The sequence below is a fragment of the Lissotriton vulgaris genome, chromosome 5, assembly GCF_964263255.1.
Source record: "Lissotriton vulgaris chromosome 5, aLisVul1.2, whole genome shotgun sequence".
Taxonomy (NCBI): Eukaryota; Metazoa; Chordata; class Amphibia; order Caudata; family Salamandridae; genus Lissotriton; species Lissotriton vulgaris.
In genome coordinates, this window is record NC_141693.1 from 1167267286 (window position 1) to 1167339374 (window position 72089).

A 72089-nucleotide genomic window follows, 5' to 3' on the forward strand; every position below is an offset into this window, starting at 1 on the left:
TTGCTGGGAAGCTCTAATACCGGATAAAAGTGGTTTGGACCAAATCGGAGGCGAAATTCTTTTTGCGTTTTTGCTGACTTGCTTGTCTTTGAGGTGCTCTTTGGGGGGGTTCCGGGTGTTTGTGGATGGGTTTTGGGGTCTGGGAGCACTGCTGGCACAGTCTAATTTTGATTGCATTTGCTTTTCAGGAAATCCATGGTAGAAAACGGGAGTTATGACCTAGCTGCACAGCGCGTTTGGACAGAAGGCCGAAAAATATTGTATGAGATTTTCCTTTTTGGCTGTTTGGGGGTGTTGTGCTTTATTTGCGGGTGGGTTGGCGGGTCTTGGGGTATTGCTGGGAAGGTCTAATACCGGATAAAACTGGTTTGGACAAAATCCATGAGGAAAAAGTTTTTGCTATTTCTGACATTTCGCTCAATGTAGCATTTTCGGGGGCCTGTTTGGGGGGCTTCCTGGTGTTTGTGGGTGGGTTTCGGGGTCTGGGAGCACTGCTGGCTATGGATACTTTTGATTGCAAGAGGTTTGAAGCAAATCCATGGTGCCAGAGGGGAGTTAGGGCCTAGCTGCAGAGCGCGCGCGGAGTGATTTTGGGAAGTGCCATGAAAATGACTAAGTCCCCATTTTTGTACTTTTGCTTTTTCGCTGTTTGGGGGTTTTCTACTTGTTTTCACCTGGGTTGACGGCCCTGGGGCCATTGCTGGGAAGCTCTAATACCGGATAAAAGTGGTTTGGACCAAATCGGACGCGAAATTCTTTTTGCGTTTTTGCTGACTTGCTTGTCTTTGAGGTGCTCTTTGGGGGGGTTCCGGGTGTTTGTGGGTGGGTTTGGGGTCTGGGAGCACTGCTGGCACAGTCTAATTTTGATTGCATTTGCTTTTCAGGAAATCCATGGTGGAAAACGGGAGTTATGACCTAGCTGCACAGCACGTTTGGACAGAAGGCCGAAAAATATTGTAAGTATGAGATTTTCCTTTTTGGCTGTTTGGGGGTGTTGTGCTTTTTTGCGGGTGGGTTGGCAGGTCTTGTGGTATTGCTGGGAAGGTCTAATACCGGATAAAACTGGTTTGGACTAAATCCATGAGGAAAAAGTTTTTGCTATTTCTGACATTTCGCTCAATGTAGCATTTTCGGGGGCCTGTTTGGGGGGCTTCCTGGTGTTTGTGGGTGGGTTTCGGGGTCTGGGAGCACTGCTGGCTATGGATACTTTTGATTGCAAGAGGTTTGAAGCAAATCCATGGTGGCAGAGGGGAGTTAGGGCCTAGCTGCAGAGCGCGCGCGGAGTGATTTTGGAAAGTGCCATGAAAATGACTAAGTCCCCATTTTTGTACTTTTGCTTTTTCGCTGTTTGGGGGTTTTCTACTTGTTTTCACCTGGGTTGACGGCCCTGGGGCCATTGCTGGGAAGCTCTAATACCGGATAAAAGTGGTTTGGACCAAATCGGAGGCGAAATTCTTTTTGCGTTTTTGTTGACTTGCTTGTCTTTGAGGTGCTCTCTGGGGGGGTTCCGGGTGTTTGTGGGTGGGTTTGGCGTCTGGGAGCACTGCTGGCACAGTCTAATTTTGATTGCATTTGCTTTTCAGGAAATCCATGGTGGAAACCGGGAGTTATGACCTAGCTGCACAGCGCGTTTGGACAGAAGGCCGAAAAATATTGTAAGTATGAGATTTTCCTTTTTGGCTGTTTGGGGGTGTTGTGCTTTTTTGCGGGTGGGTTGGCGGGTCTTGGGGCATTGCTGGGAAGGTCTTATACCGGATAAAACTGGCTTTGACAAAATCCATGAGGAAAAAGTTTTTGCTATTTCTGACATTTCGCTCAATGTAGCGTTTTCGGGGGCCTGTTTGGGGGGCTTCCTGGTGTTTGTGGGTGGGTTTCGGGGTCTGGGAGCAATGCTGGCTATGGATACTTTTGATTGCAAGAGAAGAGGTTTGAAGCAAATCCATGGTGGCAGAGGGGAGTTAGGGCCTAGCTGCAGAGCGCGCGCGGAGTGATTTTGGAAATTGCCATGAAACTGACTAAGTCCCCATTTTTGTACTTTTGCTTTTTGGCTGTTTGGGGGTCCTCTACTTGTTTTCGCCTGGGTTGACGGCCCTTGGGCCATTGCTGGGAAGCTCTAATACCGGATAAAAGTGGTTTGGACCAAATCGGAGGCAAAATTCTTTTTGCGTTTTCGCTGACTAGCTTGTCTTTGAGGTGCTCTTTGGGGGGGTTCCAGGTGTTTGTGGGTGTGTTTGGGGTCTGGGAGCACTGCTGGCACAGTCTAATTTTGATTGCATTTGCTTTTCAGGAAATCCATGGTGGAAAACGGGAGTTATGACCTAGCTGCACAGCGCGTTTGGACAGAAGGCCGAAAAATATTGTAAGTATGAGATTTTCCTTTTTGGCTGTTTGGGGGTGTTGTGCTTTTTTGCGGGTGGGTTGGCAGGTCTTGTGGTATTGCTGGGAAGGTCTAATACCGGATAAAACTGGTTTGGACTAAATCCATGAGGAAAAAGTTTTTTGCTATTTCTGACATTTTGCTCAATGTAGCATTTTCGGGGGCCTGTTTGGGGGGCTTCCTGGTGTTTGTGGGTGGGTTTCGGGGTCTGGGAGCACTGCTGGCTATGGATACTTTTGATTGCAAGAGGTTTGAAGCAAATCCATGGTGGCAGAGGGGAGTTAGGGCCTAGCTGCAGAGCGCGCGCGGAGTGATTTTGGAAAGTGCCATGAAAATGACTAAGTCCCCATTTTTGTACTTTTGCTTTTTCGCTGTTTGGGGGTTTTCTACTTGTTTTCACCTGGGTTGACGGCCCTGGGGCCATTGCTGGGAAGCTCTAATACCGGATAAAAGTGGTTTGGACCAAATCGGAGGCGAAATTCTTTTTGCGTTTTTGTTGACTTGCTTGTCTTTGAGGTGCTCTCTGGGGGGGTTCCGGGTGTTTGTGGGTGGGTTTGGCGTCTGGGAGCACTGCTGGCACAGTCTAATTTTGATTGCATTTGCTTTTCAGGAAATCCATGGTGGAAACCGGGAGTTATGACCTAGCTGCACAGCGCGTTTGGACAGAAGGCCGAAAAATATTGTAAGTATGAGATTTTCCTTTTTGGCTGTTTGGGGGTGTTGTGCTTTTTTGCGGGTGGGTTGGCGGGTCTTGGGGCATTGCTGGGAAGGTCTAATACCGGATAAAAGTGGCTTGGACAAAATTCATGAGGAAAAGGTTTTTGCTATTTCTGACATTTCGCTCAATGTAGCATTTTCGGGGGCCTGTTTGGGGGGCTTCCTGGTGTTTGTGGGTGGGTTTCGGGGTCTGGGAGCACTGTTGGCTATGGATACTTTTGATTGCAAGAGGTTTGAAGCAAATCCATGGTGGCAGAGGGGAGTTAGGGCCTAGCTGCAGAGCGCGCGCGGAGTGATTTTGGAAATTGCCATGAAAATGACTAAGTCCCCATTTTTGTACTTTTGCCTTTTTGGCTGTTTGGGGGTCTTCTACTTGTTTTCGCCTGGGTTGACGGCTCTGGGGCCATTGCTGGGAAGCTCTAATACCGGATAAAAGTGGTTTGGACCAAATCGGAGGCGAAATTCTTTTTGCATTTTTGCTGACTTGTTTGTCTTTGAGGTGCTCTTTGGGGGGTTCCGGGTGTTTATGGGTGGGTTTTGGGGTCTGGGAGCACTGCTGGCACAGTCTAATTTTGATTGCATTTGCTTTTCAGGAAATCCATGGTGGAAAACGGGAGTTATGACCTAGCTGCACAGCGCGTTTGGACAGAAGGCCGAAAAATATTGTAAGTATGAGATTTTCCTTTTTGGCTGTTTGGGGATGTTGTGCTTTTTTGCGGGTGGGTTGGCAGGTCTTGGGGCATTGCTGGGAAGGTCTAATACCGGATAAAAGTGGTTTGGAGAAAATCCATGCGGAAAAGCCTTTTGGCACTTTTTGTAACTTAGGGTTCATTAGGGTTAGCCCTAGCAGCAGAATTGCATGTGTTTCGGGGTGTTCTAGATTTTTGCAACTGATTTCTGGGGTCTTAGAACACTCTTGGGAATGTGTAATTTTGGTTGGAAGTGATTTGAAGAAAATCCATGGCGGGAAAGGGGGGATTTGGCATAGTTAAAGAAAGCGTTTGCCACTATTCTTAACTTAGGGCTCGTTAGGGTTAGCAGTATTTGTATTGCATGTGTTTGGGTGGGGGGCTGTTTGTGGGGGGGTTTGCGAGTCTTGGAGCGATGCTGGGTATGGATACTTTTGCTTGCTTGCAAGTGGTTTGAATACAATCCACGGTGGGTAAGGGGGGATTTGGGCCTACTTTTACTTTCAAAGTACGTTTTGTCACCAGTTTTCTACTAGGCCTCGTTTTTTGAGATCTGATTGGGGGTCTTCTACATTTTTGCGACTGGCTTTAGTAAGGGTCTGGGTGGGAGCACTGCTGGGAAGGTCTAATGTTGTTCTAAAACACAGTTTACAGTACACCTAGCTTGAGGGGAAAGCTCCGCTAAATTAATTTGCTTATACTTATTTATCCTTCAAAAGGAGACTCAGACAGAGTACGCACTTTCAAAAATATTGTACTGTCTATTAGGAAACTCAAAGTGTGACTTTTTGCACTACACAGCGTACATACCGTATATTTATTTGTTAGTGGTGTTCTAATATCACTTCCTGTTTTTCCATCAATAATTACAGGCCCGGTTTCAGTCTGTGCAATGGGAAAAAAAGGATGAAGTCAGGCTTCACATTAGCGAGCCGCAATTCAGCATCCGCCAGGCAGGCAGTGGACAGGGTGTCTTCTGGTCACCAACATTGATGGACGAAGCGTTAGCTGGAATGGAGGAGTGCCGCTAATAAGAGGAATGGTTTGATGCGTGCAACTTACTTACCAAATTCAACAGGACAACTACAACAACATACAGATACAGTATCCATTCTTTTCTAATTATTTTTTAAGTAATGTTATTGCTGTGAACTTCTATGAGTGTGACTCTGCATTTCTTGGATCTCTCTCTGCTTCTAAATTGATCCCTACAGCCATTCTATAGGTTTTACTTCTGCTATTTTTTAAACCTAATTTAATGTAAGAAGTGTTTCTCTGAGTGCAGAGATAGGCAAGTGAAAACGCTGCAGCCCTGTACTGTCGCATTCTGTCATTCACGGTTGTCGAAAGTACTACTTACTTTTCAGTAACAATGCATGCAGTAGTGCATGCACTTCCTTTATGTCACTTAAAAGATTTATGGTTAGCTTTGTACCCAAAGATTTCTTTATCTTCAATTATTGTTTGGCCATGCTGTGCTTTTTTTTTCTTCTCTCAAAAAAACTTTCCCAAAATCCCCCATTCCCATCCATTTTACAAACCCTAACCCTCTTCCCCCTGGCTGTGTGGTTTTGATTGATGTGTGACTAAATGACAGCAATAATTCCACACACTTGCTGGGGAGGATAAGGTCATAGCAACAGGCTGGTGAAGGAATCCGAGGATATATTCTATACTTACTCAGCTTCACACTCAGTCACTATTGGCAAATGAAAGCAGATTTTCATGTGCGCCATGCCGCCATCAACTTGATAGGTCATCAAGAACATCCCCCTCCTAGAAGTGGCAAATTATTACGCTGCTGTGTCCTTCACCTTCAGTACTATTTCTTGTAGTAGTAGCCAATGTCAAAGAAATTCAACGCAAGTACTAGTTATACTTTCAATACTTTACCATTTGTTAGGCTACATTGTGGCACTGTTCTAGTGTACTGTCACCTGCTATATTCTCTATCGTACCGTTCTAATGCTACGGTAAGGACAAACAAGGTTTCATTTTCTTTTTTTTCAGATTCTGCAACTGCCACTGTGTAACACCACTAGTACCAACGCAATGATGACATTTCATCCGCCCAGGATTGCCATATCGCCATTTGACGTGCAGCCAGCCCTGTGCCTAGCCCTATTTCCAAACACAAATTACAGGTAAGATAAGCGTTTGGGGGGAGGAAGTATAATGGACTATTAGGAGAGACGAGAGACTGACGCTAGTACTAGTAAAGTCCTAGGACTATTGAATTCACTTACTCTGTGAGAGGCACTTAGTTTTGAAAACATTTGAGCAATTAATTACACAACTTGAATCAAGATGCCACTTAAGTGTCACCAAAACAAAGTTACTGTTGAACCCCCACCCACCAGCCTCAAAAGCAGTAAAAAAACACGTATGCTAAGATAAAGTTTAAAGTATATTTATATCCCTGACAAAAATAATCTCCCACAAGACCCAACCCACCCCCACTCCCTAACGCCAACGAATGTCCGTGAAAAGTCCAAAAAAGTGAAAAAACCCAACTCCCAATTCCCACCCCCAGAAGTCTTTAAAAAAGGGGCAAGGGACAGTCTCCTCCTACTGCTGGCTGCTGCTGTTGAATTTCCGGGCCAGTTCGGAATGCTCCTTGCGGAGGGTCTCGAGCAGGGTTTTCGTGTTGAGCAGCTCCTGCTCGAGGTAGGAAACCCTCAGGGAAAGGCGGTGCATGCGTTTCTTGCAACTGCTGTGGGGGGCAGCTGATTTCTTTGCTCGGCGGTGGCGGGTGGCTGCGGTACCCCGGCTCCGTACCGCTGGAGACCTGCGCCGTCTGGGTGACCCAGGGAGCGCGGAGGAGGATGCAGCTGTCCCGGTAGATGTTGTGGTAGACTGCGTGTCCCCCTCCTCCTGGGCCACCAGCCGGCGATATTCAGCGACAGTGGCCTCCAGCCTCCGTTGCCTGGCCCGTCTAGCCAGCTCCTTCCGGGTTGGTTTGGAAGGAGCATCTATATGAAGAAAGAAAGACATAGTCTGTAATCAATGCTCTTTAAGATTAACACAATATGATTCAGCAGAAAGTTGTGTCACAGTAGAACTAGCAACTTGCAAGTGCAGTACATAACTATTGTGGTCAGTATCTATCTAACCTCCCACTTCTTCATCCTTGCTCTAACATTAGTGGGAGTTTAAGGAATCAATTCTACGAGCACTATGGACTCACTCCATTAGAGTCGACTTTGACAGTACACCAGTCTTATTCTTCTTCTCTCTTGTTTAGAAAAATTGGTATGTTAACTTCTGCAAGCCGGCATAATGCCAGCGCAGTCAACTTGCACCCGAGGAAAACAGAGGCCCGCCATGATGAGTGAGACAGACTTGCGTTACTGTACCAGTCCAGTACATGCAGGTGGTGATGCTCTTACTTTTCTATTACGGGTGGCACTGAGAATACTCTATTACAAGGGCTACTGCTTAATTAATTTAACTTTCACCCTACAGTGCCAATAAATACTAGAAAAGGAAAATGAAGAAGATAAATAATCTGATTATCTATCACTGCACATGGTATGTATTTACTTACATATGGGATGACTTTAGGTGCCTTGCTTTTTATTGAGTGAACAGTGATACATCCACACACGAATGACCGAGTTCTGCTAAACTTATTAACAGAGGTAGTGAGTGGCCATCGTAATAGCCGGATATATGCTGTGCTTGCAATACAAACTACTGCTACTATTCATGGTAGTATTCGGACAAAATTACAACTTCTTTTCCTTGCCTTTCCTACACTGGGACGGACGTGCGGGTGCGGTGTTACATGCTCTTCAAAGTAACACTTAGTTCATCCAGTGACCGTCTACTCTCTCTAGATACACATATGCTATCTAAGAGTCAGATAGTACCATGATCCAGGCATCCATCCATTCAAACTATGGGGCAGATTAGGATTGCGGATTTCCCGCATCCTCCGGGCCGGTGGAATCCAGCGCCGGCCCGGAGGATGCGGGAAATCCGCAGCGGACTGAAAAAGACTAGGATGGCTGGGGGATCCTTTTTCAGTCCGCAGCTTTTCCGCCGCGGTCGCCTCCCGTCCGCGGCGGAAAAGCACTAACATGGCTGGCGGTGTCTATTAGACACCGCCAGCCATATTAGGATGTCTGGAGGAACATGCCTTTACACGGCGGCATTTCCGACGTACAAAGGCATACGGATTTTTGTTTGGGGGCCCGTTGCGGGCCCCCAGAGGTGAAGGGGGGGTGCACATGGGGGATACCTATGGTACCCCCCTGCATTTGCCTGCACAAAGCGGCAGGCACCGCGCGGTGCCTGCCGCTTTGTGCATGCAAATGCACAACTTAAATTTTTATCATTGCGGCGGGTGCTGCTTCAAGCAGCATCCGCCGCAATGATAAAAATACAGGATGTGACCGCCAGGGTGGCGGTCACATCCTAATTACCACGGAGGGACCGCCGCTGCCCCTGCGGACGGTCCCTCCTACTCTATGGTGGCGGACGGACTCAGGTCCGTCTGCCATCATAATAGGCCCCTAAATGTCAATCATTCTTCTTCATGTCTCTCATCTGGACAAACCTTACATTTTCTCACGGGGAGCAGCACACTATGCAGTCTGCAATCTCAATAAGTAAGGAATATAAGAGCTTACCACTGCCCGCCACTACCGTGGCAACCCGCACAGCAGTTTGGTCCGGCACTTGCACCGCCTCCTCCGCAGAGCTTCCCTCCACCTCCGCGCTGGGCCCAGCACCAGATGTTCCACCTACAAAGTACATTTAAGAATGTTAGATGTCATAGACATACACCACTCACTAGTATTTTGTCTAGGATTGAAGAAATGTGAATAGAGAAACCAATCTAATAAATTGTGACTGTCTACTCTAAAGTAAAAATGTCCCTTTTTCCAGGGAAGGGTGTTGTCTTGCAGCATTATTTGGCACAACTGATGAATGCTTGCTTTTTAACATGCACCATTTTCCTCATAACAGACAGAAGCTTCACTTCTAAGAAGAAATCATTAGGACGAAGGGACCAATGATTCAGCACCAAAAAGAAAAATGAAAGTTCAAACCAGGTGAGGGCTCGGCTCGCCCACAATAAATGTGTGAAATAAAAAATTAGTATAAGCACTTTTCCATTTTTAATCAACCGTTTATGTTTTATGACAAGCTTGATTTTAATAAATATTTTTACATTTAATAAAGCTTTAAAACTTAAATAGACTCTGTGGTATTTGGTCATGAGTGAATGAGCAAATGGTTTTGCAATTTGCAAGCACGAGTCCGTGCCTCTGACACTTCTGGACTCTGACTCCGTACTCTTGTCCTGCGTTGGATAATCATCATTGGGGATCAATCATCGATGAATTCGGGAGCTAAATGACTCTACCACACTATCTAGTCAGTAAGGAGATTGGGGGTTCTTCAAAGTCTGATATCACTGAGGTATGTGGAAAGTCTACCTGCGCCTATTATAATTGATAAACAATGCACTATTTAGTGTCCATAGTTCTGTTTGTGCAGATTTGTCCCTGCAACAGTAGTAGAATGGATTGTCCTCCTATCCAAACCAAGAGTAAAGTAGTACATTTACATTTACATTACATTTATCTTATTCTTTCTTGGTGGTCATTCACCTTTTTATTGTTGGCAATTGTCAAAGCATAAACATTTAAAAGACTTGAAAAGACATTATGGACAATCCCCGAGGACTGCACTCAGTGCATAGAGCTATTGCTGACTAGAATGGGAGTCCAATGGAATTGCCAAATGTGCAATCTTTGTTAGCTACACAGACAGACTAATAAGAATAATCTAGTAATACCACAGGGAGTCATAGTCGAGGCAGGATAAGAATTTAGATACAGTCTACAAGAAGATCAAAGACGATTTAGAAAAAATCGAATGAGGAACGCTAGGAAAAAATAGGTACTCTATATTAAAATTAAAACTTACCGGGGCCAGCAGAGGAGCCCTCGCCTGACCGATCCTGTTCAGCAGCAGCAGCAGCCTCCTCCAATACCCTCTTGCCCCTGGGGGGAGCTGATGTATAACATGAAAGAAAGAAAGACCAAAAAACATGGATGATATTTGTCAACCAAATCAAACATTTCAAAAGAACAATAACAAAATATTTTGGCGAAATAGCAAATAGACAACTATTCCACGGGATATATTGACCTATCTCATGTGGTCTACTACGTTATTAGTATTGCTTGATTTGCGGACCGTCGACTTGGAAAGTTCTTATGTAACTCACTAAACAAACTACTAAAAAGGTTCGCCTAGGACTGGCAGGCAGCAGTCCGCAGCACGCGAAGTGACAGACAAAGTCCATCGTGATTGCAGATCAGCGACAACACTAAAAAGTTTCCTACTACATTAACCAGTCATTAAAATACTCAAACTATCAAACCACCACCACTATTTCTTCTTATTGCCAGGTGTACAAAGGAAGGACTGGACTTGAGTCTGTAGGGGCTGATTTAGAAGACCCTTGCGGCTCTTTTGCTCCATTGTTGCGTGACTTTTATGATGCAGCAGCAGAACAAAAGAGGCGCCATGGTGCGGCGTATATTAACAACGTGACGCATATGGGAGATGCATCACGTTGTAAAGCCCTGCACCATCAGCGTGGAAGGGTATGCTCAGATGTGAGTCCCTTGCTCACTGCACCATCAGGATTCAAGCAAGCCGGGCCGAAGACGGCTGTAATGCCAGAAACCGGTCCCTGGAAGCTTGTTTCCTTTCCAGTAAAAGAATTGGCTTGGTAGTTTGGTCTGCCCTGTTCCCATGATGCACTGGGCCAGGGACAGACTGATTTGCATGTAGCCAGGTTCTGAGCTGGGATGGTGCAGTGAGCTGAAAAACGGTGATGGATCAAGCCCAGATCTGTTGACTGGTTAGGAGTGTTCTGCTTAATTCAGATACTTTGTCCATCACCACCCCCCTTTTCTGAATTGTTTTGTCCACCATAAGCGTGGAAGGGTATGCTCAGATGTGAGTCCCTTGCTCACTGCACCACCAGGATTCAAGCAAGCCGGGTCGAAGACGGCTGTAATGCCAGAAACCGGTCCCCGGAAGCTTGTTTCCTTTCCAGTAAAAGAATTGGCTTGGTAGTTTGGTCTGCCCTGTTCCCATGATGCACTGGGCCAGGGACAGACTGATTTGCATGTAGCCAGGTTCTGAGCTGGGATGGTGCAGTGAGCTAAAAAATGGTGATGGATCAAGCCCAGATCTGTTGACTGGGTAGGAGTGTTCTGCTTAATTCAGATACTCTGTCCATCACCACCCTCCTTTTCTGAATCGTTTTGTCCACCACAAGCGTGGAAGGGTATGCTCAGATGGGAGTCTCTTGCTCACTGCACCATCAGGATTCAAGCAAGCCGGGCCGAAGACGGCTGTAATGCCAGAAACCGGTCCCCAGAAGCTTGTTTTCTTTCCAGTAAAAGAATTGGCTTGGTAGTTTGGTCTGCCCTGTTCCCATGATGCACTGGGCCAGGGACAGACTGATTTGCATGTAGCCAGGTTCTGAGCTGGGATGGTGCAGTGAGCTAAAAAACGGTGATGGATCAAGCCCATATCTGTTGACTGGGTAGGAGTGTTCTGCTTAATTCAGATACTCTGTCCATCACCACCCCCCTTTTCTGAATCAGGGGGCGTTCCGGCACAAGGGAGGGCGTTCCTACACAGGAACGCATCCTTAAAGTGGCTGAGGGAAATCTACAAGATTTCAATCAGTCACTTTGAGGACAATGATGCATGACTCAAACCCTGCGCCTGCTTGAACCAGACGTACGGCTTGACGCAGCATTGGAGAGATAGGGCACCCCAGAGCTTTGCTGGAGCTGCGCCATCGTTGCGACGCAACTCCAGCAATGCGCCGCCTTTACGGCACAGAAGCGTAACGCTTCGGTGACGTTTTGGGGCCATGGTGCGCCGCATTGTAAATACGGCGCACCATGGGTGGTGGTGGCGTGGCGCACAATTACTGGTGCATCCCTGCTACTTTGCAGGGGTGCGCCGGTAATTAAAAATCTGACCCTTAGTGTCTAGCATTACGCACGTCTTTAAACTACACTCATGCATAATTTCACAGGCCAATGAAATGAACACAAAATCGAAAACAAATAAGCATAGTAGCAGCGCTACTGAGAAGGAGAGCAGTGCACCTGAAATGCACAGAAGATTTTGAAATATAATTTACCTACAATGTAATCAGCAGCATTATTGCTCTTGGTAAAAAACAAAAATTTGCAAGATAATAACACACAGAGCAGGAGAAAACAGAGTAGTAAAGAAATACCTACTACTACTCACCAAGCCCGGGGATCTCAAGGCCGAGCAGGTCAAGCAGATCGCGTTCCCGGTCCAGGAGATCCGTCCAACGGTGGGTGGCCTGGTTGTAGGTGCGCCGGACCCGAGAGTGTTGGTACATGGCCCGACACACCTTCTCCCACCGCTTCCGGCGCTCCCGGATCCCGTAGCCGCTAGCGATCTTGCCGCCTGCCATGATGGTCCTGGGGAGGCGGCGCTGGACATAAAAGACTAGTGCGGCCACCTCCTCCGCGCTAAAGATCTCCCGGGCTGTGACTGTCTCCCCCCTCAAACGCCAGCACGGGAGCCGGGCATGGGGTGCGGGACCCTTCCCCTTCTAAGGATGCTTCCCGGCTCCCTTTACCATGGTCTGGGCAGAAAGGAAGCTAAATAATAAAGAAGAAATAGAATAGGGAAGAAGAAAAGAAAAGAGTTTAAAAAAGTAGTTTAAAATTAACCAAAAGTAGCAGTAAACACAAAAATATAGAGCTAGAAAAATAGAGGGATAGATAATAAGTAAAATAGATTAAAAAAAAACTTCAAACAAGCAAAGGATGGCAGAGATTCAGAGAGGATACAGAAAGCATGCCCAGAACCATAGCAATGAATGAGAAACAAGATGGCCGCGCCCGTTCACGACCGCGTGGGTAAGTTTGCACGAGATTTTCCTCGCGATCACACGCGAAATTGTACTGGCGAGCCGCACACTTTGCGAGATTACACATCGCGCCCGGAAACGGAAATACGTCATGCAAACAAGATGGCCGCGCCTGTGAACGACCGTCAGGGTAACTTCGCACCGTTGCGCTACAAGCGGCTCGCTAAAACGCACAAAACGTTGCAAACTAACACGCCGCAAAAAAACAAATCACATATTCGCACGAATTCGCGGCTTCCGAATTCGATCTCGAGCAAGTTCGCGCCCCGCGAATCCCGCGAAATTGCAGAAAAACGAGTTTTGCAAAACTGAAAGCACTCAGCAGGTGCAAAAGTTCAAACTCATCATTAGTAACCATTCCCTGTAGTGCTTCCTGAGGGGCCCCTCCAGAGTTCAGTTGCCTACTTGCAACTTTTCTATGACCCTGCTCTGACCCTCATTGGGGTTGGACTGGCAGGTATAGTAGATGGAAAAAGAGAATTGCTCTTTTTCTTGGTGTCCCCTCACTCACCAGGGTTGCCCCATGGTGACATGCTTCATCATAGGGGCCATCACAGTCCTCTACGGACTGGGGCGTGCTGCGACTGGCGAATTACGTAGGAGCACTTATAATTTGACTATGTGTGGTGCGGGTGTGATAGTGGAGTGATCTAAGTGATTGGTTTAAAAATACCTGCCTAGTAAGCTTTCAATAAACTTTATTTTATTCAAAAATGGATCTTGTGAATTCAACCAGATGAGGAATTGGTCAACTTCCATCTCATTTCCATTCCAGCAAGGTGTCCATCACGTTTTTATGCATGAGAACTACCACGTTTTATGCATGAAAACAATCACGTTTTTTTATATATGAAAACGTCCTGTTGAGGACCACGGGAAATGGAATTACGTTTTCCTCGTGCAATCCAATATATGTGTTTATGTGTGTTCATGTTGGGGGTAACCCCCCTTGACTTTTTAAGTTGTTCTTTGTCTTACAGGAACCTCGTGATTCAATTGAATACGTAGGTACTATATGCATGCACTAATGTCGATTGCAGCATTTTATTAAAAAGCTCATTGCAGCGTTTAAGGAGTGGCGAACACAGGGCTGGTCCCTGTGTAGTCCCGAAGAAGTGCTTGGGGTATGCACGAAACATGTTGACAGGAGTTGATAGGTACACCTTGACACATTGCGTTTAGGTATCCTAGTATTTCCACCCCATATTTTAATGTTACCACCTGGAAGCAGGAATAAAGTTTATTGAAAGCTTACTAGGCAGGTATTTTTAAACCAATCACTTAGACCACTCCACTATCACACCCGCACCACACATAGTCAAATTATAAGTGCTCCTACGTAATTCGCCAGTCGCAGCACGCCCCAGTCCGTAGAGGACTGGGATGGCCCCTATGATGAAGCATGTCACCATGGGGCAACCCTGGTGAGTGAGGGGACACCAAGAAAAAGAGCAATTCTCTTTTTCCATCTACTATACCTACCAGTCCAACCCCAATGAGTGTTGTGAATGGAATTATAGTGATCGGCTAGGCTTTTTGATTTCTGTTTTCAGAAATCTTCTGTTGACTACAGTATTTGGAGGGTGAGCCTATGCCCTTTCCTCCCTCTACCTTCCTTTCCTTTTGTACCTGCTCTGACCCTCACAGCAGGCTCATAGAATAGCTACAAGTAGGCCACAAAGGTCCCTGGAAAAAAAATTGCACTGCAACAGAAAGCAAATTACAGATAAGGAAGCAGGTGCCAGACTGGAATTTTAAAACAGTGACACATTCATAAATCAACCCCAAATTAATTCATGTCAGTTGAAGCAGGGCAGGTGTGCTTGCTTTTCCCCCCATAATCTACAGTGATGAACCAGAGGGTGGCATTGATGTACCAGAGGGTGGCATGGGGGAAACAGGGTGGCAGTGGTGAAACAGAGAGTGCTGTGAACCTGTGATGATGAACCAGACGTAGAAACAACATAGTTGCGACCGTTGCGAGCCGACAAGTAAGTTCGCAATTGCGAACTGGTACAAAACCCTCGCAAACTGGCAGAAACCCTTGCGAACACAAAAAAAAAATCAGCAAATTCGCGAGAGTTCGCGAATTTTGCGGATTGCGAATTCGCAAATACGCAAATTCGCGAACGCCAGATTCGCAAAATTCGCCCATGCTTAGAAAGGGACACCATACAGGTTTAGGAAAATATCCAATGTTTATATATACCTAAGAGAAAACCAAAACCGATAAAAATCCACAATACAGTACTTAAAAATCTTCAGTTATCGAAATATGTTTGGAAAACAGTTCCTTAATGTCGATAGCTCAGTCGGGGCTATCACTGCATCATGAACAAACAAATCCAAACCGTTCTGGCTGACCGCGGCGTGGTGGGCCTGCTACTGTGTCTATAATACCTGCAAATAGTACCTTTTAGAAATGCAGGGCGTCGGCGACCTCTCGTGAAACTTCCGAAAGCACGGCGTCCGCTGGCGTAAGTTCCAGAGGTCGGTGCAGGAGTCGTTGGGGCTGCTGAAGTCACACGCATTGCAGATCGAACTCCTCTCTGGTGAAGTCAGGAGCATTGGCGTCGGCAGGCGTCGGGTACTGCAGTGCGAAGTGCAGCGGTGCAGTGTGCGGTGCCCTCAGGTCGCGGTGCGAGCAGTGGCTCGGTGGCAGCGCCTGATGGCGTCGTAGGTGAGACCAGGGTCACGGTGCGAAGTGAATGCAGTGTTCGTCGATGACGCCGGCGTCGGCAGGCCAAGGCTGTGGTTCGGGATGAAGTGCGGTGCGTCATGTAACCTTACGAGCGGTGCCCTCGAACTTCGGTGCAAGAAATGGCATAAATTACGGCGTGGAGCGTCGTCGTCAGGGATACCAAGGTGTCGTCGCGGGGCTGTGCAAAGTGCGGGGCTGACAGGTCGCGGTGCGAGCAGTGGCTCGGTGGCGGTGACAGCAGGCGTCGTCTCTGAGACCAGGGTCGCGTTGCAGGGTTGCAGCAGTGCCCTCTGCAGTGCCTTAAGGACACGTAGTCAGCAGCGGTGTCATTGACGGCGCCGGGTTGCTTTTTCTTCTGTTGCAGCACAAAACACACAGTCCCCAGTGCTGAGGGCAGAAGAGCTTGAAGTCTTTGCTGTTCCTGAGACTTCTTGAACAGGGGGCAAGCTCTATCTCAAGCCCTTGGAGAAACTCACAAAAGTAGATTGCAGAAAGTTTAGTCCAGTCCAAGACAGAAGCAGCCACTGCAGGCCAACAGAGCAAAGCACACAGCAATGTGGTAGTTCCTCCTCACAGCTTCTTCAGCTCTTCTTTTAAGCAGTCTTCTTGGTCCAAAAGAGTTCTAAAATTCAGGGGTCTGGGCCCCAATATTTATTTACCAAAATCCTATGATCTCTTAGGCGGAGAGTGTCTGTGTCTAGCCAGAACTAGTTCTGCCTTCTCTGGTGTGACTTCCTGGCAGGATGAGGAGGCGGCATGGTGAGAGTCAGACTAGGCCCTTTGAGGTGCAAAGAAATATCCTCCCCCTTCCCCAATTGCAGCCCGGTCTATTCAGCCCTTTCCTGACCCACCTAGACTATCTGGAGCCACTCATGCTCCCCAGCCTTCTGTCATCTAAAACTCAGACAGGCAATCCACATTACAGTAGAGGCACACGGGATGACTGAGCAAGAAAATACCTACCTTCTAAAAGTGCTATTTTCAAACACAGAATGTAAAAATCACCTTCACTAAAAGATGCATCTTTTGACTCTGAGTTTAAGCATACTAAACTTTATTTTCCTACCAAATTCCCAGGGCTAGTTATGTTTATAAGATTTTATAAACAAACTCCCCATTCGGTCCTATGGGTCACATGTAGCCTTGCACTAGCAAAAAATGAAATTGGCCTTAATTTGCTATCAGGACATGCCACACATACCAGGGCATGTCCTACCTTTCACTTACACTGCTCCCGGCCCACAGGGGTAACATGGGACTACCTTAGGGGTGGCTGACATGTAAGAAAAGGGAAGGTGAGGGACTGGCACATGTGTGCACTGGCCAAGTCGACATTGCAGTTACAAACTGCAAGCAGACTCAGCAATGTCTGGTCTGAGTTACCTTTTGTGGTCTACTCATGTGGGTGGCACAATCAGTGCTGCACACCCACTAGTAGCATTTGATTAACAGGCCCTAACACACTCAGTGCACTTTACTAGGGACTAACAAGTAAATCAAATATCCAATCATGGAAACACCAATCCATAACACAATTTACCACTGTAGCACTTATACTTTACCACTGATCAGCAGTGAGAAAAGTGTGCAGAAACAGTACGCCAGCAAAAACAGAGTAAAAACCGAGAGGTCAGAAAGCAAAAGCTCAGGGGAAACACACCAAAAGATACAAGTGTAACATCTTCTAATAAAAATGGTACCCCACGTGTGTGGGTTTACATAGCGTCAGAAATAGGAAAGGGTTTAAAACGCAACATGGACTCCACATTTTGCCACTTAAAACAAATGATTTGTTTTGCAATTTGGGTAACTGTAGATTGCGGACCCTAGTTCAGCCTGGGAACCCTACCAAAACCAGTCCCAAGGGCCAAGCTCAGACAGCATCCTGGAAAACCTACCAAATCGAGAAGTTTCTGAAAAGTAGATACCCTTGGTTGTGTGACTTACGTGAACATGACAAGGTTTCTTATCAGAAGCACTTGCAAACCTCAAACTTGATCTAAAGCATATATTCTTCTCACATTTTTGTGAAGAGAAGGTCCAGATTCTGTGGGATCCACACATTTCCTAATACCAAGGCTACCCACACATCTCCTGATAAAAATGATACCCAACGATCACTTATGTGGGTGGGCCAAGCTACCAAAATAGGAAAGGGCCAAACGCAACATGAACATATCAAATTTTTCCTTTCAAAACCAACCATTTTTTTGTAGTTTGGGTAGCTGTAGATTTTGGGCTGTAGTTCAGCTAGCACCTAGGAAACCTACCAGACCCAGACATTTCTGGAACTAGACACCTGGGATTCCAGGTTGGTGTGGCTCGAATGGAACTAAAAAAATATATTCTTACCCAAAAATCCTTACATACCTCAAACCTTGGCTAAAAACACACATTTACCTCACTTTTCTGTGAAGGAAATTTCCAGAATTTATGGGAAACAACACATTTTCTTCAACCCTGTGTTCCCACATGTATCCTAATAAAAAATACCCTACTTGTGTGGATAGACCTAGCACCAATATAGGAAAGGGCCCAAAATGAGACATTTACACATCAATTCTGTCCACTTTTATGCAATTTGGGTATCTGTAGATTTTGGGCCTTAGCTCAGACAGCACCCAGGGAAACCTACCAAACCCAGACATTTCTGAAAACTAGTAACCCGAGGGAATCCAGTGTGGTGTGACATGCATGGATCTCATGAGGATTTCTTACCCAGAAGCCCTTCCAAACCTCAAACTTTGCTTAAAAACACACATTTTTCTCAAAGGTCTGTGATGGAAAGTTCCAGAATCTGTGGGAAACAACAAATTTCCTTCTGCCCAGCGTTCCCACACATATCCAAATAAAAATAATACCCATCTTGTGTGGATGGGCCTAACACCGCAAGAGGTAATGGCCCAAAATGCAATGGACACATCAAATTTTCCACTCCAAATCTGCCATGTTTTTTGCAATTTGGGTATCTGTAGATTTTGGGTGCTAGCTTAGCTGGCACATAGGGAAAAATACATTTTTGAAAGCTAGACACCAGGGGGAGTCCAGAGTGGTGTGACTTGAGTGGATCTCATGAGGATTTCTTACTCATAACCCTATGCAAACCACAAACTTTGGATAAAAACACACATTTTCCTCACATGTCTGTGAAGGAAGGTTCCAGAATCTGTGGACGACCACCAATATACTTCCACCCAGCATTTCCACCTGTCTCTCCATACAAATGGTACCTCACTTGTGTGGGTGGGCCTAGCACCCACAATAGTAAAAGGTCCCTGCACAACATGAAAACATCAAATTATTTGCTCAAAACAAACTCCTATTTGCAAATTGAGTAGCCGTAGATTTTGGGTCTTAGCTCTACCTGCCAAATTCAGAAATTTCTGAAAACTAGAGTTCCTGGGACATTCATGGCGATGTGACTTAAATTGGATCTAATTAAGTTTTCTTACTGAGAATCCTTTGCAAATCTCAATTGTTTGCTAAAAGCACACATTTTCTTCACATTTCTGTGAGAGAAAGTTCTGCAATCTGCAGGCATCCACAATTTTGTACCACCAAGCATTTCCATGCGTCTCCAATAAAAATGAGACCCCACATGTGTGAATGGGCCTATTAAACTTTCACAGGAAATTCACCAGGTATGGACAAGCGTGGCATGATTTCCCCCCGACGAAGGGTTTTACCCAAAATGCATTGGGTTTGATGAACCATTGGGTCTACCCGCATCTCTTCTGAAGGACCTATTGAAAATTCCTAATGACTGTGGAAGAAAATGTACTTCTACGTTGAACTGTTGCGTGTTAATCATTACATGGAAGTGGATTAACTTCCTCGTGGAAACCATCTGTGCCACCAGGGGACATAACCCAGCAGGACAATGCTTCTCCGTCATGGATGGGCCCAGCGCCACACCACAAAAGCCCCCAAAACACAATGTGGAGACATTGGCCAAAGTGACAACTGCAATAATTGGACCTGGATTCAGCTGTCACATAGGGAAACCTACCAAACCAAGATATTTCTGAAAACTAGAAACTCAAGGGAGTCCCTCCACACCTTCCTAGACTCATGAAGGTGTCTAGTTTTCAGAAATATCTAGGTTTGGTATGTTTCCTTAAGTATTGGCAAAGGCTGGGCCTAATTACTGCATCTACCCCCATTGCTGATTTTGCTTCGTTGAGTTTTGGAGACTTTATGTTGTAGACGCTAAGCCGGACCACATAAGTGGGATAGTGCTTTCATCAAAGCAAGTTGGGAAATGCTGGTTGGTGGGAATTTTCTGGATCACTGTGGATTCCAGAAGTTTACGTCACAGAAATACAAAGAAAATGGGTGATTTTGAGGCAGAGTTTGAGGGTTGCAGAGCATTATGGGTAAGAAAATGTCATGGGATCCCCATGAGGCATGGTACGAGGATGACCCAGACCCTGTCTGGTGGACGTTTTGCCCCGCCCTGGTGGTGGGGGCAGATTATGGGGAAAATCCCCCAATCTGCCGCCTCAGGGTGGGCAGAAAGTCTGTACTACCTATTTTGGGGTGGGGCATGACCCTGTGCAGAGTGGGCCCTCCTCACTCCTTTGTTTTTTTCTATTTATCCCTGATGTCTAGTGATTTTCTGCCTAGCCTTCCAGGGGAAGGGCAGATTCCCCAATCAGTCCCCCCCCCCGAGGGGGAGGGGCCGAAAGATTGTTCCAACATTTTATGTTTTTTAATATGAATCCATAGTGTCTAGTGGGCTTTCTGCCCCTCAGGCATATATTGGAGGTAATTAGCCGGGGGCAGAAAGACTGCAGGTGTATCAGGTGGTAGGGGAGAACTGGCCCTTGCCCAAGGGGCTGTCCCCCAGCAAACATACCTTGTGTTTAGTGGGAGCGCCAAGCAATCACATCCTATTGTGATCGCCTGGTGCTCTGTAAGTTTCTCAGCATTCAAACAACACTTCCCTTTCAGCACAATTACCAGGGTGGGCAGAGAATGTGGCTGCTTTCAACCCTCTCTGTACTCCCAGGGAAAGCAGGAAGTGTTTTCCTGGGTGCTAACCTAACAATGACATGTTCACATCACTGACGTGATTGCATCCTTGACAGGTGAGTGACACCCCCCTGGGCCAAAGCGGAAGAATCTCCCGCTCTGACCAAGAGGGGTGTCACAATGTGGAGGCACCAGAGTAGCACACATCAGCTGCTGCACCGGTGGTGGGTCTATGGAAGTGACCTCCACGCTCATAGTGCCAGACTGGGAGCGCTATAGACATGGAGGTCACGTTTATAGCACTGGAGGGGTGAAATTTCCGCTTCCGGTGTCCACCTCCGCAAATATGTTTAGCTCTTGGTACTACTCCTAGAGTGGTAGTGAGACCAGTAGTATTAGTGTGTCATGCACTCACCTGGTCCCAACCGTGGAGACGACACTGGAGCCAATGCTGGATCACCTATCCCAACCGAGGACAATGCCGATCCAGGAACCAAAGCCTGAGATTCCACAATGTCCCCGGAGAGGAAGAGAGGTTGGAATAAAATAAGAAAAGAGAGACTTGCGGTACTGGATCTGCTCAGCGGCTGTGCAAAACTGTGTAACAGGATTTGTCACTTCTGAGACCATCTACATTTGTGAGATAAATGTGCACTGGACAAAAACCTCTGGCTTTGCGACAAAGCAATGTCCTGGAAATAACAAGAGGAGGTAGTGACTATCAGTACACTAACAAGTCTTTACTTACAATAAACATGCATTAAGTTTAGTGTCACAAACTTACAAGTTTCATCAGCAACTTGGCATGAGAGCAGAAATGCAAATATCACATATTGGAGTGTGACACTTCTAGAAATAAACTTGAAATACAGATTGGAGTTATTGGCACTCCTCAAGATACACTCAGGGCATAGGTTGGAGTGACTTGCACTCCTAAGGATACTTTCAAGACACGGAGTGGGTTCCAAGGTTGATGCATATATCAAAGAGTCTTAAGTGCTTTCTCTTGACACTATTGTTCATCAGAAAAACACAGGCCTAAAGTCTTTAATCCTTGAGTGGTGACAGTTCTAGTGTAGGAAAGTGCCCCTTTTTGACTTGGTCACTCCCACTTTTTGCCTGCCAACGGATGTGATTTCAACTGAATGTGCACTAGGGTCCTGCTAACCAGGTCCCAAGTGCCGAAGCTCTTTTCCAAAACTGCACAACTGTTCTTCTCAATTGGCAAAACCTTTAGCACCCTCTGTAGTCCCTAGTAAATGGTACCCTGCTACCTAAGGCATGAGGTACTAAAGGGGGCCCCTAAGGCCTGCAGCCCGAATTGTGTCACCCTAAGGGACCCCTCTCCAAGCACATGGAAGACTGCCATTGCAGGCTGCGTGTCTTGGTGGAGACAAAAGTGAAAATACGACATGTAACACATTCCTGTATGCCATTTCCCTTACCTCTGAATATAATATTTGTAAGCCACCCCTACAGCAGGTCTAACAGCCTTAAGGCAGGGTGCTGAATATTACACGTGAGGAATACCTGCATGAGCAGACATGCCCCTGTGCTGGTCAGTCCTGTTACTGCGAGTACAAGTAAACAGGGAAGCATTCTTAAGACGCGCTCGACATTGGTGAAAACGAGTTCCCCAGCTACACGATGGCTTCACTGAAAATAGGGATGTTTGGTATCAAACATCTCTGATAGATAAAATTCACATTGACGCCAGTGTCAGATTTACCTATACATGCACTCAGAGGGCACCTTAGAGGTACCTCCTGAAAAACTACCAGCCTCTGGTGTACTTGCTGACTGGTTTCTGCCATCCTCCCACTCGAGACGCTGTTCTGACCTCCTAAGGTGAGAGCCTTTTCTCTCAGGAGACCAGAACAAAAGCCTGTCCAGGAAGAGGGTGTAACACCCCCTCCCATATGGTGACCTGCTGATTAGCCTCCTTGGGCTGGCAAGTTTAAAAGAGCTGCCACCTTTGAAATGCAAAGCTGGCTTCCCTCACAGGAGAGGAAGCAGCCCCCTTTTGTCCAAGACCCCCTTGGCACCAGGACAGGTAGGAAAATGAGTACGTCAGGTAGGTGTGCTACCTCCAGGCTATTACCATCCCTAAGGTGGGTTACTGTGAGGTGGACACGATTTCTCAGAAGTAGCCATCTTTGTGAATTCTGGGTCAGGGTGATGGCCACTTCCCACAGGAAGTGGTCATATAGGCGGCGTAGTGACCCCTATGGTCAGGAGCCCATCGGCTAGTACCCTACACTCCCCTAACACCCCTAAATTCAGTATTTAGGTGAGTACCTGGCACCAGCAAAGCATTTCCTGACGACCCAACAAGAGCGAGGACACCAAAGGGCTGCAAAAGCAGTGAGGAGAGAAGAAGCAGCTGACCTGGTACCAACTGTACCGGCCTGTCTGCATACATTATCAAAAACCTGCGCCAAAGTCGACTCATCCTGCAGCTGTAGACTCCAGAAACCTGAGAGGAGTGCCTGCCGTCAAAAAAGACTCAAGACCTCCCGTGAACAGAGGACCTGTTTTGAAGAAACTCCAAAAGAGAAGACTCTGAGGCCTCCAGAACCGTCAAAACCCAACACCCGAAGTCACCACTGCATCCGTTGCCTCCGGCCCAAGTTGAAGTGGACAACTGGTGTCAACAAGGTCCCCCAGCCGCCAGAGCTGAAGTCCATTGAGGTTTCACTCCTCCTGGATTCCCTGAGGTCGCCTTGAGCCTCTGCACACATGCCCCCTCAACCACGACTGCTCCAGTAAGAAAAAATCCGACGCCTAAACACACATCTGTGCCTGATGCCCCCAGGCCATGGAGAAGAGGACCAAAGGTGTCCGCCTATCCCCGAGTATCGTAAGGCCTTAGCCCACTTGCTGGTTTTACCCGACTGACCTCCTGGTCATAGCCTGCAGCCTCTTTCGCAGTGGGCAATCTCCATTAAAATACACTGGGCCACAACGCTGTTTTGCACCCTGCACCCTGCCACCCCGTACCGCTGGTGGTGTACTGCTGATGCTGCCCTGAACCTTGTCCACCACTCACCTTAACTCCTGGAGATTGGTCTTGAAAGTCGCTGTACTATACCAGAACTTGTTCTTCTTTCCATAAGATTACATTGCAGAAATTGCACTGGGTCCACTTTTTAAAGTGAAAAGAATTTAAATTAAAAAACTTACTTATCTGGGGCGTGGCCAAGGAAGCCAGCATGGCGGACGTAGCCTAGACGAGCTCCGTCCCGCCGACAGCTGATCTGCTGAATTATCATATCCCTCTTCCACCCAGCACTAACCCAGTGGGGCGCTCTGGCAGCGGAAACAAGCGGCGAGCCTGGCAGGTGATTTTGGGGCGCTGCAGTGCTCAGAAGGCCGGTGCACTAGTCCCGAAGCAGAGAGGCCTACATCGCGCCACGCAGCCGGGACCTCGAGTTTCGTGAGGCCCGGCGGCAGCTACCGGAGAGCGCCGGACCGGGAGGGCGGGCAGCGCTGGTGCCGAGTGGACCCGCGCAGCGCCCCGGTGGCAATACTGGGAGAACCCGACCTCACTGTGCGTGGATTGGAAGCAGGGGCGGTGGCCATCTGACGGCCCTGGGGACACGCGTCGTAGTGAGACCTACGTGACGAATCAGAGCCGGGGACTGAAGTTGCGGTGATCCGCTCGCCGGTCTCTGCGGAGACCTTCCCTGGCGGTGCCCGGCCCTGTGGGGTGGAGGTGAGGAGGTGTGGTCCCCCGGGACCGACACTGGATTACTCGGCGGCTAATTCGGGCCGCGGGGCGTAGTGAGAGGTGAGGAGGTGTGGTCCCTCGGGACCGACACTGGATTACTCGGCGGCTAATTCGGGCCGCGGGGCGTAGTGTGGAGGGTCGGAGACTATTGAGGTGCAGCACGCCCCGGGACCCGGGTGGTGATCTGCCCTGCTCGCCATTGGCCCCGTGCGCCCCGGAGGAATCTGCCCACCGAGGGGCCTGCAGGGGACAGGGGCCCACACCGGGAGTCGCTTGGTGGACTGCAGAAGGGCCCATGTGGAGGGGGCCCGAGTCCCGGAGCAACGAGGGGCAGTGAAGTGTGGACCCCAGCCCGCGGACTGCTGTGGGTGGATAGGGCCGCTGGACGGTCCCGGGGCGGGCCCTGAGTTGGAGCTGAACCTGTGGGCAATGCTGGGAGGGGACCTGAGTGGAACCATGGGCGATTGCAGCCGAGGACAAGAGTGGTAAAGCGGGGCGGTGAGACACTGAGTGCAGCATTGGCAGTGCGGCTGGCGGGTCCACTGGGCCTTGGAGACTGAGTGAAGCTTTGGTGAAGTGGCCCCTCTCTGACAGTACTGTAACAAGAACCAGGGGATACGCACAGCGGGGCCCGGAGTGGGGACCCCAGCCGCGATCCATTATGACCAGAGGCGGGAGTGGTGGAGGAGCCTCGAAGCAGGGGACCATAGACAAGTGCACAGGCCCAAGTGGGGGTGGCGGGGCCTCAGGAAGCCAGCACTCTCCGGGGCCGGACAACGCAGCTCTCATGGCGGCCATTACACAATCTAGGGATATGCTGGATGCAAAGATTGGGGCGGTTGGAGCGGACGTTACACTACTACGCCAGGACCTGCAGAATGCCGTGGCCCGTATAACAGAAGTTGAGACCAGAATATCGGGAGTGAAAGGCGATGTGGCGATCTTGAAGAAGAAGGTGGCTAGCATGGAGGGGATTCAGAGGGGCCTGGAATTCTGGGCGGAAGACGCGGAAGGATGGGCTCGGCGGAACAACCTGAGATTTGTTGGTTTTCCGGAGGGCTGCAAGAAGGGCAACATGGAGACCTTCCTGACTCAGTGGCTGGAGGGATGGCTCCCGCCGGAATCCCTCTCACGCTGCTTCGTAATTGAACGAGCACATAGAGCGCTTATCAAGAAGCCGCCTGTCGGCGCTCGCCCCCGACCGGTGATAGCCAAGCTGTTAAATTACCATGACCGGGACACTATCCTGTGACTATCGCAAGCAAAGGAGCCCCTTATGTGCGACAATCAGAAAATCCTGATATTCCCGGACTACACCAGGCTGGTGCAGCAACAACGGCAATCCTTTACAGCGGCCAAGGCACGCTTGCTAGACCTTAAGATACCTTACGCCTTGCTTTACCCGGCCCGCCTGCGAGTGGAATTTCAGTCCCATACCCTACTCTTTACCCCTCCAGAGGAGGTCTTCACTTGGACCGATGAAACTGTCCGAATCAGGGTGCACACTCCGTCGAGACTCTGACTCATCCTCCACGGCGGCGCCGCCGCGGACCCCCCGACGATCACGGAGCAGGAGCAACTGGAGATCCCGACCTAAGAAACAATCTTCCTCCAAGGAGGTTGTGGTGGAGACAGTTGATGCTCCTGACACTCAGATGTCGGATCAGTGAAGACTCGATTTGTAATGATCAAAATTTTGGTGCTCAGAGACATGTGAGAGGCGTGAGAAGCCACGAGATTCCTGGCGGAGGATTGACGAAGACTTCGGGAATCATCACTAGACGTGTTTGGACGAATATGGGTTTGCTGGGATGTGTGAGGGTGGGGGGGAGAGAATGGAGGGCGGACGCACTCCCCGAGTTCAGAGGAGTTCATTCCTTAAGGGGGAGCAGGTTGGGGATTGGGTGGGCAGTTCATGGGGATCCATTGGGGTAGATGGTCTCTGGCCTCCCGTTGGGGGTCGGCGATAACCTATGCTGCTCAGATACTTCAACGTTGCTGAGGTATGAGGGGGGAGGCTGGGAGTTGAGGGGGAGTTGGGGGGTGGTATGGGACTTGGAGTTGGGGGGAGGGGAAGGGGGGCGGGATGGGAGTTGGGGGGGAAGGGGTTGCTCTGCGCAATGTCGTTGAGATCTTCATTCTTGCTGTGTACATGCCCACTATGCCCTTTGCTAGGCCCTGTGATGTGCTTGCGATTGGATGGCGGTTGAGAGTCTCGGGCTGAAGGCACCTAAGGCCTCTATGCGAGTGTTGAGCTGGAATGTGCGGGGGATGCTGGATAAAATTAAGAGAGGCGCAGTTCTGAGGTTGGGGAAAAGGGAGAGAGCGGACATTCTTTTGTTACAGGAGACGTATCTGTTGGACAACAAAATGCTTAGCCTGAAGAGATACGGCTATGACCAAGTTTATCATGCTGGGTTTGCGAGGGGGTCTCAAGGGGTGGCCATTTTGGTTCATCGTAGACTGTCCTATGTCCACTCGACACAGTGGATTGACCCACAGGGCCGATATGTGTTTGTTAGGGGGATGATTGGTGCGGAATCCCTGGTTATCGGAAGTGTGTACGCCCCGCCCCCTTTACAGTGGTCACTAGTGGAGAAGCTGTTTACAGTGTGGGCGGAGATTCCGGAGGGACTGGCTGCGGTTGGGGGCGATTGGAATGATGTTATGCATTGTCGAGCAGATCGATGTAGGCCCGAGGGTGGACAAGTTACAGACACACCCACTAAACTGAGAAATATGGTGCAGGGAATGGGATGGGTAGAGGCGTGGCGTTATCTGCACTCACATAGTCGGGAGTATACATATGTTTCAGCGGTCCATAAATCATTTTCTAGACTTGACTACATCTTTGCCCCCCCTGCAGTGATAGGGAGAGTTGACTCGGCGTCTATCCTACCGCTGGGGCTATCTGACCACTCTCCAGTCACGGTAGACATTACTCTAGACAGGGTGAGACAACCATTTAGATGGCGCCTATCAGCGTGAAACCAACAGCAGGAGGATTATCAGAACCATATGGAGGAGGCCATAGCTCATTACTGGGAGGATAATCTAGGCTCAGTGACGGATGTAGTGACGCTCTGGGAAGCCCTGAAGCCCACGCTCCGTGGCGTGGACATTGCCTGGTGCTTGGCGGCTTGTAGGAAGCGCAAGGAAGAGTTGGTGAAGGCTGCAGCAACGGTGGAGTTGCTGGAGACTCGATGCAGGGTGGCCCGAGATGGTAGGGAGGTGGGGAAGTTACTCTTGGCCCAGCAGTGTTATGCGTCCCTGCTGCTCGACGAGGCCCGGCAAATGTGGTTAGCGACACGTAGTAGAATCTATCAATGGGTCGACAAATCGAGCACTCTGCCAAAACACATTCAGGGCGCAGGCGCTGCCGGGCCTTAGAGATGAAGCTGGGGCCTCGATCTCGTCCCCAAAAAAGCTGGCAGACAGCTTCGCTCTGTACTATGCGGCTCAGTATGCCCCACAGGAGTGTCTATCTGCGCCGGAAATAGATACATTTATTGCAGATCTCCCACCACGCGCACTCCCAGAGGACGTGCAGGAGCGCCTCTAACTTCCGCTGTCGGCCGAGGAACTAGGCACGGCCCTAGGGGAACTTAACACTGGCAAGGCCCCCGGGCCTAACGGGTTTCCGAGCGAGTTGTTCAAGAAATACCATCTCCAATTAGGGTTACACTATAAAAATGCCTTGGAGGCGGTGAGAGAGCACGGACTCCTGCCGGCAGATTGGAGACATGCTGAGATTGTAATGTTCTGCAAGCCCGGACGACCCCCGGACAGTCATGAGTCATATCGCCTGATTTCCCTTCTAAATATCGAGGCCAAAATACTGGCCAAGGCACTCGCGAACCGGCTCCTCCCCCTTATAACGGATCTGATCCACCCAGACCAGGCCGGGTTCATGCCCCATAGGGCAACAAGACACAACATCAGACGTGCGCATGTAGCGGTTACAGGCGATTGGGGGCACCGGGGCCCAGGCGGCACTGTTACGGGCTGACATTGACAGGGCCTTTGACTCCCTCAGCTGGGTCTACCTCTTTGCACTCCTCTCACACCTTAACTTTGGGCCACACTTTATGTCCTACCTTTAAGCTATTGTATACTGAATTGACGGCCTCTGTGAGGGTGGCGGGGGCCACGTCTGAGGCCTTCTCCATAAGGCGGGGCACTTGACAGAGATGCCCCCTCTCGCAGTATATGTTTGCTCTCGCTATGGAGCCGCTGGCCGTGTGGGTCCGAGTGAACGCACAATTACAGGGCTTTGAATGGGAAGCTGGTCCATCTGACAGAATCGCATTGTATGCGGATGACGTCCTGTTCTTCCTTACAGATGTGAATAGGTCGGGGCCTCGAGTCCTGGAGATCATGAGAGTATTCGGTGAAGTGTCGGGATTGCACCTGAACACGCGTAAATCCACTCTGTGGGTGCTGGGGGATTCCGGAAGGCTCCGCTCGTGGGCTTCGCCACTGCAGGTAGCTACCGGGGGCCTCAAGTATTTGGGTATGTTTTTAACGGTTTCACCCGCCATTTCTTAGGAGCGCAACATAGAGACGGTCTGGGACCGGGTTCAGACAGATATGAAATCTTGGTCTCGCATGCCCCTCAATAAGATGGTTGCCCTTCCACGCCTGCTGTACCAGTTGCAGAATCACCTGTATTCGATCTCGCCGCACTGGTTTCGGCAAGTAAACTCGTCTCTGAGTCAGTTCCTGTGGACAGGAGGGGCTGTGAGAGTGGCCTTGCGCACCTGCTTTTTGTCCACATACTGCGGAGGGCTGGCAACATCAGATATTCTGTCTTATTACCAGGCGTCCCACCTCCTCATTCTGAATGAATGAATGAATGGTGGTATATGGATAGGGGGGACCTGGCGTATGCCCTCGAGAGATACCTCATGGAACCTGATACGCTACACACCATCTTATACTCAGCACGGCTGAGGAAAGGGCTGCCCAGGGTTGCCCAAGTGGTCTCCCAGATTTGGAGGCAGGCGTTGCGACGCATGGAAGGGTGGGGCAGACTGACGGAGGAGACCCCGCTCTGGCAAAATGGTCGACTGCCGGCACTGGCATCACTGGGGGGCTTTCGGGGTTGGGATTCTATCGGAATCTCCACATTAGGACACGTTCTGAAAGGCACGTCACTTAAAACCTTTCAAGAGCTCAGCGAGGAATTTCACATGCCCCGAACGCAGTTCTTTAGGTACTTGCAATTCCGTCATGCCATTACACCTACCCTGGAGGGATTGGACTCCTTGCCTGAGTTCAGCCCGATAGAGGCAAAAGTGTTCATGGGAGACCTGGAGGAAAAGAAAATATCCCGCATCTACCAGACACTGGTCACACATTGCTCCTCCTCATTGCAGAAGCTGTGGAATTCCTGGGAAAGGGATGTGGGGGAGCTAGAGGAAGAAGATTGGCGAGAAGCCCTCGAGGCCCCAAGGGCAGCGGCTATTGCCATGCGCCTGCGCTTTATCCAATTCAAGTACCTACATAGGGCTTACTACACCAGGGAGAGAATGTGGCGGGCTGGACTGATTGAATCCCCTGAATGCTTGCGATGTGGTCATGAGGTGGGCCCTCTCCTACATACAGTGTGGAGCTGTGGTAATTTGGCTGGATTTTGGACCGGGGTGTGGGACTGCTTATCCGAAGTGCTGGGCTGGGACCTTCCTCGTACTCCCAAACTAGGGCTTCTCCACGTCTTCGAAGGAGTGTGTGGCAATTTATATAAGAGCCATCTGCTCCAGTTGGGTCTTACGGTTGCGAAGCGAGATGTGGCTCAGGCCTGGAAAGACCCCCAGGCTCCTAAGGTTGTGATGTGGAAAAAGGGCCTTGATTTTTGTATGGGGTTGGAGCGGCCAGTCTTTGAAGCCAGGGGCTGCCCTAGGAAACATTACAAAATATGGAAACGATGGGCGGATTACAGAAGTATATGACTGGAACCGCCAGCGCTGTCAAGAGACACCGCGGGGCTGTTGTGATGGGGTTATGGGGGCGACATAGTGCACATTGCTTTATGTATGTAATCTTCTTCTTTTCTCTACAGGACCGATATGACATTGTGCCGGGGGGGGGGGGGGGGGGGTATCCGGGTTGGGGGAAGGGTGTTGGCGGAAGGGGTGGAGTAGGTGGGCGGGGGTTAGGGGTTATGTTCTAAGATGCTGTATATATCGCTGCTTATGATAAGTAATGCTTGTTTGCAGTCCTTCCAGGGTACGGAGTGCTGCGTCTTTTGTGCGATCTGTCAATAAAAAGAGTTGTTAAAAAAACCAAAACAACGTACTTACCTGAACAATTGTTCTCTAATGCCTAAACATATATAAAGATACTAGCTATTTTTCTATTTTTATAAATTGGTGTGGATCATCTTCTTGAGTTGTATGTGTCATTTATTAATCATTGTGTGCAGTTGCAAATGTCTTGCACTCCTCTGTGTTAAGCCTAAGGCTGCTCGACCACACTACCCCCTAATAGAGCACTTTAAGATTACATAGCAAGCACCTGTCCACTCATGAGGGAACCCCTGGACTCTTTACACAGTATATCAGATTCTTGATATATGACATAAGGAGCACGCTTTCTACATCTAGCATCAATGTTGTAGGGAGGGTCTGAATTATAAACACACAAAAAGTGCTAGAGTAAATCACAGACAGGAAATGGAGGAAAACTCTATAGTCTTTTAAGACGGGGAAACTCTGTCCTGTTTACTGATGTACGATGTTTAGCACGCACTAACCTGATATCATGTACTTAGCCTGGATCTTCAACTTGTCTGGATTCCGGAGAATATCACAAAGCCTTGACTCAGGGAGACGTGGGGGGGTCTGGAGTAGCTGTTCAGGAGGGAGCATGGAGGAAGACGTCAACCGACCGGATGCCAAGGGAACCACTGGTCCGGATGGACTTTAAGGAGGCTGGATTGCTTCTTGGTTCCGGCAGAATTCTTCAGGTGTGTGGGAAGGGTGAAGCTTGTTCTGCAGGGAGCAAGGCCAAGCCTCAATACAGGTTTGGGTGGGGTTTATAAACCCTCTTGAAGGCTCAATGGATGGAGCTAGATCACGTGCAGCATGTGGGGCACATGACTGTCTGGAAGGTTTTCGAACCTTGGGTAACAGGAAACATATGTATCACTTTCGCTCAAACGTGCATAGTGGAAAACAACACCAAGGTCTCATCAACAGCGAGAGTAAGGCCTGCCATTGGCTCATGAAATTTTGGGGGAAGCTTGCAGGGATTCAAGCGTAATGGAAATTATGGTTGCTGGGGAAGCATCGGTCATGAGGGTGCTGAGGAAGCATCAGTCATGAGGGTGCTGGGGAAACATTAGCCATGAGGGATGCTGGAGGTGCATCAGTCATGAGGGTGCTGGGAGAACACTAGTAATGAGGAATGCTGGGGGTACATCAGTCATGAGGGTGTTGGGAGTACACTAACGGTGAGGAATGCTGGGGGTACATCAGTCATGAAGGTGCGGGGCAACATTGGTTATGAGGGATGCTGGGGAGCATCAGTCATGTGGGGTGTTGGGGAAACATCAGTTATGCGGTATGATGGGGGAGCATCAGTCATGAGTGGTGTTGGGGAGAACGTTGGTCATGAGGATGCTGGGGAAGGAATATCATAGCATGCATAGGGCACCATGATGGAGGATGTGTGGAAATTTGAGGAATTGATGTACATAAACAGCGTTCATTATTCCATTTTCCCACTCCTCTCCCTGTAAGCACCATGAATACCGTAAAATATTGACCGCATCACTCTGCCAGTAAAAGCCCGTACCCATATGTACATGACAGCCATTTTAGGCACCCTGGCCTTTTTTCCTGCTCATTAGAATCACCGGCTTCCCTTCTGCGCGTATCTGAACCCCCCTCCCTCTCTCACATGCATAGAATATGAAACCCTCTCCCTCTGCGCGACCCTGCCCTGAAAGGCAACCCTCCTGCTTGACCCACGCAAACCCCCCCATTCCCTCTTGGAGAGGCATCCTTTGCCTTAGCTGACATAGCCCTCCCCAGCTGCACCTGACTGCCCCCGCTCTCTCATGTACGGGTCATAAGATCTCTCTCTCTCTATGCGACTCTGTCCCTGTACGCACCCTGGCTCCCCCTCCCTTCTCCCTCACACGGGCAAGTCATAAACCTTCTTCTTCTGCAAGACCCTGTCCTTGAGAGTCACGGCCGCGCCTGACCAGCACCTCCTCTCCTTTCATGAATAACCCCTCTGTTAGTAAACCCTCCCTCCGCGATTGACTGTCCACACATGTCTGAGGTCATCGCCTAAGCCAGGAGATACTGTTTACTGCTTATTGTATGGAATCACCCCTCTTCAAAGGACCCACTATTGATCCTGGCCACCCCACCCCCTGGGCTATGATCAGGCGCACACATCCTAAAAGTTGGCGGAACACTCAGCTGCGTGATTTCCCTCCCCTCTTATCAGCAGGTCAAGGGTCCCTATTGTGAACATATGTGGGGTAGGATTGACACGAGGATTATGGGGATGTCTTTTCCGTGTTTCACAATGTCGCAATTGTAATGCTAAGTGTTTTGTAAGGTATAAAAGACGACGTTTCAGCTCACTTGTTAGAGCACCTCCCGAAAGACACTGTGTTTCGTGTCCGAAATGACAGGCTCTCCTCATGAGTAATAAATCCTGTTCTTGTGACTCCGGCTTCCAGCGCCCGTCTCTTTATTTTGGTAACTATTCAGAATGGGAACTAAGAGGCGACTTGCGCCAGCCATCCGGGCATCGATACTAGTATGGACTCACGTTTTACAATTGGCGTCCCAACGCGGGGTCCATCAGTGACATGAGGTCCAGTAAGAGAGATCCAGACGATGAGGTGAATATCTAAATGATCGGAGTATACCTGCCTTGAGAGGGCCCTCGTCCGGCTGCCGATTGAATGAACTTCACCGATTCTGAACGGACCTCTCTCGAGTGACCTACTGTCCTGACTGGAATCCCACAGGAATGCTGCATAGAGTAAGGGAACGATCGGGCGCTGGAAGGGGAAGACGAAGAACTATCCGCATGGTCCGGTCCGGGTAAGATTAAGTAGGGTGTTTTTACGCCTGATTGGTAGGGTGGTTTTATCCACCTGATTGATTGATTGATTGTATTGGAATCGGTATTTGAATACTGATATTGTTGTTATTGGTTCATTTAGCTTTGGATGCTACTTGAAATATTGGTTCTCTTCTTGAGAACGAGACATTCTCTGTTTGCAAACGGCGGTGAATAGGAACGTTCGCCCCTCTTTGCAGATAGAGAAGGGTAGGTAATGCAGACTTTTGTCCCCGTTGTAATCCGTCATGCCTACTTTTCTCCCCACTGATTGTTTGGAATCGATTAATAATCGATTGTTGCTCTTTGAGATCTTCCCTGTCTACAAACAGAGACGAATAGAAATATTCTGTCTTCCTTTATGGATAGCGAAGGGCAGGTAATGCAGACGTTTGTCCCCGTTGTAATCCGTCATGCCTGTTTTTCTCCCCACTGATTGATTGGTTGCCTGAACATTGTTGTTCCAGGAATTGTTTCGTTTGAGGTATTTTCTATTTGCAAACAACGTGGAATAGAAATATTCTGTCTAGTCTTTGCAAGTAGTAAAGGGTAGGTTATGCCCCTTTGTGAATTCGTCAGTCCTACCCACTCCCCACTGATTGTTTATTTGGGGGGTAGCTCGCATGGTCCGCCCAGGAGGCTACCCTTATGGAGGACATATGCTCCCCACTCATGGGCCATTTAGTGGAAGTAGACCATCTGGTCCGCCCAGGAGGCTACCCTAGTAAGTGGAAGTACATCGTTTGGTCTGTCCAGGATGATACCCTAATGAAGGAATATATGTTCCCCTTTTGATCGATAATCTCGTTCCACCCCGGACCATTTATTGGAGGTAACTCGTCTGGTCTGTCCAGGAGTACCCCTAATGAAAAGGACACATAAAAATATGAAGTGATCACCGTACCCTGTTAAACAAGAAACTTTAGCTCGAAACACGCTAAGGAAAAGAAGAATAAAAATAAAAAGAAATCAGGCTAAGTCAGTAACCCCCTGATGAGCTTTTGACTTCACTAAAAATAAGTAACATAAGAAACAGTTCGTAATAAGAAATATAAAATGGCGAAAAATTTGACAGCAAGACAGCCACGAGGTAGCTAGGTTACGCTGCCTACTCCTGCTCCAAACATGTCTGCCTCATTGCCCACCACGCCCAAATAACGGTCTCATGAAATAGATACAAATCAATAGGTACCTACCCCCATTCCGGAAACTCCCGAAGTGCAACAGGTCCGCGGTTACGCCCATCCGGAAGGCGAGGCCTCGAGGCATGCGGGGCTCGCCTGGCCGCAGTCGGAAGGGGAGGCTGTGGGGCGGACGGCCCAGAAAACCGTGATGGCCTCTCCTTCTCTCCTCTTCTGCTGCCCTGCAGGCCACGGGGGGGGGGCTGTCTTGCCTCAGCCGCCGACCACCCCCCCCCCTCTCTCTCTCTCTCGCCTGGTCCGGCCCGCGAAGAAGGCCGAAGCCAAAGCTAGACCGGCGGCGCTTACAGGTAGTCCCGCCACATGTCGACGCCTGGACAATTGCAGGTAGTCCCGCCACATGTCGACGCTGGACAATTGCAAGTAGTCCCGCCACATGTCAACCCCTGGATAGTTTCAGGTCGTCCCGCCACATGTCAAAGGGGGGGGGCTGTCTTGCCTCAGCCACCGACCACCCCCCCCATTTTCAATAGCCGGCACGGCCAATACCGAAGCGGCGGAGCTGAGGATCGGCACGGGGTCGCTGGAAGGGGGAGGCGGCGCGAACGAGCCTCCCCCACCTCCCTCCAGGTGGAGGCTTCCAGCGACACCCCAACGCTCTTACTTAAAGAGGGTCCACATCGAAAAGCGGTCTTTTGCCCGGGACGGGCGCACGCCCCATGCCTTCTCTCCTCAACTTTGAAGATTCTATGAGAGCCGGGGGGCCCCCCGACCCCTCTGCATGGGCGCCCCCGTCCCCCTCACTGGGACCCGCGACATCGACGCACTCCTGCCGGCGCCAGCCTCAGTTTGGAAATGGCTAAAACTCAGCCAAGGTACAGACTTGTTCAGTTCCGGTGGAACACCAGAATGACCCGGTAGGAAAATTGTTGCCGCCCTCCCCACTCTTTGACTGATGGTCCATATTGTTAGACTGTTACCACATTGCGAAAAACTTTTTGAACTGCCAACGGAAGGTTCTGGTCCAACCATGAGTCATTGGAGACATTCTGACTATACTGGAACCTGCCTGACCTCGCCCAAAATGGCGCCGATACACGAAACGAAACTTTCGAACTCCCTGTTCACCCGGATTGCTCGAATATTGATGCTCTGAGATATGTATGCATTTTTGGACAATGAAAGTCGATAAGATGGATAGTGATTATGTGCTTAGAGAAGAAAGCAATACAGATATTGATCATATGTTTGGACAATGAACTGATTTAGGGTGGGTACTAATTATGATTGGGAACAATGAATTGGTGTAATTTAGACAGTGAATGAGCATCTGGATAATGAATTAATGAATTAATTGAAAACTGAATTCTTGACATGCATCATGCTTGGTCTGTAGGAAAGTTCGATACGATTTTATTGCACTGCCGCACTTTATGCAATGAACTGCCACCAACTTCGTTCTTCTTATGTACAGTTCCAATCTGCTACGTGGCCGGTCCACTGGGTTGTAGGCCTGTATTTATACACCAGCACTTTTTATTAAAAATATTTTGAAAAAGAAAGCATAGTTGTAGCGGTTGCATTAATGAGTTTCGAATGTATTACTACTGTGAGCAACGAGAAAGTATGATGAAGGCTGAAGGTTAAAAAGGACCTGATATTTAGCAGCTACATTACGTGTCACAGGCAGCCGGAAAAGTGTTTTAGACGCCTTAAAACGACACCACAGAAATGCCACCTGACCGCCACCCTTGCACACAACCAAAAGGGGTCGCAACCAAGTAACTCATGTAGATACGCAGATCGTCAATGATTATCTATCTGACATTACTGGTCCCTCTGGGCTTAAACGCCGAGATGGTAAAGAAATGCACTATGTGGAGATAGGTCGAGTATGTGGTAGGTAAAAACATTTTCGGATTACTGCATGCTGATGTGGTTTGACTGCTGCCCCCCCCCCCCACCCCTTCTTTCTCCTCCCTTCTGCAGGTCGCGTTGGAACGTCGGCTGAAGTATGGGAGAGCGATGATCGAACCACCGACGACAAGGGAAGAAGGGAATATGTGCATAGTCCTTATGACGATAAGTTTTTAAAAGACGTAGACTTAAACATGACTGTTCCTCCTTAGAACATACCGACTGGGAGGATGGACTGACATAGAGACTTGACGGGTACTGTATGACGAAAATTGACTCGAAATAACACGTTAGGTAATGTAACTAGACGTTTGACTAGATAGGGAAAGGACAAAGAAAAGCGCACGGGTAAGGGTTACCAAGGCACCACCCGTCTGGGAAGTTAGAAATGTTGCTGATGTTCAAAATGTACTGCCCCCTTCTCACACTCTTATAGATCTAGCCAAGCTGCCCGACTGTCCCCCCGATCAATACTTGCCGTTGCCTCAGCCTGGAGAACTTCCCACCAAAGGAAGAAACTGAAAAATGGTTTAAGATCCAACCATGGGTAAATAACGCGACCAGGTTAATTTCTGATCGACTAACCGAGGTGTAAGTATTGGCAATTGAGAACGCTCGAAGAGATAACAAGCGAGAGGGAAAGGGAGGGAAAGGTAAAAAGAACTAAGCACATAGATAAATAGGATAGTAAAGAGATGAAGGATATTAAAAAAATAAATAAAAAAAATAGATTTTGTTGGCCAACTATTGTTTTCTGTTTTGTTGTGAAATGTCTTATATATGTAATACATGTACTGTCTTCCTTCGTCTGAGTTTGTGTGTGTGTGTACTGTAGGGGTTTATGTTCTCCCTTTGTTTGCGTCTCTCCGTTACCTGACCCCCCTGCTGTTCTGTGTTGAGAACGCACTAAATGACCTATTTTCGTACACGTCTCTCCCTTTCTTTATCTCTCTCCCCCCTTTTTTCTATCTCTCTCTGTCTCTCTCTCTCTCTCTCTCTCTACATGTCATACGTGTACCGAATGGCTCGTTTAGATTGCGGATGACTCTCACTCTCTATGAGAGTCTCCCTATTTCCTCTTCCTTTTTATGGTAAAATCGTGCCCCGCTGGCACCAGTCTGATTGGATACTTATTGAACGCAAAGGTGTTCAGCGAAATTGACCGAAACTAAAATGATTGTATCTCGCCATATTACTACCTCTCCTTTCTGCAAAATGAATGAACTCGAATTGGCTGAGATGGAAAGGACGGGTAAGACGACTAAGGTCCCCCAATCTGGCCTTTTATAGGGGAACTGTATGTCTATGGCACCTTACTTTTTGTTCATCAGAGACGAACGCCAACGTCTAGATTGACCTCCAATGCCCAGATTGCCCCACCCCCCTTTTTGCACCCAAGCGCGAGCGCCCGAAGCATCCCCGCCCCATTTGATAGACCCCAGCTGCTGTCCCAGAGATAAACATGATGACCATGAGTAACTGTCGCCCCTCGAGAAAAGCTGTTTTACCCTGACTATCAATGATAGCGCCCCCGCCCTGTTTGAAAAGGTTAGCCAGCCTTGAAGGGAAATGTTCCGAAATGTTGAATATGATGAAATGCACAGTTGATGGGAATCTTATTTATCCCCACTTGAGCTATAAATGGGACGATGAATAAACTTGGCATGAACTCAGTAGGAATGCCGACATATGCACTGCTTGGTAATAGACCTCTGACTGTGACCGATGAGCGTATCTCCCAAGTGCGTAGGATTGAGGGAGGAATTCACATGCATAAATGTCTTCTTCTGCCAGTTCTCTAAAAACTTGTTTTGTACCTATTCAAAGATTCACGATCACCGGAGGAGAAGGGTCGGATGTGACGTACAGCCTAGCTGCAGATCTTGAGACACATGTGACCTCGACCAAAAGTGGAGCTGCAGAGCAACAAGATACGGGACGAGACAGCAATTTCAAACGTGGAAAATGAAACTTGACGGGCTGCCCTGAAGCCCTCCGTCTGCTAACCCACGTGTGCCTGTAGTCTCCGTCCCCCTTCTTGGGGCCCGATTGATGGGCCTGCCTGCTTGTTATCCTTTGCTCCCTTGGTCCCTTTTGTGTGTCCCAGGAACTCTGACCCAACTCCGCTCTCTCTCCTATCGACTATTTGAACCACACACACCCTCTTTTCCATATGACTTCACGCCAAAAGGAAGAACGGCATTCAGGTGGGAATAGGGTGTTGCCACGGAAATATAGGTGCCGAGCATAAGGCGCCACTAAAAGGACTGGTTAGGGAACAGGACTGTGGTCTAACAGCAGAGGACAGACCGCACCTTGCAACGCGAAAGGTTGAATACGAGCTGGACCTATAGCTCCACCGCCGGTGCTCAACAGCGCCAACGAAAGGATACGGACTAGAGCCTACCAGTGATGGCTCACTGCTAAAAAGACACTGTGACGAAGAGATCTTGTGTACTGAACTGAATTCCGCCCTCAACTACTTGGTCAAAGTGTTCATTGGTCACATTTTTTGAGTCAGAAACATTTATGCTATGTAGTGCGTTTGAATGTTAGGAACTCGACAAATGCAATTTCCTATGTGCTGCATTCTGCCCATCACGTCAACTGTCCATGATTATATGCCAAATGTTAATATTGACAAATGCTAATTCTTCAACCACGCCTGTGTATTTTTGTACCCCCATCAATTACAATAATGAACTCTGTAATGTAAAAAGGGGCGACTGTGGAAATTTGAGGAATTGATGTACATAAACAGCGTTCATTATTCCATTTTCCCGCTCCTCTCCCTGTAAGCACCATGAATACCGTAAAATATTGACCGCATCACTCTGCCAGTAAAAGCCCGTACCCATATGTACATGACAGCCATTTTAGGCACCCTGGCCTTTTTTCCTGCTCATTAGAATCACCGGCTTCCCTTCTGCGCGTATCTGAACCCCCCTCCCTCTCTCACATGCATAGAATATGAAACCCTCTCCCTCTGCGCGACCCTGCCCTGAAAGGCAACCCTTCTGCTTGACCCACGCAAACCCCCCCATTCCCTCTTGGAGAGGCATCCTTTGCCTTAGCTGACATAGCCCTCCCCAGCTGCACCTGACTGCCCCCGCTCTCTCATGTACGGGTCATAAGATCTCTCTCTCTCTATGCGACTCTGTCCCTGTACGCACCCTGGCTCCCCCTCCCTTCTCCCTCACGCGGGCAAGTCATAAACCTTCTTCTTCTGCAAGACCCTGTCCTTGAGAGTCACGGCCGCGCCTGACCAGCACCTCCTCTCCTTTCATGAATAACCCCTCTGTTAGTAAACCCTCCCTCCGCGATTGACTGTCCACACATGTCTGAGGTCATCGCCTAAGCCAGGAGATACTGTTTACTGCTTATTGTATGGAATCACCCCTCTTCAAAGGACCCACTATTGATCCTGGCCACCCCACCCCCTGGGCTATGATCAGGCGCACACATCCTAAAAGTTGGCGGAACACTCAGCTGCGTGATTACCCTCCCCTCTTATCAGCAGGTCAAGGGTCCCTATTGTGAACATATGTGGGGTAGGGTTGACACGAGGATTATGGGGATGTCTTTTCCGTGTTTCACAATGTCGCGATTGTAATGCTAAGTGTTTTGTAAGGTATAAAAGACGACGTTTCAGCTCACTTGTTAGAGCACCTCCCGAAAGACACTGTGTTTCGTGTCCGAAATGACAGGCTCTCCTCATGAGTAATAAATCCTGTTCTTGTGACTCCGGCTTCCAGCGCCCGTCTCTTTATTTTGGTAACTATTCAGAATGGGAACTAAGAGGCGACTTGCGCCAGCCATCCGGGCATCGATACTAGTATGGACTCACGTTTTACAGATGGGCACGATGGGTCCGGAGAGGCCCTGGCAAGGACTCTCCCCTGGTGTTTTTGGGCCACTCTAGGCTGAGATCTGTGAGGCAGGGATTATGGTGTGAGGTGCAAATGGTCTAGGCGGCTTCCTGGGTATTTTAATGGTCAACGGCATGCCTGGGGAGGTGGATGGGGAGGGGGGAATTTGTTGGGGTGTTTGACAACCGGGGGGGGGCACAATGAATATTAGGAGTTTCCTACTTGAATACGACTGTTGGACTGTAACATGTGTAAAGGAGAGCCGAGCTGTATGCTGAATTGATCACGGGGGGAGAGTGGGGGGCCAGTAGAATGCTCATGGGGGCTCCTGGATGGGGCTCTTTGATTGCATCCGGTTCTGGGTAGGTCTTAGGTATACTAATGTCTGTAATTGTAATACATATTGCCCTCTCAACTGCTTCTCTGTACTGCCCATGGGGCTGTTCATATGGCTTCTTATGAAAACCAATAAAAATCTGTATAAAAAAATGCATAGTGCACCATAGGGGTAAAGCAACTTGAGCCCTATGTGCTATGCCACTACACAGAGGACGAAAGAGGGGGTTGTGGCAGAGAGGAAGCAGGAGGGGGTCATGACACAGTGCTGTGTGTTTTTCAACTTCTGGACTCATTTGACTTTGGTCTTTTGTTTAGCAAGCGAGGAGCTTTATGACGCGACTCTCCAAAAAGTGTGCTCGCCAGCTTGTGTTTCACTAAAATTTAGGTTTTCCAAAAGCTATTGTTGGAAAGTGCTAACTTTATAAAAGACAGAGGTGAATATTACACTGTCTTTCTTACAGTTTAATTACATGGCACCACCTTCTTTTTCCTTGAAGTGTGCCCCCAAGTATTATATGTAAAACCCCAGCAGACCTGTGAAGCAGGATTAGACATTCAAGCAGGATTTGACACTGTAATGTCAAAAAGGATGCTCAAAGCACCATTCTGTCATGTTCAAAGGGGTCATCTCTGCCCATTCAGGTGAGCCTATTGTTTTCCCCTGGGAGTCATTTCATACCCATTCACACCTATTCTGATGCTTATTACTGGTTGTCAGAAGTCAAACAACAAATGCAAATGCGCCTCCAGAGGCTTTAGGCAGGGAAAAGGTAACTATCTAAAAGTATCTTTCACCATTGAATTAGATTTTTAATATCTATTAAAAATAGCCATTAAATTATTTTATTAGCTGTTTCCTAATAGAATTTAGCATTATTAAACATAATAATGTAACTCAGTGTTTTCCTATGGAACAGCTACCCTTGCGACAGTGAAAATAGCTTTTGAGGCTACATGGGGTGACTTATAAATATTAAAAAGAATGGTTTTGACATGTCAAAATGGGTTATTTTGACAGGTTAATTTGCAGTTAAAACCTGCAACAGTCAAGCTACAAATTGTAGACCTGCAGTCATGTTTTACTGTCACTTTAGTGGGTAGCACAACGGGTGCTGCAGCCTACTAGTGACATTTAATTTACAAGCCCTGGGTACACTTTCTACTATTTACTAGGGACCTATAGGTAAGTTAAATATGCCAATCAGGTATATAACCACTTTTATCATGTTGAAAGTTGGAACAAAGACACTTCACCATTGATTAACGGGGGTAAAGTGCCCCTAGCTCTATAGCCAGAAAAAAATAGGATTCCGCAAAAGGGTCAAATTGAAAAACGTATAAAACCGATTAAGCAGATGAAATTGAGACTGGTACGGGTCCAGAAATGTATCTGAAGAAGGGCAATATATTGAAGATGTCACAAAACTAATTTCCAGTACAGTCTTTAAAGAGCCACATATAGACCTGAAATTCGCCAGAGCCCATTGAATGCCATTCAACCAGCCCACAGATGAGGGCAAACCACTGACTATTATGAATGAATGAATGATTGAATGAATGAATGAATGAATGATTACCCATTTCTATAGCGCATGGTTACCCTGAGGCATCCCAGCGCTTACGTAGTCCAGTCATCACCATTAATTTTAGCAGAATAGGAAGGTTTTCAGCATTTTTCTAAACCTGAGATGGGTCTCCTCCAGGCGGATAGCATCTGGAAGATTATTCCAAAGCTTTGCAGCCTGTAGAGAGAAACGTCTGCCCCCGGTGCGCGATCTCCTGATCCTGGGGATTGCCAGTAGATTCTTATTGCTGGATCTCAGGGTTCTGCATGTTTGATAAGGAGTAAACAAGGGTGCCAGAATGTCTGCTCCGGAGTTATGCAGGGCTTTGTGAGCAATAGTCATTGCTTTAAATTCAATTCTTTGTTGCACAGGCAACCAGTGTAGTTGCTTCAATGCTGGTTTGGCAGAGGTTCTGCGTGGGATATTTAGTAGCATTCGGGCAGCACAGTTTTGGATGGTCTGAAGGATCTTGATTGTCCCTTTAGGGGCACCTAGATAGACTGCGTTGGAGTAGTCTAATCGTGATAGTATCAGGGATTGTACTAGGATCCTTCTAGCCTCAAAGGGAAGTAATCCTAGGATCTTTCTGAGTGCTCTCATGAGGGCATAACCAGTCCCTGCTACCTTCCGGGCTTGGACCTGAAAGTTGAGGGCTGGATCCAGCCACACTCCCAGGCTTTTAATTTGCTCCTTGGGGGTTGGAGGCTGCCCCAGGGAATCCGGCCACCACATATCCACAGAGGTAGGTGGTTTATGTCCTAGCATCATGACCTCTGTTTTAGCTCCATTAAGCTTCAAAAAGGAGTCATTCATCCATTCCTGGACTTTGCTAAGACAAGAGGAGAGATTGTTATAAGTCGTCTCCTGCCCAGACAAGGAGATGATAAGCTGAGTATCATCAGCATATGTTACCAATTGTACTCCCCAAGGTTGCACCACCTCAGCCAAAGGTCTCATGTAAATATTAAATAGGGTCGGGCTGAGGGATGACCCCTGGGGAACACCACATTGGAGCTGTATTGGGGCTGAAACTATATCATCCTCAAACACTGAGAAAGTCCGATTGGAAAGGAAAGAGCTAAGCCAGTTCAGGGCGGTCCCAGTGATACCTATATCACTCAATCTCTGAATGAGAATCGTGTGATTAACGGTATCAAAGGCCGCACTGAGGTCTAATAATAGTATGGCCGCGCATTTCCCTTCGTCCAGAATCTTTCTGGTTTCCTCAATTACTGCCACAAGGGACGTTTCAGTACCCTGTTTACATCTAAACCCTGTCTGGGTGTAGTGCAGCAGATTATTAGCTTCAATGAAGGTAGATAGAAGAGAGTTGACATGTTTTTCAGCAATCTTGCTAACAGTTGGCAACAAGGAAATAGGGCGATAGTTGGAGAAATCGTCGGGGTTAAGGTTGGGCTTTTTTAATAACGCTCTTACTCTTGCTTGTTTCCACATAGGTGGAACTACCCCAGTGGTCAAGGATGTATTAATCACATCCTGTATCACGGGGGCCACTGTGTCTGAGACAAGCTTGAGGATGGTAGGTGGGGCTACATCACTAGGTGACCCAGATTTCAGATTGCCCAAAAGCAATTGGGCCTTGTCGCCCTCCAGGGGAGAGAATTCATTAAGCGTAGGTAGGTCTTGTACCAGGGGGGGTTGGACCTATTGCAGTCACCTGTGGTAGTCACCTGAAAGGATGCATAGATGTTTGCAACCTTTGTGGCAAAGAAATTTGCCAAGTCCCTGCAGCGCGGGACTGCCATAGTTGAGTCCATAAGGGGGGTGGGAGGGGTAACCAAAGCTTTAAAAATGTTGAAGATTTCCCTGGAGGAATTGGCAGCTAAAGAGATTTTTTCCTGGTAATAGTTAGATTGAGTCGCTTTTATAGCCTGCTTATAATTGAGTAAGGCTAGTCTGTAAACATTTTTACTATCTTCACCGTAGTCTTTCCTCCACTTTCTCTCCTTCTGTTTACATATCTGTTTAAGAGTTCTCAACTCAGGTGTGTACCAAGATTTTTTATTCGCCCCTTTCCGATGGCAAAGTTCAGTTTTGGGCAAAGTCGCCTCAAGAGATTCCTCTAACCAGTGATTAAATCGCGCATTTGCCTCTATAGGGTCATTGGTATACTCTGGCTTATTTTTCCTAAGTTCTGATGTCCATTTGTCCACAGGCAATTTGGACCAGACCCTGCACATTTTTTTTGAGACCTTGGTCTGTATTGGTTGCTTATGGTGGGTCAAGAAGAAGGACAAAAGGGTGTGGTCCGACCAAGGAACCACTGAAGAGTTTTCGAACTTCAGCGCGTTCATATTGGTATAACAGTGGTCAAGGGTGTGACCTGCTATATGTGTGGGACCTAGAACAATGTGTTTGAGTTCAATCACCTCTAAAGCTGTTGACAGTTTTTGGCAGGCATGGGAGTCTCCTTCGTCAAGATGTATATTAAAATCTCCTAGCATAGTGAAGTTAGGGGCATTGCAGGAGAGGTTGATAGCACAGCTCACAAGCTCTTCACAAAATTGGCCGAGGGGTACAGGGGGCCTATACACAAGGAGCCCTGTGCATGTACAGGTCGGGGACAATGCAATGGAGAAGGACAGACTTTCTGACCCTTCTATGGAAACCTTCTCCTGTCTGCAAATCGCTGATGTTTTGTAAATTATAGCAATCCCTCCACCCCTGCCATCAGTACGATCTTGTCTCATAATTGCATAATTAGGCGGTAAAGCTCTTACGATATCTGGGTCGGAGCTCTCGTTGGTCCATGTCTCCGTTAGGAAGAGTACCTCCAGGTCTCGTTCTTCCAGGAGTAATGAGATTTCCAACGCATGCTTGCGAAGGGATCTGCAGTTTATTAGTGCCAGTGAGTATGAACCAACAGCAGGGGTAACGATATCAGGAGTAAACTTAAAGTTGCAGCCGTTACAGGGGATATGGTCATTGACGTATGAAGATAGGAGATTACAGGTGGGCTTGTGCTCCCTTCTGATTGCCAAGAGTTGGTTCCTATCATATGTTATGGATGGGTTATCAAGGGTCCTAGATTTTAGGGGGTAGCCCCTAGTCCCGTACCGGCCCGGACGGGCCCAGACGGGCTAGTCTTTGGCGTGTCTTCGGCGTGCTGATGGTGTGCCCGCTGCGCTCGACCGCTGCGCTGTCGAGTAGTGAGCATGGTAAAGAGGTGGAAGGGGAGTGGGCGTGTCTACCAGTGCTGGGCGTGGCCCCGAGTCACGTGGGTGGGATGACGCGGAGTAGGGATTTACAGCTTCCCCCTCGAGCGCTCCGATTAGTGCTACGAGCACTTTCAAGGTTTTCAAGTTTTAAAATCACAGAAAACAATTATACACGCAAACAGTTAAAAAAATTAAGTATGCTGCAAACACACCCCGGCTTCCGCCTCAGGGTAGCGAGCTGGACAACACCGGCTGAGAGGTCAGCGTGGCGTTTTTAACTTCCTGGGGTGGGCGTGGCTACCAGTGCTGGGCGTGGCCCCGAGTCACGTGGGTGGGATGACGCGGAGTAGGGATTTACAGCTTCCCCCTCGAGCGCTCCGATTAGTGCTACGAGCACTTTCAAGGTTTTCAAGTTTTAAAATCACAGAAAACAATTATACACGCAAACAGTTAAAAAAATTAAGTATGCTGCAAACACACCCCGGCTTCCGCCTCAGGGTAGCGAGCTGGACAACACCGGCTGAGAGGTCAGCGTGGCGTTTTAACTTCCTGGGGTGGGCGTGGCTACCAGTGCTGGGCGTGGCCCCGAGTCACGTGGGTGGGATGACGCGGAGTAGGGATTTACAGCTTCCCCCTCGAGCGCTCCGATTAGTGCTACGAGCACTTTCAAGGTTTTCAAGTTTTAAAATCACAGAAAACAATTATACACGCAAACAGTTTAAAAAATTAAGTATGCTGCAAACACACCCCGGCTTCCGCCTCAGGGTAGCGAGCTGGACAACCTATGGTATATTTTCAAGACAGTTCCTCTAAAATTCGTTGATACAGCGAGTGATGCTCATACTCAAATTCTACATTCAACCAGATTAAAGATTTTATAGTCAGGGCAATTTTTTATACTATGAGATGTATCCAAGTTAGAAACATTGCTGACCTCAATATGAGAGTCTAAAATCAGATAAACTGAAATAATGGGGGCAATATTGAAACTGAGTTCTGAGTAGCCTTTGAACACACTCAAAAGAAGAAGGAACACTAACAGCATGGCTGTGTTTAACAGGGACTATACACATTCCGACTGGGGGTAGGGGGTGTCACAGGAAAGGACAACTTATGGGTGGAGGGGGGTGATGCAGGAGGGTCACAATAGTGAACTAAAACAAAAAACAACAACCATTGGAAATGCAATAGGTCTCGGATTTATTTGAGTTAGAGCTAATGGCATTGTAAATGGCAATGTCTTTTAGCCATGTGTTATGGAGTGTATGCATGTGGTGTGTAGTGGAATTATGTGGGTTGGATTGGAATTGTAGCAATGGTGGCATGCTGCGCTTTAGATGAATATGTTTAAAAGTAAAGTGCACCATACTGCGATTGCTACAATAGTTAATTGTGGATGCGTTAACAATTGATGTGTGCACTGATGGCTGGTGTTGTGTGTGCCTGTAGAAATTGTACACTGATGGCTGTTGGTTTGTGTGCCTGGTGGAAGCGTGCACTGCCGGCTGGAGGTGTGTGTGCCTGGTGGAAGCGTGCACTGATGGCTGGTGTTGTGTGTGCCTGGTGAAAGTGTGCCCTGATGGCTGGTGGTGTGTGTGTGTTTGGTGAAAGCGTGCACTGACGTCTGGTGGTGTGTGCCTGGTGGAAGCCTGCACTGACAGCTGGTGGTTTTTGTGCCCGGTGAAAGCGTCAACTGACGGCTGGTGGTGTTTGTGCCCGGAGAAAGCGTGCACTGATGGTGTGGTTGTGTGTGTGGTTGCGTGTGTGGTGGTGAGTGTGTGGTGGTGAGTGTGTGGTGGTGAGTGTGTGGTGTTGTGTGTGTGGTGGTGTGTGAGTGTGTGTGTGGTGTGCGTCATAAAGCTCCTCGCTTGCTAAACAAAAGACCAAAGTCAAATGAGTCCAGAAGTTGAAAAACAGACACCACTGTGTCATGACCCCCTCCTGCTCCCTCTCTGTCACAACCCCCTCTTTCGTCCTCTGTGTAGTGGCATAGCACATAGGGCTCAAATTGCTTTACCCCTATGGTGCACTATGCATTTTTTTATACAGATTTTTATTGGTTTTCATAAGAAGCCATATGAACAGCCCCATGGGCAGTACAGAGAAGCAGTTGAGAGGGCAACATGTATTACAATGACAGACATTAGTATACCTAAGACCTACCCAGAACCGGATGCAATCAAAGAGCCCCATCCAGGAGCCCCATGAGCATTCTACTGGCCCCCCACTCTCCCCCCGAGATCAATTCAGCATACAGCTCGGCTCTCCTTTACACATGTTACAGTCCAACAGTCGTATTCAAGTAGGAAACTCCTAATATTCATCGTGCCCCCCCCCCCGGTCGTCAAACACCCCAACAAATTGTGTGTGTGGTGTTATGTGTGTGTGTGTGTGGTGGGCTTAGTTTGCGTTTTCATACCCTGCAAACTCACATACTGCCCATACACACTCAAACACTGCTCACCCTACACACTCACACAATGTTCACCCTGCACACTCACACACTGCTCACCCTGCACACTCCCACACTGTTCACACTGCAGAATCCCCCATGTTCATCCTGCACACTCACACACTGCTCACCTTACACACACACACACTGCTCACTCTACACACTCTCACACTGCTCACCCTGCAAACTCACACACTGCTCACCCTACACACTCACATACTGCTCACCCTACACACTCACACACTGCTCATCCTGCACACTCACACACTGCTCACCCTACACACTCACACACTGCTCACCCTGCACGCTCACACACTGCTCACCCTGCACGCTCACACACTGCTCCCCCTGCACGCTCACACACTGCTCACCCTGCACGCTCACACACTGCTCACACTACACACTCACATACTGCTCACCCTACGTAATGCGAAAAGACCTAGCTCTGCCCTTGGGCCTGTGTTGTAATCGTACACTAGGTTGTGAGTAGTTGCGCTTGATTGGTTGGGGCATCCCCTCCTTCCTTCTCCCCTCACAGAGGGCCGGCTGCCTCCATGCAGTTCCCAAGCAACGTGTTAAGCTGTTCTTAGTTTTAGCTCCTGTGTGTCAGTGCACCTTGTAAGCGCACACGCATACCCTGCTCTCTCTGGAACACTCACACTGCTGTGTCTCTCTCACTCTGCTGTCACTCTCACTCTGCTGTCACTCTCACTCTGCTGTCTCTCTCACTCTGCTGTCTCTCACTCTGCTGTCACTCTCACTCTGCTGTCATCCTCACTCTGCTGTCACTCTCACTCTGCTGTCTCTCATGCTGTCACTCTCAATCTGCTGTCACTCTCAATCTGCTGTCACTCTCAAACTGCTGTCTCTCACTCTGCTGTCTCTCATGCTGTCACTCTCACTCTGCTGTCTCTCATGCTGTCACTCACTCTGCTGTCACTCTCACTCTGCTGTCACTCTCACTCTGGTGTCACTCTCACTCTGCTGTCACTGTCACTCTGCTGTCTCTCTCACTCTGCAGTCGCTCTCACTCTACTGTCACTCTCACTCTGCTGTCTCTCATGCTGTCACTCTCACTCTGCTGTCCCCTGCTGTCACTCTCACTCTGCTGTCACTCTTACTCTGCTGTCACTCTCACTCTGTTGTCACTCTCACTCTGCTGTCACTCACTCTGCTGTCTCTCATGTTGTCACTCTCACTCTGTTGTCACTCTCACTCTGCTGTCTCTCATGCTGTCACTCTCACTCTGCTGTCACTCTCACTCTTCTGTCACTCTCACTCTGCTGTCTCTCTCACTCTGATGTCACGCATGTTGTCACTCTCACTTTGCTGTCTCATGCTGTCACTCTCGCTCTGCTGTGTCTGTCGCTCTGCTGTCACTCTCACTCTGCTGTGTCTCTCACTCTGCTGTGTCTCTCACTCTGCTGTCACTCTCACTCTGCTGTCACTCTCACTCTGCTGTCACTCTGCTGTCACTCTCACTCTGCTGTCTCATGCTGTTACTCTCACTCTGCTGTCTCATGCTGTCACTCTCACTCTGCTGTCACTCTTACTCTGCTGTCACTCACTCTGCTGTCACTCTCACTCTGCTGTCACTCTCACTCTGCTGTCACTCTCACTCTGATGTCTCTCATGCTGTCACTCTCACTCTGCTGTCTCATGCTGTCACTCTCATTCTGCTGTCACTCTCACTCTGCTGTCACTCTCACTCTGCTGTCTCACTCACTCTGCTGTCTCACTCACTCTGCTGTCACTCTCAGTCTCCTGTCTCGCACTCTGCTGTCTCACTCACTCTGCTGTCACTTGTGGTGTCTGAGTGTACAGGAGGAGGAGGTGCAGCAGTGGTGCTTGTGTCTGAGTGTGCAGAAGGAGGATGGGCAGCAGTGGTGCTTGTGTCTGAGTGTGCAGGAGGGGGAGGGGCAGCAGTGGTGCTTCTGGTTTCTGGGTGCACACGAGGGGCGGGCAGCAGTGGTGATTGGGTGTGTCTGAGTGCGCAGGAGGGGGAGGGGCGGCAGTGGTGCTAGTGGTGTCTGAGTGCGCAGGAGGGAGAGGGGCAGCAGTGGTACTTGTGGTGTTTGAGCGCACAGGAGGGGCAGCTGTGGTGCTTGTGTCTGAGTGTGTAGGAGAGGAAGGGGCAACAGTGGTGCTGGTGGTTTCTGAGTGCACAGGAGGGGATGGGCAGCAGTGGTGCTTGTGGTGTGTGAGTGCACAGTAGGGGCAGCAGTGGTGCTTGTGTCTGAGTGTGTAGGAGGGGAAGGGGCAGCAGTGGTGCTTGTGGTGTCTGAGTGTGCAGGAGGTGGAGGGGCAGCAGTGGTGCATGTGTCTGAGTGTGCAGGAGGGGGAGGGGCTGCAGTGGTGCTTGTGGTTTGTGAATGCACAGGAGGGGGAGGGGCAGCAGTGGTGCGTGTGGTGTCTGAGTGCACAGGAGGTGAGGGACAGCAGGGGTGATTGTGATGTGTGAGTGCACGGGAGGGCGACGGGCAGCAGTGGTGCTTGGGGTGTGTGAGTTCACAGGAGGGGGAGGGGCAGCACTGGTGCTTGTGGTCGGAGTACACTGGATGGGGAGGGGCAGCAGTGGTGCGTGTGGTGTCTGAGTGCACAGGAAGTGAGGGACAGCAGCGGTGCTTGTGATGTGTGAGTGCACAGGAGTGGGAGGGGCAGCAGTGGTGCGTGTGGTGTCTGAGTGCACAGGAGGTGAGGGACAGCAATGGTGCTTGTGGTGTGTGATGGCACAGGAGGGGGAGGGGCAGCATTGGTGCTTGTGGTGTTTGAGCGCACAGGAGGGGGAGGGGCAGCAGTGGTGCTTGGGGTGTCTGAGTGCACATGAGTGGGAGGGGCAGCAGTGGTGCTTGTGGTGTCTGAGTGCACAGAAGGGGGTGGGGCAGAAGTGGTGCTGGTGGTGTCTGAGTGTGCAGGAGGGAGAGAGGCAGCAGTGTTGCTAGTGGTGTTATAGTGTGCAGGAGGAGGAGGGGCATCAGTGGTGCTTCTGGTGTCTGAGTGCACAGGATGGGGAGATGCAGCACTGGTGCTTGTGGTGTCTGAGTGTGTAGGAGGGGGAGGGGCAGCAGTGGTGCTTCTGGTGTCTGAGCGCACAGGAGGGGGAGGGGCAGCAGGGGTGCTTGTGGTGTCTTAGTGCACAGAAGGGGGAGGGGCAGAAGTGGTGCTTGTGTCTGAGTGTGCAGGAGGAGGAGGGGCACAGTGGTGCTGGTGGTGTCTGAGTTTGCAGGAGGGGGAGGGGCAGCAGTGTTGCAAGTGGTGTCTGAGTGCGCAGGAGGGGGAGGTGCAGCAGTGGTGCTAGTGGTGTCTTAGTGCACAGGAGGGGGAGGGGCAGAAGTGGTGCTTGTGTCTGAGTGTGCAGGAGGAGGAGGGGCGCATTGGTGCGTGTGGTGTCTGAGTGCGCAGGAAGGGGAGGGACAGCAGTGGTGCTGGTGGTGTCTGAGTGTGCAGGAGGGGGAGGGGCAGCAGTGTTGCAAGTGGTGTCTGAGTGCGCAGGAGGGGGAGGTGCAGCAGTGGTGCTAGTGGTGTCTGAGTGCGCAGGACGGGGAGATGCAGCAGTGGTGCTTGTGGTGTCTGAGTGTGTAGGAGGAGCAGCAGTGGTGCTTGTGGTGTTTGAGCGCACAGGACGGGGGAGGGGCAGCACTGGTGCTTCTGGTGTCTGAGTGCATAGGAGGGGGAGGGGCAGCAGTAGTGCTTCGGTGTCTGATTGCATAGGAGGGGGAGGGGCATCAGTGGTGTTTCTGGTGTCTGAGTGCATAGGAGGGGGAGGGGCAGCAGTGGTGCTTCTGGTGTCTGAGTGCCCATGAGGGGGAGTGGCAGCAGTGGTGCTTGGTGTGTGTGCGTGTGTAGGAGGAGGGGCATCAATGGTGCTTGTGGTGTCTGAGTGCACAGGAAGTGGAGGGGCGACAGTGGTGCTTGTGGTGTCTGAGTGCACAGGAGGGGGAGGGGCAGAAGTGGTGCTGGTGGTGTCTGAGTGTGCGGGAGGGGGAGGGGCAGAAGTGGTGCTTGTGTCTGAGTGTGCAGGAGGAGGAGGAGGGGCAGCAGTGGTGCTGGTGGTGTCTGAGTGCGCAAGAGAGGGAGGGGCGGCAGTGGTGGTGTCTGAGTGTGCAGGAGGGGGAGGGGCAGCAGTGTTGCTGGTGGTGTCTGAGTGCGCAGAAGGGGGAGGGGCAGCAGTGGTGCTAGTGGTGTCTGAGTGGGCAGAAGGGGGAGATGCAGCAGTGGTGCTTGTGATGTCTGAGTGTGTAGGAGGGGAGGGGCAGCAGTGGTGCTTGGGGTGTCTGAGTGCGCAGGATGGGGAGATGCAGCATTGGTGCTTATGGTGTCTGAGTGTGTAGGAGGGGGAGGGGCAGCAGTGGTGCTTGGGGTGTCTGAGAGCACAGGAAGGGGAGGGACAGCAGTGGTACTTCTGGTGTCTGAGTGCCAAGGAGGGGGAGGGGCAGCAGTGGTGCTTCTGGTGCCTGAGTGCATAGGAGGGGGAGGGGCATCAGTGGTGCTTCTGGTGTCTGAGTGCGCAGGAGGGGGAGGGGCATCAGTGGTGCTTCTGGTGTCTGAGTGCGCAGGAGGGGGAGGGGCAGCAGTGGTGCTAGTGGTGTCTGAGTGCGCAGGATGGGGAGATGCACCAGTGGTGCTTGTGGTGTCTGAGTGTGTAGGAGGGGGAGGGGCAGCAGTGGTGCTTGGGGTGTCTGAGAGCACAGGAGGGGGAGGGACAGCAGTGGTGCTTCTGATGTCTGAGTGCAGAGGAGGGGGAGGGCAGCAGTGGTGCTTCTGGTGTATAAGTGCCCATGGGGGGAGGGGCATCAGTGGTGCTTGTGGTGTCTGAGTGCACAGGATGTGGAGGAGCGACAGTGGTGCTTGTGGTGTCTGAGTGCCTCACCCCACCCCCACATTACAACAAAACAAACGGCGAGCCTTTGGCTACTTGGCATGAGAGGGCGGTGTTTATTCCGGCCCCCAGGGCCAGGCCATATTTACATCGAGCTCCGCTGATCTGTTGTACATTATGTGTATGTCTCTGTGCCGATAGAAAGCCTCTATCGATGTAATGTGGGACGTCACATCCTTAAAGGGCCCGCCCTGGTCCCCAAAGAGCTGAAGACACCGGCTGCGTCATGAAACAAACATTGTAAAGTGCGGAGTGTGGCGGGATATTATTAAAGTTAAAGGACCGGTGAAAGAGGGGCCCTGCCTCTGGGTCACTGGACAGCCCCTGTGTGGACAGACAGACAAATCTGAATTATTGACAGACGGAAACGCGTACAGAGAGACGGACGGACAGGCGGTGTGTGTTTCTCTTCTCTGGGATCTGGGGACGGGGGAGCCGGAGGGGCCGTAGGTGGGGGAGTCAGATAGACTGGGGGCGACCACTCTAATTGGGATCTGACACCTCTCTAATTAGCCCCCCCCCCCCCCCTTCCCACAGCCAGGCCATATTTTCAACGAGCTACCTTGATCTGTTGTACAATATGTGTATGTCGATTGACAACCTCTACGATGCAATGTGGGACGTCACATCCTTAAATGGCCCGCGCGGGTCACTAAAAATCTGAAACCTCTGGCGAAGTCATGAAACAAACACTGTAAAGTGGTGAGAATGGTGGGATATTATTATTAAAGTTAAAGGACCGGTGAAAGAGTGGCCCTGCCTCTGGTTCACTGGACAGCCCCTGTGTGGACAGACAGACAAATTGTGGTGAGCGCTCTAGTCTACGAGCGTGTGCGCGAGGACGCGTCACGCCGTAGACGAGAGCGGAAGGCGCACGCATGCGCAGAACTGACGGAGGCTAAGGCGCGAAAGGAGAATTGGCAGTTGGCGACCGGAGCTGATCGGAATAAGACGCTCGGCGCTCTATGTTAGCGATAGCTTTGTACAAATACAATAAAGCAGTTACAAATATACAGAGGCTCAGAGTGCATGCTGTGGGGGCAAGGAAGGAACTTTATATTGGCGACGAGGCTGAGACACGGACACCACCGAGCACAGAGGAAAGGAGCAACCAACTCCATCAGCCCCACACCAGCCTGCGGGACAGAACACAACCTGCAACCAGCACAAGCATAGAGCGTGGCAGCAGCGCAAAGGCACCCCGTGCAAGGACACAAGCCACAAGGAACCAGGTCAGTGCTTACGGAGGGAAAAGAGCATACACCCAGCACCCTGGCAACCAAAGGCACCACCCCACAGCCAGAGGAGGGGGCGCAAACAGACAACCTCACGCAGGCAATAAGGGACAACACCCCGGGTAGCCCCAGGGGTCAAGGTGACACGGCAGGGAGTGCAGGAGCATCCAGTGGGCCCGACCAACCCAGAGCCCAAGAGGCAGACCACAGAGGCGAAGTCAAAATGGCGAATCAAGCATCAGCCCTGTTGGCCCCCATCCCTTTCCTACCCAGACCAGGGGAACCCCAGCTAAAATGGGAGGATTGGAGGGAATACTTTAAGAACTACATTGAGGCATTAGAGGACGAAAATGGAGAGGAATACACCCCAGCAAGAAAAAAGAGACTGTTACTCCACAATCTAGGCCCGGAAGGGGTGAGTGTTCGCAAACATAGTGCCCAAGGAAAGGGGTGCAACAGAGGTGGATGTCTTCAAAAATGCACTGGAAGACTTGGACAACCACTACCGCCCAGCGGTCTGTGTATCCATAGACCGCTACAATTTTCAACAAAGGAAGCAAGAGGCAGGCGAGTCCATAGACGACTACGTGGCCGCGCTCCGACGTCTGGCCATCACGTGCCAATATGGTGCTCTGCAGGATGAGTATATCAAAGACCAGATAGTCATGCATACCACCAACAGGACCGTCCAGGACAAACTATGGGCACAGAGTGAGACCTCGCTCAAGGAAGTCATAGCAATGGTGAAAAAGGCGGAAATGTCGAAACGCTGCGCAGACGCGGCCAAAAGAGAAAGCACGCAGAGGCAGATGATTAACAAGATAGACGAGGCTTCAACGTCCAGCAAACAAAAAGGAACGTACGGAGAACAGAGGAAGGAGACGAAATGGACAGGGAAACAGACGGGCCGCCCCAGCACAGACAGCAAATTCTCGTGCTATAGATGCGGTAGCACAGCGCACTCTGCTCAGGATAAACGCTGTCCTGCGTTTCGCGCCAGATGCGCGTTCTGCGGCCTGGTCGGCCATTTTGAAAAAGTATGCCGCAAGAAGGGAAAGAAGACCACGGTCAAGTGTGTGGAATCTGCGACCGCGGAAGTCAGCGAGGAAGACGACCAAGAAGACGGAGAAATGGTGCTGTGTATTGAGGACCAGGTACTGGAGGTGGCAGGGAAGCGCAGAGATAAGCCACGCACGGACATGCTCATAGGGGGAGTGAAGGTACATGTGGCTGTCGACTCAGGTTCTCCATGGACCATTGTACAAAGATCCATATGGGACGAAGACTTCGCACCAGTAGTGGGGCCGGACCTACTGCCGCCGGACATCAGGCCAATCTCATACACAGAGAACGCTATTCCCCTGGTGGGATGCCGAGACTTCACGTTCGAATTCAGAGGGAGGTCAGCCACCTGCACTCTGTATGTCGCAGAGAAGGGCCCTTCGGTACTTGGATGGAGAGACGCAGGGGATCTAGGAATCATACTCAACCCGGGCGGGAAAGAACAGATACTCTTAACGGATGAGTGGCCCCTCACGAAAGAAAAAGACTGGAAATCTGCATACCCCAAGGTATTTGAGGGTACAGTCGGAAAACTGGACTAATTTGTCCACAAAATGGTCCTCAAGGAGGGGGCAGTACCAGTGGTGCACAAAGTCAGGAACATTCCCATATCCACCAGCGAAGCTGTGCAACAGGAACTTCAGAGGCTGGAGAAACAAGGCATCATAGAGCCGGTGGACAGTTCGGAGTGGCTATCCCCCTTGGTGGTAGTCAAGAAACCTAATGGGAAGGTTCGTCTCTGTGTGGACCTCCGAGAGCTCAACAAATGCCTCATTGTGGAGAGGTTTCCCCTGCCCAGAATTGAGGAAATGCTGGCAAGAACAAAAGGTATCACCCATTTCTCCACCATAGATCTCACGTCGGCATACTATCAAATTGAGCTGCATCCTACGAGTAGGAAGTACACCTCCTTCATCACGCCATTCGGGTGCTATCAATTCCGCAGGATGCCCTTTGGTCTGGCATCTGCAGCAGCTGTATTTCAAAAGTTGATGCATCGGTTGTTTAAGGACATCTCAGGGGTGCAGTACTTCCAGGATGACATCCTGGTGATGGGCTCCACCAAAGGAGATCACGACAGAAAACTAACCAGAGTCCTAGAGGTGTTGCAAGACAAAGGCTTAACTGCAGAGTGGAGCAAATGTAAGATTGGAATGCCCTCAGTCACGTACTTGGGACACGAGATTGGGACACATGGTATTTCCCCGAAGGAACAAAATGTGAGGGCCATCAGGAATGCCAAAGCCCCGAGTACCATGGAGGAAGTGCGGTCATTCCTCGGAATGGCCGAGTACTATAGTAAGTTCGTGAGGCATTTTGCCACCAGAACATACAGAATGCGACAACTCATCAGAGACAAGGCGAAGTTTGAATGGGACTCAGAAGCACAAAACGAATTCGAGATGGTAAAGGACTGCATCAGCCAAGCCGTTCCACTGCAAGGATACGTCCCCTCAGGCAAAACCATAGTGACGACGGATGCAAGCGACAAAGGCTTAGGGGCAGTGTTGGCACAGGAGAGGGAGGATGGATCCATAGAAACCATCAGTTTTGCTTCACGCGCTCTATCTCCGACGGAACAAAGGTACAGTGTCATTGAAAAGGAGATGCTAGCGGTCACTTGGGCCATGGGCAAGTTTCGACAGTTCATTTGGGGTACAAGATTCAAGCTCCAAACGGATCACAAGCCCCTGATCAAAGTCCTGACGTCTTCGGGCCATGATACTGCGACCCCAAGAATTGCTAAAATGACACTAAAACTACTTGATTACACTTATGACGTGGAATATCTACCGGGAACTCAAAACAGAGTGGCAGATTACCTCAGCCGAGCCGCGGCAATGGAGGATGCGCCGGAGGCGGCCCCGGACAAAGAGGAGATGGTAGCCAGCATGGAAGACCATGAGATGACGATTAGCTGTCAAGAATGGGCGGCTGCTTACGATCAAGATGCGGAGAAAGTAGAGATTAAAAGACACCTTACGTCTGGATGGCCGGACAAGAAGAAGCTCACAGAAGGAGTGAGGAGGTTCTACGAGATGAGAGAGGAACTGTTCTTGAGTGATTCAGGAGTCTTCCTATACAGAGGAGAAAGGGTAGTACCACCGGAAATACTGATACCCAGATTGTTGAAACAACTACATGAAGGACATCTGGGCATCGTAAAAACCAAGGCACGAGTCAAGCAAATGTATTGGTGGCCAGGCATGGATGCCCACATAGAAAGACAAGTGAGAGAGTGCGAGCAATGCCAAGGAGCGGACAAAGTTCTACGACCACTTAGACCAGCCTTGGGAAAGTTCGAAACCCCACAAAACCCATGGGAAAACGTGGCCATCGACATACTTGGGCCTGTCCTGGACAGCAGAGGTGTAAACAAATATCTATGTGTAGTCATCGACAAGTATTCGAAGTGGCCTGAAGTTTATATACAAGAATCCATGGACACGGACACAGTACTGAAGTTTCTGACGTCCTTGTTCTTAAGAGAAGGAATACCCAAATCCATTCTTAGTGACAATGGGCCGCAATTTGTCTCGGACAAGTGGACACGATTTATGAAGAGGAACGGGATTGAGTCAAAGCACACAGCCATCTACCACCCAGCATGTAACGGCCAAGCGGAGCGGTTCAACCGTGTGCTAATGGGCTCCATACAAGCAGCCATCTCGCAGGGAAAAGACTGGGAGACCGAAGTAATGAGCATGCTGTGGGCTTACAGGATCACCCCCACGGTGGTGGGGTACAGCCCCTTCCAAGTACTGAGAGGCCGACTCCCGTTCACCCGGGACAATGTAGTGTGGAGGGAGAAGACCATCACCAGCAAGTGGTCCCCGGCGGTGGTTCAGCACAACCTTGAGAAGGCCCAGAAGATTTATGCTGCCCATTATGACAAACGACGAAACACAAAGGATACAGAGCTGGAAGAGGGAGAATGGGTCAAGGTCAAACTGCCCACTCTACAAAAGAAAGGAGAAAGCAAATATAGTCAACCCTTACAGGTCAAGGGGGTGCGAGGCAGGGCGGCACTCCTCAGCGACGGCAAGGTGTGGTCCCAAGACCGCATGGCTAGAGTCAACAAGATTGTAAGGTGGCCCAAATCAGAGGAAGAGGAGGTACAGGTGGAGTCTGGAGAAGCAAGACCTTCCTGTGTTCATAACGCAAACGAACTGTTTGAAGGTGTAGAAGAGGACAGAGAAATGGGATCTCCTATCACAGAGTCTACCAACAGGAACTACACACCGGCCGGTGAAGTACAGGGAGAAGATCAGAGAGACGGTGAGAGAGAAATGGGTGAGAGAGAAGCAGAAGACGACATACCGGTAAGGTACACCCGCAGCGGGAGGGCAGTCACCATGCCCTCCAGATATAGAGACTTTGAAATGAGTGGACACTAGAACGGAGACTGATAATGTTTTATTGTTATTGTTAAAGGGGGGAGATATGTGGTGAGCGCTCTAGTCTACGAGCGTGTGCGCGAGGACGCGTCACGCCGTAGACGAGAGCGGAAGGCGCACGCATGCGCAGAACTGACGGAGGCTAAGGCGCGAAAGGAGAATTGGCAGTTGGCGACCGGAGCTGATCGGAATAAGACGCTCGGCGCTCTATGTTAGCGATAGCTTTGTACAAATACAATAAAGCAGTTACAAATATACAGAGGCTCAGAGTGCATGCTGTGGGGGCAAGGAAGGAACTTTATACAAATCAGAATTATTGACAGATGGAAGCGCGGATAGACAGGCAGTGTGTTTCTCTCCTCTGGGATCTGGGGCGGGGCGTCGGAAGGGCCTGGGGCGTGAGGTGTGAGAGAGTGGGAAGGGCCGGGGGAGCCCCTCTAATTGGGAAGTGACACCTCTTTAATTAGCCTTCTCCCCCAGTGCAAGGACCACGGCCGGCTTGGGAATATCCTAGAAACCCCCGCGCCTCAGTCATGTTCATCCCATCTCTCTCAAGAAGACGAACTTGAGATGAAGGAAAATTAAAACATGAAAAATGAGACGTGAGGAATCCCTTGGAGGGTGGGGACGGGGGCTGCGCGCCCATCTGTACTATGGCCGGGGGGCTTCAGACTGAGCTACAGGCTGCGGAGGGTGGGAGCCTGAGGGTATATACAATCAGGGATGGATGGACCCCCTCATTTCCAATTACCCTAGACAGAAGGAGGTGGTGGGGGCTCCCCTGAGGGCGCATGTACTCACCGACCCGTGAGGAAACTCCTGTGCAGCGCGAACCCCACCCACCAAGCTGACACAGACGCCGCCACCGGTAAACATAATAATGTATGTATATGATCATAAATGCACGGATGCACCTGGGCGTCAAACATCGCTGGAAGAAATATTATTTTATCGTAGGTTTGGGCGTCATAAAAAAAGAATACCAGAACCACAACTTCAGTGGCAACAATTGAATAAGCAGAGTAAGAAAACAATCGAATTAATAACAAGCGTAAACCGATCGCGAAAGCGATCCAATTGCAAAAAAAAAAAAAAAAACCCAGTGAGTGGGGCGTGCGCGCGCGCCACTGTGAGCATATGTCTTCAATTACCGTGAATAAAGAATTCTTTGCCTGAGCCGTGGGGTCCGCCTCTTCTCTCGCCGCGTCTGTGGAGGTTTGAAGAAACTGCCTGATATATCTATCTATATATATATATATATATATATATATATATATCTATATATATATATATCTATATATATATATATATATATATATATATATATATATATATATATATATATATATATATATATATATATATATATAAATATATATATATATATAACCTTCTGGCTGTCTCCAGTAAGTAGTTATAGTTAGAACCTAGTTTCTATAGGAAAAGCATTTTTTGGTTTGCTAATAACTTTGGCGTTGTTTGGCGAATCTTCGTGAAATTCTCACCAAAAAAGTCTATCAAGGTCAGCTCATATCCTGAAAGTTTGACGGTGATTCATGAAGCGGGGGCTGAGAAAAAGGGGGGTCCCAAAACGCGTTTTCCCCATGTTAATTTCCATAGGACATTTTGAGCCAGGCTACATACAGCCCGAACTGCCGAACGGAATTACCCCAAATTTGGCAAAAAGGTAGTGCTTGGTTCAGAAAGGGACCATTTTTAGGTCTCGCCTGTCGATGCGCATGCGCATCGAGCTTGCAAGACTATGGGGGCTTAACCACTCTTTAACTAACTTGCAAGGAATCGTGGCGATTCCTTGCAGTGCCCGTGACTTTTAAGCTCAATGCGCATGCGCATTGAGCTTAAAAGCGCGTGCACATCAGTTCCCTCATCCGCACGTCGCATTTCTCCTCCCCCCTCGCCCCCTCCCCTGCCCGCCGTGTCGCATTTCTCCTCCCCCCTCCCCTTATCTGCCTTCCCTCCTCGAGGTTCTCCGACGCCCCGCACCCTTCACTTTCCGGGCCACTGCTTGTGCTCTCGTCAGTCACTCTCTGCCGGCCTGTGTATGCCATTCTTGTCGGCATGCCTCTGCTCTTTGGTAGCCTCGCTGGGCCCCTCTATGCCCGCTGGACCCCTCTATGCCCGAGCTTCTAGTCCTATAAATGTCAGGGTCTCTCGCTCTCCCTTCCTGCCTCTGCCTACCCCCCTTCCAGTTCCCTCATCCGCACGTCGCATTTCTCCTCCCCCCTCGCCCCCTCCCCTGCCCGCCATGTCGCATTTCTCCTCCCCCTATCTGCCTTCCCTCCTCGAGGTTCTCCGACGCCCCCGCACCCTTCACTTTCCGGGCCACTGCTTGTGCTCTCGTCAGTCACTCTCTGCCGGCCTGTGTATGCCATTCTTGTCGGCATGCCTCTGCTCTTTGGTAGCCTCGCTGGGCCCCTCTATGCCCGCTGGACCCCTCTATGCCCGAGCTTCTAGTCCTATAAATGTCAGGGTCTCTCGCTTTCCCTTCCTGCCTCTGCCTACCCCCCTTCCAGTTCCCTCATCCGCACGTCGCATTTCTCCTCCCCCCTCGCCCCCTCCCCTGCCCGCCGTGTCGCATTTCTCCTCCCCCCTCCCCTTATCTGCCTTCCCTCCTCGAGGTTCTCCGACGCCCCGCACCCTTCACTTTCCGGGCCACTGCTTGTGCTCTCGTCAGTCACTCTCTGCGGGCCTGTGTATGCCATTCTTGTCGGCATGCCTCTGCTCTTTGGTAGCCTCGCTGGGCCCCTCTATGCCCGCTGGACACCTCTATGCCCGAGCTTCTAGTCCTATAAATGTCAGGGTCTCTCGCTCTCCCTTCCTGCCTCTGCCTACCCCCCTTCTCTGTCTTTGCTAGTCTCTCCTTCGCACCCCTTAGCCCGGTACATTTCCTCTTTTATTCTAGCATTTGACCCAGTAGCCCCTTCTTACGGCCTCGTTTCTTTCCCCCCACAGTGTCTCCGCTTCCCTCATCTTAAATTCTCTATCTCTCTCTCACTTTCCACCTGGTGCACGCTTTTTTCGTTCTCTCCTTCACGCCATTTCTTATCCCATTCGCCCACCCTTCTTGGTTCCCATGTCTCCCCCCCCCCCCCCCCCCCCACCACACCTATCGCCACTTTCCCTGCTGTTTCGTATCCAGAGTGCTATGGGTCATAATGTAGTCGTGGGTTATTTGCCCCCCAGCCCCAAGTGACATAGTAATAATAGCTTTAATCCGAGTGTCACTGCATCAGCTGTGCACTGAGAGCTAGCCCTCTGCTCGCCTCTTCCTGCCTCAGCCCTCTCTTTCTTTTTCCACTTTTTCCTCCTCTTGAAGTCGCTGTCGTCTCTTCCACCCATCCATTCGATCCTTTATTAGTCTAAATATTCCCACTGTCCGTTTTATTTCTCTCATCTGACCGGCTCCTGGTCATCTCTCCCTCTCCTTCTCCTTCCTTTCTCTCTCCCAGGACCATCTTTCTCCCTCTACCAGATCCTTTCTACAATATGTCATCCATTTTATCACGTTGGCCCGTCTCTACCTTTCTTAAAACCCATTCCTGATACTTGCCACTGCGTTCTTTGCGCTCCCTTTCTTGTGTCTCCCTTTTTTTTATCTCTCTTGCAGCCTTTTATTTTCTTCTGTCCCTCATTCTCACAGCACCTCGCGCTCTGCCCTTTCCCTCTTTCCATAAACCGCTCTTCATTTTCTCTCCCCCCGACACGCACTCACCTGCCTCTCCGCACCCCTCATTCGACGTGTCTGCCACGACTTTCTCTCTTTCAACCAGTCCCCACTTCTTTAATTCTCTCATTCACGTGTATCTCCATATTCCCTCTTTCTACTCGTGTGTCTCCTCCCACCCTCTCCCCTCTTAACTATCCCTTTTGACTTTTTCTTGTTTCCCTTCCCCTCTTTTTCTCTTTATCTCCTCGCAGCGCCTTCTTCCTCCTTTCGCACACTCTGTGAATATTTCCTGCCACCCCCTTCCTCCACAGATCATTCCACTTCACCCTCGCCCTTCATTGGGCACCTCGTCCTCCCCTCATACCCTCCGCCCGCCTTTTCCTGTCTCCTCACCTACCCCCGCGCCTTGCTGATGCACCGTGACTATTGGCGCCTTTACGACGGGGAGTGACTTACGTCTGTTTTTCTCTGGTGGGGGTCAGTAAGGGGCGGATTATTATTATTTTTTGTTGGGTGCGTGGGGGGGTGCTTGTATGGGTGGTGATCGTCATATTTAGGGCTGCGTGGTATCAATGCAGCGCCTCGCACCCTTAAGACAAGCAGATGTGCTGCGTAGTTATGATCGAATATTTCGATATTAATGCAATTTATTAAAACACCGCTGCTCCCTGGCTTCTGCTGTCCCTCTCGGGCCCAGCGAGGAAACAAGTGAGAGCTCGCGGTCAGTGGGGGCCGCTGTCAGGTTAGACCAGGTCCAGGGCCTAAGGCATCTGATTGAGACCCAGGTGGCTCCAATCGGAGCAGGACCAGGGCTGATTTGCATATGACACGGGTGCATAGTGGGCAAAAAACGATGGATTGGAATGCTACCTGGAGGGATTGCAAGTGGCTAGATCCACTACAACCACCACCCCATCCACCACTACCACCACCACCGCATCCACCACAGCCACTGCATCCACCACCACATCCACCACCACATCCACCGCATCCACCACCACATCCACCATCACCACCACATCCACCATCACCACCACATCCACCACCACCACCACATCCACCTCCACATCCACCATGACATCCACTGCCACATCCACCACCATCACATCCACCACCGCCACATCCACCAGCACCACCACGTCCACCACCACTTCCACCACCACCACATCCACCACCACCGCATCCACCACCACCGCATCCACCACCACCGCATCCACCACCACCACATCCACCACCACCACTACATCCACCACCCCATCCACCACCACCCCATCCACCACCACCCCCACCACTGCATCCTCCACCACCACCACCACTACATCCACCACCACATCCACCGCATCCACCACCACCACCGCATCCACCACCGCATCCACCACCACCGCCGCATCCACCACCGCATCCACCACCACCACCACATCCACCACCGCATCCACCACCACCACCGCATCCACCACCGCATCCACTGCATCCACCACCACAGCATCCACCACCACCGCATCCACCACCGCATACAACACCACATCCACCATCACCATCACATCCACCACCACCACATCCACCATCACATCCACCACCACCCCATCCACCACCCCATCCACTGCATCCACCACCACATCCACTGCATCCACCACCACATCCACCATCACCACCACATCCACCACCACATCCACCATCACCTCCACATCCACCATGACATCCACCGCCACATCCACCACCACATTCACCACATCCACCACCATCACATCCACCACCGCATCCACCACCACCGCATCCACCACCACCACCACCACTACATCCACCACCACATCCACCACAACCACCACCGCATCCACCACCACATCCACCGCATCCACCACCACCACATCCACCGCATCCACCACCACATCCACCACCGCATCCACATCCACCACTTCCACCGCATCCACCACTTCCACCGCATCCACCACTTCCACCGCATCCACCACCACCACTTCCACCGCATCCACCACTTCCACCGCATCCACCACCACCACCACATCCACCACCACATCCACCACCTCATCCACACCACCTCATCCACCACCGCATCCACCACTACCACATCCACCATACCCACCACCATCACTTCCACCACCACATCCACCACCACTTTCACCACATCCACAACCACCACCACATCCACCACCACTTTCACCACATCCACCACCACATCCACCAACATCACCACCACCTCCACCACCACATCCACCATCACCACCACCACCACATCCACCACCACATCCACCACCACCATATCCCCCAGATCCACCACCACCACATCTATATGTGTGTGGCTCTGTGTGTGTTTAGGTGCAAATGCAATGTTCTTGGATTTTCGTCACAATAAAATACACTGAACATAATCTTCACAAAAGTTATTTACAAACGTTTAAGCTATTGCCATTATAAATTACAATAACTTTTATTTAAGTATTAATTATTTACAAAATTAAAAGCCATTGTTATTTGTAATATCAATACATCCAAGTCACGTAAATACAACACACATTGCATTACAAATGCTATAGGTGTCACATTTGCAAAAGTTACAACTATTGACATTGTAACTGACAAAGCTATTAATTTTGCTACTTTCAAAACCAACACATAAATAAAAAAAGTGTCATTTACAATACCAATAGCTCAAACTTTCCTAATGCGAGACCTATTGCATTTCCAATGCTTGTTAAATGGTGTAAATCTGTTCAGTAGTTGCTGAGAAATAAAAACAATAAGAGTAAAAAATCAATTTCCCATAGGAAAAGTTAGGCAAGGCTTCAGTCCGAACTGCTGAATGGAATTACCTCAAATTTGGCAAAAAGTTAGTGCTTGATTCTGAAAACAATCTTTTTTTTAAATGGTGTAAATCTGTTCAGTAGTTAATGAGAAATTAAAAAAATAAAAGTTTTGATATCTATGGCCGCGGTGGAGTTGCGACCCCTTCCAACCACAAGCTTTATTCTAATTGGCTGTCAACACTCCAAACCATTAAGTGTTGGCAGCCATCTTGTGACTCGTTAGAACCGAGTCACAAGAAAACAGTGAAACAAAGATATAAAACAAGAAAAGGTGGCAGGGTAGAAACATCCTGACACCCTACGCCTGCTCAGGGGGTCCCACAAGTTGTAAGTTGGAGAATTAATTCCCCTTGAATACCGAGGGTCCCTGGGGGCCAAGTAGCCCACCAGGTACCTTGTGCGCCAGGGAGCAGCGTTGCAGAGAGGTGTTCAGGGACCACTCCTCTTTTTACACCTCTCTGCAACACAGAGATTTAATCCCCCAATTTACAACGCGCCAGGGGGGTGCGTTTGCACAGTGGTGCAGGGAGGGGGCGGGGCCTGACAAAGCAAGTGTGCAAACGCACCCCATGGCATATTGTAAATTGGGAGATTAAGTCCCCTTCAATCCTGAGGGTCCCTGGGGGCGAACTAGCCCACCCCTTCAGTGTGCACCAGGGAGCTACGTTGCAAAAAGGTGTTCAGAGGCCACACCCTTTTTTACACCTCTCTGCAACGCTGCTCTGTGGCGCTTCCTGGAGGTAGCTGATGGGCTAGTTTGCCCCCAGGGACCCTCAAGACTCAAGGTGATTTACTCCCCCAATTTACAAAGCTCCGGGGGGGCGCGTTTGCACAGTGGTGCAGGGCAGGGGCGTTGCCTGATGTGAAAAGTGTGCAAACTCGCCCTGTGGCACGTTTTAAGTTGGGGGATTGAGTCCCCTTGCATCCTGAGGGTCCCTGGGGGCCAACTAGCCCACCAGGTACCTCCAGTAAGCACCAGGGAGCTGCGTTGCAGAGAGGTGGTTCAAGGCCATGCCCCATTTTTTACACCACTCTGCAACGCAGCTCTGTGGCGCTTACTGGAGGTAGCTGGTGGGCTAGTTGGCCACCAAGGATCCTCAGGACTCAAGGGGACCTAATCCCCCAATTTACAACGCACCAGTTGATGCGTTTGCACAGTGGTGCAGGGAGAGGGCATGGCCTGATGTGACAAGTGTGCAAACACGCCCTGTGGCACGTTTTAAGTTGTGGAATTAAGTCCCCTTTAATCCTGAGGGTACCTGGGGGCCAACTAGCCCACCTATAACGTCCAGTGAGCGCCACAGAGTTGCGTTGCATAGAGGTGTAAAAAAGGCGTTGCCTCGTACCACCTCTCTGCAACTCAGCTCTGTGGCGCTTACTGGAGGTACCTGGTGGGCTAGTTGGCCCCCAGGGACCCTCAGAATTCAAGGGGGATTAATTCCCCAAATTAAAACCCGCCAGTGGGCGCATTTGCACAGTGGTGATGTTAACCTTCACTCACTTGAAATCCAGGTTGTTCAACTTGAGAGATGAGACACTAATTCTATTCCACCCCTAAAAACCTATACTAGCCCAACTGGATGTATAACTCAGTTTGGCAAGAATAGATTCCCAGGAGAAGGGGGAAAATGGGACAAAATAATAAACAAAAAAGAGACACTCCTCTGGTTACGGCTCACGTTGATTAGACGTCACTCCTTTCTACCTTAAAAGCCTTCAGCAAGTCTTACCTCTGGGAGTTGACAAGTACATCTAAAACATAAGCGAATATGTTATCAAACTTCTCTTATAAAAACCATGTCTTGTCTTTTTCTCTATATGTTTATGAAATTAGTCAAGAAGATACTTTGTATAAAACGAGATTCTGATTCACCATAAGGAGTTTTTATGACAAAATGCTATTATACTTATCTTTAAATCTGTGGGAATAAAATGACAACAATCACTGACCTGTACTGTTATTCCAGTACACCATATAGTATGACCTTCATACTAACTTACTAAATAATAACTTTCAAAAACATACGAATAGTATTCACAATGTTCACTGAGTCTTAATATGCTCTCAATAAAGTTATTTTTCTCCTCTTGTGTTTTCTTTTTATGCTCAGATTTGTGATCATGGCGGCAGAAGAGTCTGGATTATGCTCAGGGATTCAAAGGTAAGTCATTGGAAGTTTCATTAAGCACAAATATCTGTTCTTTCAGTTTTGTAGCTCCGTCGTTATTACCAAAGTCTTGATTCTGTAAACAATGTTCGGAAAATCAAAGAATACACGCTCGCAAAACAATTGGAGTTGGTAACGACCTTTTTTTCCTTTATGCGCGCTTCTCCCTATGCAAGCATTTTCAAAGATCTTACTTGATTTATGATTTCTATTTCTTTTGTTGCAGATCGAACAGGTTTCCCCTCGGGACTGGAAAGGAAGATTCGCTGCGTTGGTGTCACCATGGAAACTTTGTCGAAGCTGGATCACCGCCGAAACACTTCTCACGCTGGGAAGGTGCATTGAAGACTGCAGAGGAACACACGGGACTGGAGCTGCTCTGGAAATCGGGTGAGGAAGAGGATTCAACGAGCACAAGCGAGTTCTGTTGTAATGTGAGGCCTTTTATACTGTTTCTTTGGGTGGGGTTCTCCAGTTAGGGTGTGGTTAGAAAAACATGGGAAGCATGCTGCAACTGCCATTAAGACAATGTGTTGAGTATGCAAATGAGCACCTGAGCTCATTCTGAATATTCAGTTTATTCATGCATCAGGTTGTACAATGAGTATGCAAATGAGCCCCCGAGCTCAAACTGAATATCCAGTTTATTCCTGCATCAGGTTGTACAAAAAATGTCACTTTGGCCTATGCTTGTGCAAAAGAAACCAACTTGAAAACCCCTCATGGTAAAATATAAAACAAGGAACATTATTCATGACAAAGTAAAAACAAAAGACACACAGGGCCAATCCTCATTACACAGTATGGGACTGGGCTATGTTCTTAGTACCAACCCTAACAGTTGCTCCCCTCAAAGGCTGCACTACAGGACGAGGTTTCTGGGGGAATCGCAAGTGAAATTGTTTTACCAATTTGGGAGCGTGAACAAATGAAGCTGGTTCCCAGGAATTTTCATCAGCGGAGTAACCTTTCCATGCTATCAGATAATGAAGTTTGCCTTGTATTCTCTTAGCGTCTAAAACACAACGTATTTCATATTCCAAATGACCATCAATAGGGATCGGTGGGGGAGGGAGGTTCTTGTCTGGTTTCTGAATTATAAGGTTTCAACAGGGACACATGAAAGGTGGGATGCATGGAATAATCAGAAGGTAACTCTAATTGTACAGTAACTGGGTTTATGATCTTATTTATAGGAAAAGGTGCAGTTTAACGTGGATGTAATTTTCGTGGACCTACTGTGTTTAAATTCTTAGTGGAGAGCCACACTTTATCTCCTACTTGATAACTTGGAGCGGAGTTTCTGTGTTTGTCCGCTTGTCTTTTCATTATTTCTTTGTAATTATTTAAATGTTTTTTAGCCTTTTCTAATAATTGATGGAGACGATCTGTGACTGCAAGTGTAAAGGATGAGTCTACTGATATTGGTAAGGCCTTTAGGTGATAGCCATTTAAAAAATAGAAGGGTGTACATTGTGTAGCTGAGTGCACACTATTGTTATAAATGAATTCAGCCAAAGGTAAAGCTTTAACCTATTCGCTAGTAAATTCAGCCATTAAACAATGTAGCGTTTGTAATACTGTTTGATTTGTTCTCTCTGTTTGACCATCGGTTTCTGGATTGAAGGCTGTGGATAAAGCTATGTCCATTTGTACATTTTTACAAAGGTTTGTCCAAAATTTAGAAGTGAATTAACTACCCCTATCGGACACAATTTTAGTTGGCAGGCCATGCAGGTGCACTATGTTTGCCATGAAAATGCTAGTAAATTCTGCTGCAGTCGGAATTTTTTGTAGTGGAATAAAATGTGCCATCTTGAATAAATAATCTACAGCTACCAAAATGGTCATAAAATGATTGGCTACTGGTAAATTGGTGATGAAATCTATGCTTATGGTATGCCAAGGAGTTGGAGGGGTTGGTAATGGTTGCAATAACCCAGCTGGTGCTTTATGTGAAGATTTATTCCTGGCACAAATTGGACAGGATGCCACATATTTTTGAACGTCTTTTCTTAAACAAGGCCACCAAAAATGTTTCTTGCAATTATCTAGGGCAGTGTTTCCCAAACTGTGGTCCGTGGACCCTCAGGGGTCTGTGACACATTCTCAGGGGGTCCGTAGGCAGCAGTTTTAAAAGCACAGCAAAGTTTCTTGTATAATTAGCAGCTTTTGAGCAACAATAAAAGTGTCAAGATAATGCCAGTGATTAATGTACCTGCTGGAGAGAGATGAGAGTTTTGTTCAGTGGCAGCTTTGACTTAACTAATGTAGCACAGAGGGTTACTATGCCTACTGCAAAGAACGTATAACATGCATTTTAAAAAGCAGCATTGTATGTGCATAGGTCCGTGATTACTGCTTTTGTCACAGAAATTCTTTTGTTACTGTGCACTTCATAAGTGACAATCGTAATCTAGCAGAGGGACCTATAAATATCATATAAGAGCTGCTTGCAAACTGATTGGTACCAGTTAGTTACTTATGTTTTTCCCAGTCATTCATTATCCTGATGCTGCTATAAAGGTTTATTTGGGTGGAAATACATTTTTAATGTTAAAGTCAGTGCTAGCCACTGTGTTATGTTCTGAATCTTTAGTCTGTGCTTTTTCAGACCAAACACTCTTTAAAAATGCCTGCCTGCATGAATGACATGTGAATACTACACCTTGTTGTCCCCTTTACCTTATGTAACATTTTCTATACACTGATTTACATGTATGATTCATTGTCTCTATATGTGTGTGATGTAAAGTGCTCTGACATCCTACAATGGTATGAGAGATGCTATAAAACAAATTAAATACATGGGACAGAGGGGCTATGGAGAGATGAGAGGCACTGTTGGAGAGTGATAATAAGGGAATCATTGAAGAACCCCAACAAAGATTGTCGCATCCTGGTGCATGGTAAGGTCTTCATTTACTATTCTTTAAAAGTTAATACAATTCAATATATAATGAAAAATGTGTTGTAGAATGCACCATTGTTTCCTAAATATTTTGAGGGGAGAGCCCCTCAAAGCCCCCTTTGTAGTGGCCAGGCTCACGGCCTGCACTTGGGTACACCGTGTGGGGACTGGTCTGAAAACATTTGCCAGGGCTGCTTTGGGGTTCCAGTCTGGCCCTGGCAGGAGCCTCGTACTGCGAAATAAAACCAACAATTTAAGTTAGTCACGGAGATGCAGCACCAACCTTCCCATTAAATTGTTTCCTTTTTTGCAAATTCCTTCAATATAAAATAATAAGGGCCAGATATACGACCCGTTTTTATATGCGCAAACGGGTTCGCGAACCCGTTTGCGCATGCAAAAACCTATTGGGCCATGTACATAGCCTATTTCGCGAGTCGCAATTTTTTTGCGACTTGCTAATTTGGCTTTGCGACTTGCTATTTGGAAGGGGCATTCCCTTTCAAATAGCTCATCTCAAAACCATGTACACATGTTTTGCGACCGCAAAAAACTCAAAATTACCACCTACTTCAAGTAGATGGTAACGCATTCGCAAATGGGAAGGGTTCCCCAGGGGACCCCTTCCCCTTTGCAAATGCATGCAAAATTATTTTTTAAGGGCAGGCAGTTGTCTTTTTTTATTAAATGCATGGAAAACAGGCTGCATTTTTTTTTAAATAACTGCTTTCATTTAAAAGCAGTCCCAGACATGGTGGTCTGCTGAGCCCAGCAGGCCACCATCCCTGAAGGGCTGGCATTCCCAATGGGCTTGCAAATTGTGAGAGGCTCATTAATAATAATGAGCCTTGCAATTTGCGACCCCATTGGGAATCCCAAACAGTGTTAAACACACTGTTGTACATTTCATTTAGCGACTCGCAATTTGCCACTCGCAATGTGTCGCAATTGCGAGGTGCTAAATAAAATGGTTGTACATCTGGCCCCAAAATCCTTAGTAATTTGAGTATTTGTTTTGCGTCACACGTGTTTTTCTTTTTTAAATTACTGTTTTAATATTTGAAATTTAAATAATTCAATTGCTTGGGGGTCCCCGGCTACCAGTGGTGACTCAATGGGGGTCCTCAGGAGTCAAAAGTTTGGGAATCACTGATCTAGGGTTTTCAGATTACCAGGGTGACCTGCTAAGGCTGAGTCATGATGCCACGCTAAGACATTTTCTTGTAACTCAATGGTTGGAATGATTATTAAGGAATTATGATAGAGTAAACCATCTTGAATAGAGGTTTTGGGATTTTTTAACCATTCTTGTACATTTATATTCAGATGTTCCATCTTAACTAGCTTTATGAAGTCTGCTTGTACTATAGGAGCCAATATTTTCTCTGGGGAAATAATGGGAGGACTTATTATATCTTTTTTAGCTTCAGTATTGTAGCCATATCTTGATAGAATGTCTGATTGGATTTGTTTTGACCCTGGTCTATATGTAATCACAAAGTCAATTGCACTAAAGAAATTAACCATCGCATTCGACGAGGTGTGAGGGCCTTCACAGAACTAAAAAACTGTAAATTCTTATGATCACTAAATATCGTTACAGGATATTTGGTTCCCATTAAATGATGGCGCCATTCAGTGAATACTAACTTTATTGCTAACAATTCCCTCTCTGCCACCATATAATTCTGCTCAGCAGGGAGTAATATTTTAGAATAGAAGGCTTCGGGATGTAACTGGCCATCCTGGTCATCTCTTTGTGAGAGAACTCCCCCCACTGCCATTTGTGAAGCATTCGCTTCCACAAAGAAAGGAAGGTCAGGGTCTGGATGCCTTAACAAAGGTGCTGAAGTGAATTTTTCTTTTAGTTGAGCAAAAGCTTGAGCTGCCTTCTCTGTCCATCAAAATATTTGTCCCTTTTGAAGAAGCTTGGTGATGGGTACAACTGTTTCTGCAAAGTGAGGTATAAAACGTGTATAGAAATTAGCAAAACCTAAAACCTTCTGTACTTCTTTTACTGATGTAGGTTCTGGCCAATCTCCTATAGCGCTCACTTTTTTAGGATCCATCATGATCCCTGCTGGTGACAGACAATATCCTAAGAACTCAACAGTGTCAGTGTTAAAGACACAATTTTCTAATTTTGCGAACAGATGATTTTCTTGCAATTTGACTAGTACTGCTTTTACTTGATGAATATGTTCACAATTTTTAGAATAAATGAGTATATCATCA